Here is a 72,089-nt window from a genome sequence, read left to right on the forward strand (position 1 = left end):
TCTAAATTGCCACTTGTGGAGTTCACGTACAACAATAGCTACCAGGCGTCGATTGGGATGACACCGTATGAGGCACTTTATGGCAGGAAGTGCAGATCGCCTTTATTTTGGGATGAGGTTGGCGAGAGGAAGATGTTGGGACCAGAGTTGGTCCAGCAGACTGCCGATGTTGTTGCTGTGATCCGAGAGAGGATGAAGACTGCGCAGTCGAGACAGAAGAGCTATGCAGATGTTCGTCGTAGACCTTTGCAGTTCGAGGTTGGCGACCATGTGTTCCTTAAGATTGCACCTCTCAAGGGTGTGATGAGGTTTGGCAAGAAGGGTAAGCTGAGTCCGAGGTTTATTGGCCCTTTTGAGATCTTGGATAGAGTTGGTGACAGAGCTTACAGATTAGCCCTACCGCCCGATCTTGACAGAGTCCATAATGTGTTTCACGTATCGATGCTCAGGAGGTATATTGCAGATCCTTCCCATGTCCTTCACCACGAGCCATTGGACTTGACGCCGAATTTGACGTACCAAGAGATTCCGGTCCAGATTTGGATCGCACAGTTAGAGTATTGAGGAACAAAGAGATCGGCATCGTTAAAGTCCTTTGGAGGAACCATTTGATCGAGGAGGCTACGTGGGAACCAGAGGATGAGATGAGAGAGAAGTATCCTGAGTTGTTCGTGCAGTGACGTCAATTTCGCGGACGAAATTCCTCTAAGGAGGGGAGATTGTAATAGCCGAGCCCGGTGTACGGCACGGTTTAAGTTTTGTATGTTTATTTGGGTTATGTGATTAGATGTTTAGAGTTGTGTTTTGGGCCATAGTATTATTGGTTATTGTTTATTGAGGTGCTAGTTGGTGTTGATTGTTCGTTTCAGCATTTCGGATCGATTTTTGTTGATTGAGTACTGTTCATTGCCGTGGCTTTAGTGCACCCGCGCTCTTAGAGGAGTGCCCTCGCGGTGTACTATTCATCATTTTGGATTTGGAAGGCGGTGACATCACCGCACCTGCGGCAGTGCATGGACCGCACCCGCGGTATTAGCAGCACCGCACCCGCGGTCATCGTGCGTGGATTTTATTTCGTTGTGCCGTGAGCTTAGCGCACCCGCGGTGCTTGTGGCAGCGCACCCGCGGTGGAGGTATGGGCGAGATATTTAGTTGCTTTTTGGAGTGGTTGGCTTCATTTCTACCTTTCCTTTTCCTCCATTCTCGATTTCCTCTCATTTTCTTAGGGTTTTCTACCATTTCATTCATTTCCTACATTTGATTCTTGGATCTAGTTGGATTTCCGAGTTGAGATCGAGCTTCTACGTGGTGAGAGGAAGCTTAGGTAAGTTTTTGGTTGAGTTCTATCATGGTTTTTGGTAATGAGATGCTATAGGTTGATGTATTGGTTGGTTTAATGGATTATTTGACTTATATTTTTGGATATAGAGTTGATATTGGTGTTATTTATGGATTATTGTTGTAGGTGGTGTTCAAGAGTATAGTTTGGAGGTGTTCTATTGGTTTGTAAGTGGAATTTCATCCCTTTGCTCACATGATGTTATATGTATTGTGTTTTAAAGATTTTAAAGTGATATTCCCTTCAATTGATTCATTGTTATGTATTAATCCCATTTATTATCTATTTGAGGCATTGATGTCTCACTATTGTTAAAAGGGAATACAAGAGAAAATAAGAGATTGTGAAACGACGGCTTTAAATACTATTCAGAGTTCAAATGTTTTATTGGATTGATTGAATCATAGTCAGAGCATTGCATGTAATTAGTTGATCAACAACCATAGGCTTTTATCAGAGGTTGAAAATACATCTGTTGTCACCGAAGAACCACATATTCCTGATGAGGCTCATTATATCAACAATAGGAATTTTGGTGGATACGGAGGATATCGAGGTAACCCTCCCTCCAACACGTATCATCCTGGTTTGAGAAATCATGAAAATTTTTCATATGCTAATAATAAGAATGTGTTGAATCCTCCACCGGGGTTCAATACATCAAAGGGGGAGGGAAAGCCTTCATTTGAAGATTTGGTAGGTACATTTGTTGCTGAGTCTGGAAAAAGGATGGCGAGAACTGAATCTCGTCTTGACAATATGGAGACTCACATGGGAAACATGGGTGCCACAATGAAATCTTTGGAAACGCAAATCGGACAGTTGGCCAACGCTCTAAAAGATCAGAACAAGGGGCAATTTCCCAGTAACACAGAGGTGAACCCAAAAGAGCAGTGCAAGGCAGTAACTTTGAGGAGTGGAAAAGAACTTGATGGTAAAAATTCCAATGATAAGGATGAAAAGGAGGTAACTGTTGAAGAAGTCGAAACTGAGGGTTCCAAAGCTGAAGCTGAAGTTGAACAACCTGCGGTATTTCAGCCAATACTTCCATATCCGCAAAGGTTTAAAAAGAAGAAATTGGATGAGCAATTTGCCAAATTTTTGGAGATCTTCAAGAAGATTCACATCAACATTCCATTTGCTGATGCTTTAGAGCAAATGCCAAACTATGCAAAGTTCATAAAAGATGTGATGTCAAAGAAGAGAAAGTTGCATGAGTTTGAGACAGTGAAATTGACAGAAGAGTGTAGCGCCATACTTCAAAGGAAACTACCACAGAAACTCAAAGATCCAGGGAGTTTTACTATCCCTTGTGTTATTGGTGGTTCTAGAATAAATAAAGCTTTATGTGATTTGGGTGCCAGTATTAATTTAATGCCTTTTTCCATTTACAGGACTTTAGAGCTTGGCGAGGTGAAGCCTAGCACTATTACCCTGCAGCTGGCGGATAGATCACTTACATATCCACGGGGTATAGTGGAGGATGTTCTGGTAAAGGTAGACAAATTTATATTTCCTGCTGATTTTGTCATTCTAGATATGGAAGAAGATCAGGACACCCCACTTATCTTTGGAAGGCCATTTTTGGCCACTGGAAAAGCTTTGATCGATGTGCACAAGGGTGAGCTTACATTGAGAGTAGGTGGAGAAGAAGTCATGTTCAACATCTACAACACAATCAAGGAACCAAATGAGGTAAGTACTTGTAATAGTATTGATGTAATTGATTCATGTGTATCTCATGTTGGTGCAGGTAGATTGACGAAAGATTCTTTGGAAAGATGCTTGTTGGAATCGGCGTCTATATTGGATGAAGATGATTGGGACGTGCAAGAGGAGTTACTTGCTCTCGATACATTGCCTAAAGAAAAGATTGATGTGCATAATGTAGAACTACTTGAAGATGCAATTATAGAGGTACCAAAAGTATCCCCTGAATTGAAGGAACTTCCAAGTCACCTCTGTTATGCATTTTTAGGTGAAAATTCAACATATCCGGTAATCATCTCTTCTTTTCTTACTTGTACTGAAAAAGAAAAATTGTTGAGGGTGTTGAGAGAATTTAAATCTGCTCTGGGATGGACAATTGCTGATATAAGGAGAATTAGCCCTACTGTTTGTATGCATAAAATTTTGATGCAGGAATCATATTCACCTTATGTTGATCATCAGAGAAGGCTTAATCCTGCAATGAAAGAGGTTGTCAGGGCTGAGGTGTTAAAATTGTTAAATGCTGGTGTTATTTATGCTATATCTGATAGCTCATGGGTTTCACCAGTACAAGTAGTGCCTAAGAAGGGAGGAATAACTGTAGTGAAAAATGAGAACAATGAATTGATTTCAACTCGTCCAGTGACTGGTTGGCGAGTATGCATAGACTACAGGAAACTGAATGATGCGACTAGGAAAGATCATTTCCCACTTCCATTTATTGACCAGATGCTTGATAGAGTTGGTGGTTATCATTATTATTGCTTCCTAGAAGGTTATTCAGGTTACAATCAGATTGTCATAGCACCGGAGGATCAGGAGAAGACTACTTTCACTTGCCCTTACGGTACATTTGCTTTCAGGAGAATGCCATTTGGACTATGCAATGCACCTGCTACTTTTCAGAGGTGTATGATGGCCATATTTTCTGACATGATTGAGGAAATAATGGAGGTTTTTATGGATGACATTTCTGTATTTGGTACATCTTTTGATCATTTTTTGCAAAATTTAATGCTCGTTTTGCAGAGATGTCAAGCTAAGAATCTAGTTCTGAATTGGGAAAAATGTCACTTCATGGTTCCCGAAGGTATTGTGCTTGGCCACAAAATTTCAGCTAAAGGAATAGAAGTCGACAGGGCCAAAGTTGTGGCAATTGAAAATCTTCCACCGCCGAAAAATGTGAAAGGAATCAGAAGCTTCTTGGGACATGCCGGGTTTTATCGTCGTTATATTAAAGATTTTTCTAAATTACAAGACCTTTATGTAATTTGTTAGAGAAAGATTCGACATTTATTTTTGATGATGATTGCTTGCAGGCATTTAAAAAGATCAAGGCAGCACTAATTTCAGCACCCATCATGATAGTACCTGATTGGAAAGAGCCCTTTGAGCTCATGTGCGATGCTAGCGACTATGCTGTAGGAGCAGCATTGGGACAAAGGCGAGACAAGATGTTTAAAGCCATCTATTATGCAAGTCGTACACTCAATGCAGCCCAACAGAATTATACTACTACTGAGAAAGAGATGCTAGCAGTGGTGTTTGCATTCGACAAATTCAGAACATATCTCATTGGCACAAAGGTAACGGTTTTCACTGACCATGCAGCTCTTCGTAACTTGTTTGCCAAAAAGGATGCAAAGCCCAGATTGAAACGATGGATACTCCTACTTCAAGAATTTGACTTTGAAGTCAAAGATAAGAAAGGTTGTGAGAACCAGGTGGCTGATCACCTGTCACGACTAGAGCTGGAAGAACGAACTGAAGGTGGAGCTATCAATGAGTCATTCCCAGATGAACAACTTTTCAAGGTAAGTGTTACATATCCGTGGTTTGCAGATATAGCTAATTTTCTTGCTGCAGGAGAATTGCCTTCAGATTTAACGTATCATCAAAAGAAGAAATTTCTTCATGATGCTAAGTTTTACCTGTGGGACGATCCGTTCTTGTTTAAGAGATGCGCTGATCAGATAATCAGACGATGTGTAACTGAGGAAGAAGCGGGTATAATTCTAGAGCAATGTCATTCCTCACTTTATGGTGGACACTTTGGAGCGTCACGAACAGCGGCTAAGGTATTGCAATCTGGTTTTTATTGGCCCAGTTTGTTTAAAGACAGCTATACCTTAGTAAAGTCATGTGATAAATGCCAAAGATTTGGCAATATTTCTAGACGACATGAATTACCACTAACAAATATTTTGGAGGTGGAACTTTTTGATGTCTGGGGTATTGACTTTATGGGTCCATTCCCATCCTCTTTTGGTCAATCTTACATTTTACTTGCTGTTGATTATGTGTCAAAGTGGGTGGAAGCAATTGCAACCAAAACTAATGATGCTCGAGTTGTTGTTAAGTTTGTCCACAGGAACATCTTCACGAGATTTGGAACGCCTAGAGCCATTATCAGTGATGAAGGTACACATTTCTGTAACAAAATTTTTAATTCACTATTGGCCAAGTATGATGTGAAGCACAGGGTGACACTGGCATACCTCCCGCAAGCTAATGGGCAAGCAGAAATATCCAACCGGGAGATTAAGCAAATATTGGAAAAGACAGTGAAAACAAACCGGAAGGATTGGGCAATCAAGCTAGATGACGCTTTATGGGCATACAGGACTGCATACAAGACACCTATCGGGATGTCACTTTATAGGTTGGTCTTTGGGAAAGCTTGTCATTTACCTTTGGAACTGGAGCACAAGGCATTTTGGGCTATAAAAAAGCTAAATTTTGATATGGGAGCATCGGGCGAGCAACGACTGTTGCAGTTGAATGAGATGGAAGAATTCAGGAATGATGCATACGAGAATGCCAAGATATACAAAGAAAATACCAAGAGATGGATGACAAGCAGATTCTTCGACGAAAATTTGAAGCAGGACAACAGGTGTTATTATTCAATTCTCGACTGAGGTTGTTTCCTGGTAAGTTAAAATCCAGATGGTCTGGCCCATTCACAGTAGAAAAAGTGTACACACATGGTGCAATTGAACTAAAATGCAAAAATGGCGAGACATTCAAAGTCAATGGTCAGAGGGTCAAGCATTACTTTGGCAATGAAGTGCGACACATGGACAACATCCCACTACGAGAACCAAAGTAGACTGATGAAAGTCAGGCTGATGACGTTAAACCAAGCGCTTATTGGGAGGCAACCCAAATTTTTTTTTATTTTGCATTTTGATTTTGGGGTTGATTTTATTTTTGTATCATGTTATTTGTGTTTTTGTATTTTTTTAGATATAATGTGTGATTTCATCTTCCCAAATTTAATGATTTTCAATTGTTTTCTTTTCAGGACTTAAAAGTGTTAGAGTAGGTGCACGTCGAGCCAAGTGTTGGCCGACTGTTCACGATGAAACTCTTTGTATAAACGATCTTTATTTTTAATAATATTTGAATTTATTAATTTGGCGCATCTTTATCTTTATACCCATGCGAGTTGCATAGATAAAGTCCTTGAATATAAAAATAGTAGAAAGAATATGAGATGCTCATATGATGAGTATCATGAAACTCATATTTTTAATACTGTATATTCTAAACTGTTCCTAGTCGATTCAGCCGCCACTAAGCAGGATATAGGCTGCTCGAGTTAGAGACTAGTATCTGCGATGTGAGTACCATGTTTCATTGGTAGGGGACATTGTGATGTCCGAGCATGCAGATAGGTGCCCCTGGTAGAGTGCACTGAACAACCCTCTATAAAGGACTTTCCAAGTGGTTCTAACTTATCGAGTGGAAAAGTCCTAGTTTATGGTTGTACACCATTAGTCCTTATGACCCGGGACAACATTGAGACTCTATGTGCTAGCGTTTCACTTTGACTTGTTTACCGACTCTTATGGGGTCATCAGGTGGCAAGGTTGGGTGTTACGGCGAAACACATAGGAGTCGATGCATTGTAGCCGGGGATTCACCGCTTACCTACGGGTATGGATATCCTATGTGTTTTTCATGTATGTGTGGGTTGAAATCTCTGATCAGAGTATGGTGGTAATTATGAAAGGGGTTTCATAAATTACACCATCGATGCAACCACAACATGACACATAGTATCGATTCATTGACAACTCTCGATAAACCAATAGTTGTCGAATCGGTCGGGATATATGAGTTGAAGGGACCGTACTGTACGCTAACCATAATTGAATGGTTCTTGCAGGAACTATCATGTGATACCTAGGGAATCACGTAAGCGATGCTGCTAGGCGTTTAACGTGATTGGTTGGGTACTATCAGACTTGAGTTCTGACGTTCTTATTATCAAGGAGTTGATAAGTAAGAATGGAGCACTTGGGGTATGCTCGAATAAGGACATGTTTAGTCCGAATCACATAGAGATGTGAACCCACGGCTAGTTGTATCAATGAACCATTGAGGGCCACACAAGTACTAGCTTTGTAAATCCCGATGAGAAGTAAAAAATAGTTCAATGTGTTGAACGACTTATAAAGGAGTTTATAAGCGTAAGGAAAATTAAAAGTATGACTTCTATAAAGGAGAAAATGGTTCAATGTGTTGAACTGCTTATAAATGTGTTTATAAGCGTAAAGAAAAATAGAAGTATGACTTCTATGAGAGAAATATAAATTTTAATTTAAGGAAGTGTTCCTAGATTAAAATTTGGCCAAGTGAATAATGTATTTGAAAATTGTGATTTTCATAAACATTATTATGGACTAAATTAAATTAATTCAAGTGTTGAATTAATTAAACACTAGTGGGCCTAGTAGAGTCCAAATAATTAAATTAATTCAAGTGTTGGATTAATTAAATAACATTGGGTCTTGTAGAGCCCAATTGAAAATAATTATTTAACTAGTGGGCTTGAGTAAAATCAAGTAAAATATAATTGGGCTCAAATATGTTTGAGACAATTAGAAAAGAGTCCAAGGGCCTTGTAAAAGTTACAAGCCCATTAGGTTATGCATGCTTGGGAGGTGAAGAGTCTTGAATACTTTTGATTAAAATAATGCATGGCATGGGGATCAACTTTTTGCAACACCAAGACTAATCTTCCCTCCCTCATTCCATACCTTGGCCGAAACCTCTTTCAAAATTCTCTCCAATTTTTCTTCTCTCTTTTGTTCTTCAAGTGTTGGAGAATAAAAGTCCTCTCATTGAAAAATCTTCTTGCTTTTCTAGTGCAAAGCAAGAAGGGATTTACATAGCTTGTGGTGGGCTTGATTTTTGAACAAGGAGTGTTCAAGGAGGTAGCTTGTAGATCAACTCATCCATACAAGAGCTAAAGTGTTTACACTTTAGTTGGTGCCATTCATCAATCTCTTGAGATTGATAGGTAAATTCTAAAACACCCTGTGACACCCTGACCCGTTACAATAAAAAATACAGCGGAATTTAAAATTTTCTTTAAAATATGGAAGGAGTTTCAAAATACATTTCATAAAAATGTTTACAAAACAAATACATGATCATTCAAATGATATACAAAATACAAAAGAATCATTCTTATGATCATGTCCCAAAATGATACAAAATAATCTTCCTTCCAAGCGGTGCATGCATATGACCCCTATCCACAGTCAACGTCCAGGGTCATCACTCTGATTTGCATCACATGAATAAACTGGAATGAGAATAAATCTCAGCAAGTGGAACTCTAACATAGCAATGATACATAGTATACTCTGTAAATCATGACTTTGAAATCATAAATACCATCAACTCTGAAACATGAATACTGTAGCAATAACTGTAGCAATAGCATATCAATAGGATAACAATACGATGGTATTTCTCTTTTCTCTGGTTGGATTGATATCAATAGTATCTATGACTGTGGGTGCAAATATCCCATCGATATAAATCGATAACTGTGAGGGATATAAGCCTATAGGCGTTGATCAACTAATTGCATGCAATGCTTTGACTATGATTCAATCAATCCAATAAAACATTTGAACTCTGAATATCATTTAAAGCCGTCGTTTCACAATCTCATAATATCTCTTGTATTCCTTTTTAACAATAGTGAGACATACAATGCCTCCAATAGATAATCAATGAAATCAATACATAACAATGGATCAATGGAAGGGAATAACACTTTGAAACCTTTAAAACACAATACATATATCATCATGTGAGCAAAAAGGATGAAATTCCACTTACAAACCAATAGAACACCTCCAAACTAACTCTTGGTACACCACCTACAACAATAATCCATAAACAACACCAATATCAACTCTATATCCAAAAGTACAAGTCAAATAATCCATTAATCAACTCAAACAACAAGCCCAAGTCAACCCTTAACTCAAAACCTTAATAGAATCGCACCAAAAACTTACCTAAGCTTCCTTATACCACGTAGAACGTCGATCTCTAGTCGAAAATCCAAACAAAGCCAAGAATCAAAGGTAGGAAGCAATTGAAAATGGAGAAAACCCTTGCCCTAGAGAGGAAATCTCGAAAAGAAGATAAGAGATAAGGTATGGAATGGCCAACAACTCCCAAAAAGCAACTAAATATCTCGCCCATACTTACACCGCGGGTGCGGTCACACAAGCACCGCGGGTGCGCTAAGCTCACGGCAATCCAACAAAATTCCATGCACGAACACCGCGGGTGCGGTGCTACAATTACCGCGGGTGCGGTGCACACCGCTGGGGCGGTCCTTGCACTGCCGCGGGTGCGGTCATGCCACGGCCTTCCAAAACCAAAATGATGAATAGTACACCGCGGGGGCACTCCTCTAAGAGCGCGGGTGCACTCTTGCTACGGCAATGAACAGTAATAAGGCCACAAAAATAGATCCGAAACGCTGAAACGAACAATCAACACCAACTAATACCTCAATAAAACAATAACCAATAATACTATGGCCCAAAACACAACTCTAAACATCTAATCATAAAACCCAAATAACAAGTAAAGCTTAAACCGTACCGTACACCGGGCTCGGCTATTACAATCTCCCCTCCTTAGAGGAATTTCGTCCGCGAAATTGACGTCACTGCACGAACAACTCAGGATACTTCTCTCTCATCTCATCCTCTGGTTCCCACGTAGCCTCCTCTATCAAATGGTTCCTCCAAAGGACTTTAACGATGCCGATCTCTTTGTTCCTTAGAACCCTAACTGAGCGATCCAAAATCTGGACCGGAATCTCTTGGTACGACAAACTCGGCGTCAAGTCCAATGGCTCGTGGTGAAGAACATGGGAAGGATCTGCAATATACTTCCTGAGCATTGATACGTGAAACACATTATGGACTCTGTCAAGATCGGGCGGTAGGGCTAATCTGTAGGCTCGGTCACCAACTCTGTCCAAGATCTCAAAAGGGCCAATAAACCTCGGACTCAGCTTACCCTTCTTACCAAATCGCATCACACCCTTGAGAGGTGCTATCTTCAAAAATACATGATCGCCAACCTCGAACTGCAAAGGTCTGCGGCGAACATCTGCATAGCTCTTCTGTCTGGACTGAGCAGTCTTCATCCTCTCTCTGATCACTGCAACAACACCGGCAGTCTGCTGGACCAACTCGGGACCCAACATCTTCCTCTCACCAACCTCATCCCAAAACAAAGGCGATCTGCACTTCCTGCCATAAAGTGCCTCATACGGTGCGGTAATGCCCGAGACTTAATTATTGTAATCAGACATTGATTAATTGACGTGATCGAGGTTATACGAACTCAAATGAACCGTTATGTCGAGATCGAGCGTCGTTGCATGATTAACCAAGAAAGTGGACAGAACCCTCGGCGCTCGAGCGGTAGAAAAGCACCGCCCGAGCGCCAAGGCATCGCAAATTTTGGTTCGGGCAGCAAGTGTGGCGCCCGGGCGGTAGATTTCGACCGCCCGAGCGCCAATGGGGAAGCTCGGAGACAGAACTCCTCGCGCCCGGGCGGCAAATGTTTACCGCCCGAGCGCCGAGCTCGCGCCCGGGCGGAATTTTATTACCGCCCGAGCGCCAGCTGGATTTGAAGAAAGGTAGCCACGTTTCAGATTTGCATGCAACGTATGATATATATATATATATATATATATATAAATATATATATATAAGTTCCTTCAGAATTCAGAAAGGGAAAAATCGAGAAATGGGAGAAAGGCTTTGTTCTTGATTTGAGAAATTGATTTTCGAGCAAATCGTTTATCAGAATTGAAATCCGACTTCGGTACTGAGTTCCTATCAACACAGACTACAACTGGACGTAAGTTTTATTACGTTTAGACAAGATTTGAATTTATGATGTTGTTAGAATTGAATACGATTCAGATATGGGATTTCTGCTACCGTAGATATTGTAGAATCGAAGTCAGATTTAGAAACAGATTGTTTATGGAATTGTTATGAATTGTAGAGTTGATTTGATTGAGATTTTATATCAGATTCGTATTGTTATTGAGATTATCATTTGTATCAGTATTGATTTCGAAGTCTGGTATTATATTTGTGATGTTTAGACTGACGGGGTTATCGAGACAGTATTGTTATGCCGTCGAAACATCAGTTGGTACAGATTGATCATATTCAGTATTGGTTTCTGTTATCTTGTGATATGGTTGATATGAATCAGATTGTAGTTTATTCAGATATTGATCAGACAGATTTTGAATTGGATTATACATTGATACATTGTATTGATTATTGTCATTTCAGATCAGATATGGACAAATTCGACTTCGAGACTTCGTCTTCATCAGACGGGGACGACAAAGGTATAATTCATGTGATATTCGGGAAGCATAACTCAAATTAGATTAATTTGAGTTTCCCGATAAAACCACATACTAGATTATTGTTTATATTGTTACCTGATTATGCTTTGATTATAGAATTGTATTCAAACAGGTAAGATAATTGTGATATTCAGTTATGAATATGATTATGCTTTGTTTACAGATTGTTATTCATTGCATTTAAGATAGGAAAGTCTTGACAGTCATTGTCAGACTTCTAGACGTTCGGTGTATCTCAGCTTAGGAGTAGCCATTACTCCTATTGCCAGCCGTCGATACAGTTCGGACCGAAGTCTAGGAATAAGACGTACAGTCGCCCCGAGTGGTTGGGTAGGTGACAGCCTAGTGACGTCTTATTCACCCCGGGATCCCTAGAGTTATAGTTGAGTCGAGTCTAGACATGATTTGATTAGGACTGCATGCTCATATGGATGTGGCTCCTAGATCATGGGACCCATCGTTATTGCTTCCAGTTGTGCTAGCATGTCTTTATGATTTAGATTGGTTATATGCATGTTTAGCTGATTTGAAGTGCATGCTTATTGTGATTAGATTTCATAGCTTATGAAATCTAATGTTTTGATTTTATTCGTGACAGCATGTTTCATGAATTATTTTATGTATACACATGTTTACCATGTTTTATACTGGGATTTATTCTCACCGGAGTTATCCGGCTGTTGTCTTGTTTTGTATGTGTGCATGGCAACAGGTGGGGCTAGATCAGGGTCAAGATGATGATGAGAGAAGACGAGTGTAGCGTGGTGATTCCGGACTTACAGTAGACTTGGTTTTATTACTGGACTTTAGTAGTTGAACCTTAGATTAGCTTGTTGTACTCTAATACTGAAATGTATTTTATACAGACATGTATAGTATTTAGATTCCATTACCTTCCACAGTTTTATATTTTAAAAAGAAAAATTTTTAGACCCTGTTTTATCTTAATTGATAATTAAATCCCAAAGATGATTAGCGTCCAGGGTCCCCACAACAGGTGGTATCAGAGCGAGGTTAGTTCTTTCAGAGCTATAGATTCCTTAGAGATGGATATCGTAGAAGTTAGTTCCTTTAGAGATTTGATCTGTTAGCTATAGATCTTTTAGCGATAGATCCTTTAGAGATAGATCTTTAGATTGAGATAGTGAGAACTGATAGATCTTTTAGATTGACTTAGATTGAGATAGAAGAGAATGAGCGGGGTAGATGAATTTTCTTTCCTTGCATGTGTGTGCTAGCATGAGATTGCTTATGATGTTGATTTACATTGTGGTGCTAGCATGAGATTATGTGTTACTGCTTTTAGATACATACTTACCTGATTATATGATTTGAATTGGTATTATGTGTTCTTAAATATGAATCAGATCGGATTCATGATCAGCAGTAAGATGATCATAATCAGGAAAGATTAGAACAGAATTGTATTATTGGGTTACTAATGTTGTGGTAATCAGATGTACCTCCCCGAAGGATTTTGGAAACAGGCAGTACATCGTATGAGCAGCCATATATACCAGAACCGCAGATAGATGTGTCAGCGACTCCGATGGAAACCAAGTTGGCAGAATTTCAGTTATTTCAGCCGCCGATTCTGAGTGGTACAGAGACGCCTGAAACGTGTCAGCACTGGGTTGAGGACATAGAGATATTGTTTGATCTACTGGATTGTACAGATGACCAAAGAGTTAAATTGGTATTTCACCAATTACAAGAGGCTGCCAGAAGTTGGTGGATTACAATCAAAAGAGTATTAGCACTACGTGGTACTGTGATCACGTGGGAAGTCTTCAAGACTGAATTCTATCAAAGATTTTTCTCCGCCTCGTACCGAGAAGACAAGAAAGCAGAATTTGAGAATTTAAGTCAAGGTAAATTGAATATTGATGATTATGCTGCTAAATTTTCTACTCGGTTGCGTTTTGCTCCTCATATGGCTAGGAATGATGAAGCTGTAGTGAATCAATTCATTAGAGGATTGAATTCGGAGATAGTTGCATTCATGAATCTACAGCGACCCTATCACTTTGCTGATGTCTTGAGTAAAGCAAAGAGAGCAGAAGAGAGTCTGATTCGACAATTAACGAGGTTGTGTGTGAAGCAACCCCAGACACCACAATCCCCTTCGAGATTTGAACGTGGCAGCACGAGTGGAAAGCACGATTTGCTGAAAGCTCGGAAGAAACAGTTCAAGAAGTTAGGCAGTGGTTCCTCCAGTTCCAGTGGTTCCAGTCCGAGTTATACTGGAGTCTATTGCGCTAGGTGTGGAGGGAGACATCCCACCGAACAATGCCAGGGAGTGACTGGTAGATGTAATATCTGCGGACAGCATGGGCATTTTGCTAGAGTGTGTCCTCAGAAGGGTTCCCAAAGATTCTGGGGAGCAGGACCATCGGGTGGCAATGCGTGAAAAACAGACCCAGTATTTACAACAGGTACCATTCTTTATGATTATATTGCATACGTATTGATATATACTAATGCATTCTTTATGAGTATCTGTGACTGAGTTGCATGGAGATATGCATTATATGTTGGATCTGATTATACTGTAGTATTGATTTCTTGGTTGTTGAGGAATATGTTGATATCAGAGATCTCTGTGACATGGTATATACTACAGTGAGATGAACCCGGGATTGGGTTAGATTATGATGTACTTGTGATATATGATTTCGATTTCATTATTGATATGTAATGCTAAACAAGTACCGAAATATCGTAGAATGTGTTCCAGAAATGGTAAGATTAAGATCAGATCTAGTTGAGAAATGAGGATTCTAAATCCAGGATTCCTTAAATCATTGTACTGTTGACTCGATTAGCACAGAAAGGAACAGATGGTATTCTTATGTGTTTGGTAGATATACTGAAATCGAGTCTAACAGTGACAGATTTGCCCGTAATGTATTAGTTGACTGGTGTTTGCCTAGATAAGATTTAAGATGTGTGGATATCAGAAAAGTAGATTTTAGAATTGAATCGATACCAGATAATGGTTATAGACTAGAATTCAGTACAGAATGATATTGAAGATTAATAGAAGGGTACAGATTGCTAACTCTTAGATTCAGGGATATTCGGATGATTGTATGCTTGTTATATCTATGATTCCGGGATATATCCACAGCATCTGATTGTATATTGAATATTTGAAGACTGGGTTAAATATTACGAGAACTGTGATTATTGTATACAGCAATGGGTCAGGTATGGATCCGAATGCAGTTATTGATACAGGTGTATATTCAGACTATGCGGTATCAGGAATGTCAGAATTAGCAGAATGTCAGATATGTCAGAACTTTCTTATCTGATTTGGACAGATTATCTTATTCTGATTATCTTCTTCTTGTGTTGATTTACATCTGCTGCGTATTGTTATGATTTTAAATCAGTATTTGAGATATCTTATATTGTTTGGGAGTATATTCTAATTGCAGATGAGATAACGCAGTTGATCTGGGCAGTATGAAGATTGGTCAGCCAGCCAGAATCTATTATGTTATGAGTTTCTTAAACTCACTAGATCAGCATAGGACATTTCTATTCTGAGTTTGAGTTGGTGTTATTGTAAGTATTATTCAGTGTGTGATACTATGCAGTTCCAATTGTATCAGAGTTGTTTGTGGAAAATACAGTAGTCCCGAACGGTGATCAGAATTTTCAGACCTGTATTTTGTTGATCAGATCAATATAACATCGATATGATTTTGCGTTTTCTATGGGTTTGGTTATTGTGTGATATCAGAATGTTGCAAAAATTGGTTCCAGTTTTTGATATAGATAGTCAGAGCCGAATACCAGGTAGGTATTTCTTATTTATTTTATGTTATTAACTGATCTTTTACAGCATAGTTCGAATCTGAACTCTCAGGCAGTGTCAGAATTGCACAGTAAGGAATTCAGTTTCATTCAGATGGTTCAGAATGTATGATATTCGACCCGATAGTGTTGGTATAGACAGATGAGATCAGTTGGGACAGCAATTTATGTTGTAAGGTTGGTAAAATGGTACTGATATGTCTGGATCGCTAACAAAAGAAGCCAAAAACTAGGAATTAGAAGATTATTACCGACTGAGTATATTCCTGAATAGAAATGGGAGTACATTTCTATAGCTTTTGTAACGAAATTACCACCATTTTCTTCAGATTGGGATATGGTATGATCGTGATTGATAGATTGTTCAATCTATATCTAGTATTTTGTAAAGATGATGTACAAATAGAACTCGATGACAGAGATCCCTGTCAAAGAAATAGTCAGATTGACTAGAATGATGATTTCGAATAGAGTATATCAGACTATGATTACGATTAAGTGTGTACTTGTGGTAGATTATATCATAAGCTCTCTCTGGCAGATTGTTCACAAATTGACAGGTAGTCGGAGTGTCTTGTTCAGATATTGAAAGATATTGGTAGAACTCTAGTGCTGAATGTTAGCACTAGTTATCAAGATAGTGCAGAAGGAATAGGTGTAAGAAACCAATGTCGGATGATGACAATTGGTATTTGGAACCGATGAAGGAATATGTCCTTGATTGGATAAACAGATGGGCTAACAACTACAGGTGGTATTGTTTTGTTACACCTTACAGGTTGGTATATACGGGTGTGGTATAGCCAATAATATGGGATTGATTCGGCTAGTGAAATGAGTTTGGATGTTAAACTCTGTTCTACAGTTCTTCTGATAGATTTGGGTTGATGATTGGTGAGTTCGAGGACGAACTCAGATCTAAGAGGGGGAGAAATGTAATGCCCGAGACTTAATTATTGTAATCAGACATTGATTAATTGACGTGATCGAGGTTATACGAACTCAAATGAACCGTTATGTCGAGATCGAGCGTCGTTGCATGATTAACCAAGAAAGTGGACAGAACCCTCGGCGCTCGAGCGGTAGAAAAGCACCGCCCGAGCGCCAAGGCATCGCAAATTTTGGTTCGGGCAGCAAGTGTGGCGCCCGGGCGGTAGATTTCGACCGCCCGAGCGCCAATGGGGAAGCTCGGAGACAGAACTCCTCGCGCCCGGGCGGCAAATGTTTACCGCCCGAGCACCGAGCTCGCGCCCGGGCGGAATTTTATTACCGCCCGAGCGCCAGCTGGATTTGAAGAAAGGTAGCCACGTTTCAGATTTGCATGCAACGTATGATATATATATATAGAAGTTCCTTCAGAATTCAGAAAGGGAAAAATCGAGAAATGGGAGAAAGGCTTTGTTCTTGATTTGAGAAATTGATTTTCGAGCAAATCGTTTATCAGAATTGAAATCCGACTTCGGTACTGAGTTCCTATCAACACAGACTACAACTGGACGTAAGTTTTATTACGTTTAGACAAGATTTGAATTTATGATGTTGTTAGAATTGAATACGATACAGATATGGGATTTCTGCTACCGTAGATATTGTAGAATCGAAGTCAGATTTAGAAACAGATTGTTTATGGAATTGTTATGAATTGTAGAGTTGATTTGATTGAGATTTTATATCAGATTCGTATTGTTATTGAGATTATCATTTGTATCAGTATTGATTTCGAAGTCTGGTATTATATTTGTGATGTTTAGACTGACGGGGTTATCGAGACAGTATTGTTATGCCGTCGAAACATCAGTTGGTACAGATTGATCAGATTCAGTATTGGTTTCTGTTATCTTGTGATATGGTTGATATGAATCAGATTGTAGTTTATTCAGATATTGATCAGACAGATTTTGAATTGGATTATACATTGATACATTGTATTGATTATTGTCATTTCAGATCAGATATGGACAAATTCGACTTCGAGACTTCGTCTTCATCAGACGGGGACGACAAAGGTATAATTCATGTGATATTCGGGAAGCATAACTCAAATTAGATTAATTTGAGTTTCCCGATAAAACCACATACTAGATTATTGTTTATATTGTTACCTGATTATGCTTTGATTATAGAATTGTATTCAAACAGGTAAGATAATTGTGATATTCAGTTATGAATATGATTATGCTTTGTTTACAGATTGTTATTCATTGCATTTAAGATAGGAAAGTCTTGACAGTCATTGTCAGACTTCTAGACGTTCGGTGTATCTCAGCTTAGGAGTAGCCATTACTCCTATTGCCAGCCGTCGATACAGTTCGGACCGAAGTCTAGGAATAAGACGTACAGTCGCCCCGAGTGGTTGGGTAGGTGACAGCCAGTGACGTCTTATTCACCCCGGGATCCCTAGAGTTATAGTTGAGTCGAGTCTAGACATGATTTGATTAGGACTGCATGCTCATATGGATGTGGCTCCTAGATCATGGGACCCATCGTTATTGCTTCCAGTTGTGCTAGCATGTCTTTATGATTTAGATTGGTTATATGCATGTTTAGCAGATTTGAAGTGCATGCTTATTGTGATTAGATTTCATAGCTTATGAAATCTAATGTTTTGATTTTATTCGTGACAGCATGTTTCATGAATTATTTTATGTATACACATGTTTACCATGTTTTATACTGGGATTTATTCTCACCGGAGTTATCCGGCTGTTGTCTTGTTTTGTATGTGTGCATGGCAACAGGTGGGGCTGGATCAGGGTCAAGATGATGATGAGAGAAGACGAGTGTAGCGTGGTGATTCCGGACTTACAGTAGACTTGGTTTTATTACTGGACTTTAGTAGTTGAACCTTAGATTAGCTTGTTGTACTCTAATACTGAAATGTATTTTATACAGACATGTATAGTATTTAGATTCCATTACCTTCCGCAGTTTTATATTTTAAAAAGAAAAATTTTTAGACCCTGTTTTATCTTAATTGATAATTAAATCCCAAAGATGATTAGCGTTCGGGTCCCCACAGGTGCCATCCCAATCGACGCCTGGTAGCTATTGTTGTACGTGAACTCCACAAGTGGCAATTTAGAATCCCAGCTACCAGAATAGTCAATAGTACAAGCTCTGAGCATATCCTCAAGAATCTGAATGACTCTCTCTGACTGACCGTTGCTCTGAGGATGATAAGCTGTACTGAAAGCTAACCGCGAACCCATAGCTCTGTGCAGACTCTTCCAAAACTCGGAGGTTAACTTGGGGTCACGATCAGACACGATCGACACAGGAACCCCATGAAATCTAACAATCTCTGCAATGTAGTCCTCGGCGTACTGATTCATGGAGTACGTCGTCTTGACTGGGAGAAAGTGCGCTGACTTGGTCAATCGATCAACGATGACCCAAATGGAATTATAACCTCTCTGAACTCTGGGAAGACCAGTCACGAAATCCATAGTGATATGCTCCCACTTCCACTGAGGAATCGGCAAAGATAGCAATGTCCCAGCAGGTCTCTGATGCTCAATCTTCACCTGCTGACAAGTAAGGCACTGAGAAATGAACAAAGCAACATCTTTCTTCATACCTGGCCACCAGTAGAGTCGACGAAGATCCTGATACATCTTCGTACTGCCTGGATGAATCGAATATGGCGCGGTATGAGCCTCTGTCAAGACGTCTCTACGAATATCGTCGCCAATAGGAACACAAATACGGCCTCTGAAAGTCACCAAACCATCACCATTCGAACCAAACTCTGAGTTCCCTCTCTCCTCTGCTCTAGCTCTCAACTCTGTCCACTGAACATCAGTCGACTACTCTCTAAGGATCCTGTCCGTCAAAGTAGATCGAATGACTAACGCTGAAAGACGAGCAATGGTACCTGGAATCACCAGATCTATCTCCTCTCGATGCAAATCCATCAACAATGGCCTCTGAATCAAAGAACTCAATGAAGTACTCGACTTGCGACTCAACGCGTCTGCCACAATGTTCGCCTTCCCTGGGTGGTAACTGATAGTCACATCATAATCCTTGACAAGCTCTAACCACCTCCTCTGCCGCATGTTGAGCTCTTTCTGAGAAAACAGATACTTCAAACTCTTGTGGTCTGTGAAGATCTCACACTTTTCGCCATACAGATAATGTCTCCAAATCTTCAGGGCGAAAACCATAGCTGTTAGCTCTAAATCATGCGTCGGATAATTCTTCTCGTAATCCTTCAACTGGCGAGAAGCATAGGCAATAACCTTACCTCGCTGCATCAGAACTGCACCAAGGCCTCTCTTCGACGCATCGGTAAAAACCACAAAATCCTCAGAACCACTAGGCAATGAAAGAACAGGAGCTGTCGTCAATCTATCCTTCAGCTCTTGGAATGCACTCTGGAAATCAATAGACCACTCGAACTTCACAGTATTCCTCGTCAGATTGGACAATGGCAGGGCAATCTTGGAAAAATCTGAAATGAAACGACGATAATAACCCGCCAAACCGAGTAAACTGCGTACCTCAGAAACAGAAGTAGGAATAGGCCAATTCTGAATCGCCTCAATCTTCAATGGATCAACAGCAATGCCATCTCTCGAAACGACATGGCCTAGAAAAGAAATCTGATCCAGCCAAAACTCACACTTCTTCAGCTTGGCAAACAACCTCTTCTCTCGCAACAACTGAAGCACCACTCTGAGATGCTCTGCATGAAGCTCTCTGGTCTTGGAATAGATAAGAATATCGTCGATGAAAACAATGACGAAGCTATCCAAGAACGGCTTGAACACACAGTTCATCAGATCCATAAAGACCGAAGGGGCATTGGTCAAACCAAACGACATCACAAGAAACTCAAAATGACCATACCTGGTCCTGAAAGCCGTCTTAGGGACATCAGACTCCCTAACCTTCAACTGATAGTAGCCAGACCGAAGATCAATCTTCGAAAACACAGTGGCACCATGGAGCTGATCAAACAAATCATCTATCCGTGGCAACGGATACTTGTTCTTGACAGTCACTTTGTTGAGCTCCCTGTAGTCGATACACAGCCGCAAGGAACCATCTTTCTTCTTAACAAAAAGAACCGGAGCTCCCCAAGGCGAAGAACTCGGACGAATGAAACCCTTATCTAGAAGATCCTGCAACTGTTCCTTCAACTCCTTCATCTCAGTAGGGGCCATTCGGTACGGAGCCTTAGAGATAGGAACCGTACCTGGAGCTAAATCGATCACGAATTCAACATCTCTGTCCGGTGGCAAACCCGGAACATCATCCTCAAACACATCAGCAAACTCCCTCACAACATCGATATCATCAATATTCAACTTAACCAGTCTATCAACATCCACAATAGAAGCAAGAAACCCATCGCAACCTCTACACAGCAATCTCTCAGCCTCAAGACAAGAAATAAAAGGAAGGACCAGCGAAGTACCTGAGCTGGCGAGAACTCCTCCCTGGCCATCATCTGCAAAAGTCACCTTCTTAGCAACACAATCGATAACGGCACGGTAAGTCGAAAGCCAATCCATGCCAAGAATAACATCGAAGGCAACCATAGGGATAACAATCAAATCAGCGAAGACAACTCACTCCTCAATACGAACAGGACACGCAAAGACAATCGATGTCGGGCACAAGACATCTCCCGAAGGCAAAACAACACTAAGCTGAATGGGAATTATAGAAGGAACTATACCCAAAGATCTCAAAAACAAATCAGACATAAAAGAATGAGTAGCACCAGTATCAATCAAAGTAGTAGCTACTCTGCCTGAAATCAAAATAGTACTAGAGATCAATGAAGAATCATGATTAATACCTTCCTTGGTCATCGAAAAGATACGACCCTGCACTCTCCCTTGGCTAGCTCCCTTAGGACAATTTCTGGCAACGTGGCCTGCCGTGCCACAACGATAGCAAGACTGAGTGCCAAATCTGCACTCTCCACGGTGATGCTTGCCACACTTCTGACACAAAGGCTTCTCGGGATCAAATGGAACAACTGGAACTGGCGATGGTCTAGGACTCGGCTCCATCTTGCCCTTGCCCTTGAAACGATCCCTGCCCCTCTGATTAGAACCCTGGCCTCTCTGAGCAACAGCTTGATGCCTCTCCTGCCTCTCCCTGGCGATATCCTTCTCATCCTGCTCGGCCAACAACGCTTTGTACACGATCTCCTTGAAAGTCACGGCCTTGGACATGTTGATATCACGGCGAATCTCCGCTCTAAGGCCTCGAATGAAATGAGCGCCTTTGTCCTTGTCGTTCGAAGCAATATACGGAGCAAACAAGCAACCCTCCTCAAACTTCAGGATATACTGACCAACATCCAAGCTCCCCTGTCGAAGCTCCAAGAACTCCGTAACCTTCCTCGCTCGAAGTGCATCGGGGAAATACTTGTCGTAGAACAAGTCCGTGAACTCTGACCACTTCAGCGTCGCAACAGTCACACCAACCTTCGTCGCATTCCACCAAATGCGGGCAGCCTTAACCAACATGAAAATGGCACAACTAATCCTGTCTTTGTCCTCATACTGGAGATGATCGAAGATAGCTTCAAGCGCCTTGACCCACTCGACAGCAACTAGAGGATCGGTGCTACCTGCGAATTCCGGTGGATCCATCCTCTTGAAAGCAGAAAAGACGGCATCAGTGCGAACAGCCTGAGCAACCTGACCTCTCACTTGGCCTCTACCCTGTACAGTTCCTTGCATACGAATGAGCTGCTGAATCTGCTCGCTATGCACCTTAGCCTGCTCCTTAAGCAACTTGCCGAACTCGTCGACAACTCTCGAGGAAGAACTATCCGGGTATGTTTTCTATGCATCTATCTATTCATTGTTATATATTGATTGGTGTCTTGTGAGCAATTGTAGAGTATGCCACCTAAGAGGAAAGCAGTAGAGGGTGAGGATAGTTCTTCCTCTAGAGTTGTCGATGAGTTCGGCAAGTTGCTTAAGGAGCAGGCTAAGGTGCATAGCGAGCAGATTCAGCAGCTCATTCGTATGCAAGGTACTGGATAGGGTAGAGGCCAAGGTAGAGTTCCAGTTGCTCAGGTTGTTGGCACTGATGCCGTCTTTTCTGCTTTCAAGAGGATGGATCCACCGGAATTCGCAGGTAGCACCGATCCTTTAGTTGCTGTCGAGTGGGTCAAGGATTTAGAGGCGATCTTCGATCATCTCCAGTACGAGGACAAAGACAGGATCAGTTGTGCCGTTTTCATGTTGGTTAAGGCTGCCCGCATTTGGTGGAATGCAACCAACGTTGGTGTGACTGTTGCGACATTGAAGTGGTCAGAGTTCACAGACTTGTTCTACGACAAGTACTTTCCCGATGCACTTCGAGCGAGGAAGGTTACGGAGTTCTTGGAGCTTCGACAGGGTAGCTTGGATGTCGGTCAGTATATTCTCAAGTTTGAGGAGGGTTGCTTGTTTGCTCCTTACATTGCTTCCAATGACAAAGATAAAGGCGCTCATTTCATTCGAGGCCTTAGAGCTGAGATTCGTCGTGATATCAACATGTCCAAGGCCGTGACTTTCAAGGAGATTGTGTCTAAGGCTTTGTTGGCCGAGCAAGATGAGAAGGATATCACCAGAGAGAGGCACGAGAGGCACCAAGCTGTTACTCAGAGAGGCCATAGTTCAAATCAGAGGGGCAGGGATCGTTTCAAGGGCAAGGGTAAGATGGAGTCGAGTCCTAGATCACCGCCAGTTCTAGTTGATTCCGAGAAGCCACTTTGCCCTAAGTGTGGCAAGCATCATCGAGGAGAGTGCAGATATGGCACTCATTCCTGTTATCGTTGTGGCACGGCAGGCCACGTTGCCAGAGATTGTCCACGAGGAGCTAGCCAAGGGAAGGTGCAGGGTCGTATCTTTACGATGACCATGGAAGGTATTAATCATGATTCTTCATTGATCTCTAGTACTATTTTGATTTCAGGCAGAGTAGCTACGACTTTGATAGATACTGGTGCTACTCATTCTTTTATGTCTGAATTGTTTTTGAGATCTTTGGGTATAGTTCCTTCTGTTCTTCCCCTCCAGCTTAGTGTTGTTTTGCCTTCGGGGGACTTGTTGTGCCCGACATCGATTGTGTTTGCTTGCCCTGTTCGTATTGTTGATAGGGAGGTTTTTGCTGATTTGATTGTCATCCCGATGGTTGCCTTTGATGTTATTCTTGGCATGGATTGGCTTTCGACTTACCGTGCAGTTATCGATTGTGTTGCTAAGAAGGTGACTTTTGCAGATGATGGCCAGGGAGGAGTTCTCGCCAGCACAGGTACTTCGCTGGTCCTTCCTTTTATTTCTTGTCTTGAGGCTGAGAAGTTGATGTGTAGAGGTTGTGATGTGTTTCTGGCTTCTATTGTGGATGTGGATAGACTGGTTAAGTTGAATTTAGATGATATCGATGTTGTGAGGGAGTTTGCTGATGTGTTTGAGGATGATGTTCCGGGTTTGCCGCCGGACAGAGATGTTGAGTTCGTTATTGATCTAGCTCCAGGTACGGTTCCTATTTCTAAGGCTCCGTACAGGATGGCCCCTACCGAGATGAAGGAGTTGAAGGCGCAATTGCAGGATCTAGTGGACAAGGGTTTCATTCGACCGAGTTCTTCGCCTTGGGGAGCTCCGGTCCTTTTTGTCAAGAAGAAGGATGGTTCTTTGCGACTGTGTATCGACTACAGGGAGCTCAACAAAGTGACTGTCAAGAACAAGTATCCGTTGCCACGGATTGATGACGTATTTGACCAGCTCCATGGTGCCACTGTCTTTTCGAAGATTGATCTTCGGTCTGGCTACTATCAGTTGAAGGTTAGGGAGTCCGATATCCCTAAGACAGCGTTCCTGACCAGGTACGGTCACTATGAGTTTATGGTTATGTCTTTTGGTCTGACCAATGCCCCTTCAGTCTTTATGGATCTGATGAACCGTGTGTTCAAGCCTTATCTGGATAGCTTCGTCATTGTCTTTATCGACGATATCTTGATCTATTCCAAGACCAGAGAGCTTCATGCAGAGCATCTCAGAGTGGTTCTTCAGTTGTTGCGAGAGAAGAGGCTGTTTGCCAAGCTGAAGAAGTGTGAGTTTTGGCTGGATCAGATTTCTTTCCTAGGCCATGTTGTTTCGAGGGATGGCATTGCTGTTGATCCATTGAAGATAGAGGCGATTCAGAATTGGCCTATTCCTACTTCTGTTTCAGAAATACGCAGTTTCCTTGGTTTGGCGGGTTACTATCGTCGTTTCATTTCAGATTTTTCCAAGATTGCCCTGCCATTGTCCAATCTGACGAGGAAGACTGTGAAGTTCGAGTGGTCTTTTGATTGCCAGAGTGCATTTCAGGAGTTGAAGGATAGATTGACGACAGCTCCTGTTCTTTCATTGCCCAGTGGTTCTGAAGATTTTGTTGTCTATACCGATGCGTCGAAGAGAGGCCTTGGTGCAGTGCTGATGCAGCGAGGTAAGGTTATTGCCAATGCTTCTCGCTAGTTGAAAAACTATGAGAAGAATTATCCGACGCATGATTTGGAGCTAGCAGCTGTGGTTTTCGCCCTGAAGATTTGGAGACATTACTTGTATGGCGAAAAGTGTGAGATCTTCACAGACCACAAGAGTTTGAAGTATCTGTTTTCGCAGAAAGAGCTCAATATGCGACAGAGGAGGTGGTTAGAGCTTGTCAAAGATTATGATGTGACTATCAGTTACCACCCAGGGAAGGCGAACGTTGTGGCAGATGCGTTGAGTCGCAAATCGAGTTCTTCTTTGAGTTCTTTGATTCAGAGGCCATTGTTGATGGATTTGCAGCGAGAAAATATTTCTTTGGTAGTTCCGGGAACCATTGCTCGCCTTTCAGCGTTGGTCATTCGGACTACTTTGACGGACAGGATCCGTAGAGAGCAGTCGACTGATGTTCAGTGGACAAAGTTGAGAGCTAGAGCTGAGGAGAGAGGTAACTCAGAGTTTGGTTCGAATGGTGATGGTTTGGTGATTTTCAGAGGCCGTATTTGTGTTCCTATTGGCGATGATATTCGACGAGACATTCTGACAGAGGCTCATACCGCGCCATATTCTATTCATCCAGGCAGTACGAAGATGTATCAGGATCTTCGTCGACTCTACTGGTGTACAACCATAAACTAGGACGTTTCCACTCGATAAGTGAGGACCACTTGGAAAGTCCTTTATAGAGGGTTGTTCAGTGCACTCTACAAGGAGCACCTATCTGCATGTTCGGACATCACAATGTCCCCTACCAATGAAACATGGTACTCACATCGCAGATACTAGTCTCTAACTCGAGCGGCCTATATCCTTCTTAATGGCGGCTGAATCGACTAGGAACCGTTTAGAATATACAGTATTCCAAATATGAGTTTCATGATACTCATCTTATGAGCATCTCATATTCTTTCTACTATTAGTATATTCAAGGACTTTATCTATGCAACTAGCATGGGTATAAAGATAAAGATGCGCCAAATTAATAAATTCAAATATTATTAAAATAAAGATCGTTTATACATAAAGTTTCATTGTGAACACTCGGCCAACACTTGGCTCGACGTGCACCTACTCTAACAATCTCCCACTTGCACTAGAGCCAACTACCCATATGCTTCAGACCCATAGATTCGCGATGCTTCTCGAATGATGGTCCTGGTAAAGGCTTAGTTAGTGGATCAGCAACATTATCTGCGGAGCCGACTTTGTCAATCGTGACATCTCCTCTTTCCACGATCTCTCTGAGGATGTGGTACTTTCTCAATACGTGTTTGGACTTCTGATGAGACCTTGGCTCCTTCGCCTGAGCTATGGCTCCCGTGTTGTCACACATCACCGGGATAGGAGCAACTCCATTTGGAATTACGCCCAACTCTTGGACGAAATTCCTAATCCAAACGGCCTCCTTTGCTGCAGCCGATGCAGCAATGTATTCTGCCTCAGTGGTGGAATCCGCAGTACTGTCTTGCTTGGAACTCTTCCAAGAGACAGCACCACCATTGAGCATGAATATGAATCCGGAGGTTGACTTCGAGTCATCAACATCGCTTTGGAAGCTAGAGTCGGTATAGCCTTCCAATTTCAGTTCTCCACCCCCATAGACCAAGAACAACTTATTGGTCCTTCTCAAATACTTGAGGATGTCTTTCACAGCTTTCCAGTGTGGAAGACCAGGGTTGGATTGATATCTACTCACTACACTTAGTGCAAAAGCCACGTCAGGACGTGTAGATATCATCCCATACATGATGCTACCAATAGCCGAAGCATACGGAATACGTGTCATCGCCGCTATCTCTGCATCAGTCTTGGGAGACATAGACTTGGATAAGGACACGCCATGACACATTGGTAGATGTCCTTTCTTGGACTCGTCCATCGAGAACCGCTTCACGATGGTATCAATGTATGTGGACTGGGTGAGACCAAGCAATCTTTTTGATCTATCTCTATAGATCTGTATTCCTAATACAAAAGATGCTTCACCCAAGTCCTGCATTGAGAACTTACTTGCTAACCATATCTTAGTTGATTGCAACATTTCTACATCATTCCCAATGAGTAGAATGTCATCAACATAAAGAACAAGGAATGTCACAGCACTCCCACTGACCTTCTTATACACACAGGGTTCCTCAGGATTCTTAGTAAAACCAAACTCTTTGATTGTACTATCGAATCTGAGGTTCCAGCTCCTAGATGCCTGCTTAAGACCATAAATAGATCTTTGAAGTTTGCATACCATATGCTCACTTCCGATAGATGTAAACCCTTCAGGTTGAGACATGTAAATCTCTTCCTTAATATCCCCATTAAGGAAGGCAGTCTTGACATCCATCTGCCATATCTCATAGTCATACCATGCAGCTATGGCTAGCAAAATCCTAATGGACTTGAACATCGCAACTGGAGAAAAGGTTTCCTCATAGTCAACACCTTGCCTTTGAGTATACCCTTTTGCAACCAGTCGCGCCTTGAAGGTCAATACCTTCCCATCCGCCCCAAGTTTCCTCTTGTAAATCCATTTACACCCTATGGGAACAATTCCCTCAGGTGGATCCACGAGATTCCACACTTGGTTCGAATGCATGGAATTCATCTCAGATTCCATTGCTTCAAGCCATTTGGATGAATCGGCATCCGATAACGCTTCTTTGAAGGTACTTGGATCACATCCAAGATTAGGCTCATCATGGCCCTCTTCAAGAAGCAGACCATACCTCACAGGTGGTCTCGAGACTCTCTCGGTTCTTCTAGGAGTTTGTATCTCCTCACTTGGCTTTTCGGGTGTGGGTTCTACAACTGTGGGTGTTTCTCGAACCTCTTCGAGTTCTATCATCTCGCCTTTTCTATCCAATAGAAATTCCCTTTCCAAAAAGGTTGCGTTCCTAGAAACAAACACCTTTGTTTCTTGAGGATGATAGAAATAATATCCAGCTGAATTCCTTGGATATCCCACAAAGTAGCATAAAATGGATCGACTATCCAATTTATCTCCCACTACCTGCTTCACATAAGCAGGGCACCCCCATATTCTAAAATAAGAATATTTGGGTGGCTTACCCATCCATATCTCATATGGTGTCTTATCAACTGCTTTTGTATAGACATGGTTCAACAACAGTGCCGCTGTCTCAAGCGCATATCCCCAAAAGGATGGCGGCAACTCCGTGAACCCCATCATAGACCGAACCATGTCCATCAAAGTCCGGTTACGACGCTCCGAAACACCATTCAACTGTGGTGTAGCGGGCGGAGTCCACTGCGAGAGAATCCCATTCTCCCTTAGATACTCTTGGAACTCGGCACTCAAGTACTCGCCACCTCGATCCGATCGAAGTGTCTTGATGCTTCGTCCCAATTGTTTCTCTACTTCACTTCTGAATTCTTTGAACCGTTCAAAGGCTTCAGACTTGTATTTCATCAAATACACATACCCATACCTCGAATGGTCATCGGTAAAGGTGATGAAGTAGGCATGTCCATGCTTAGTGGTGATGCTAAGCGGACCGCACACATCGGTATGGATCAAATCCAATAACCCTTTGGCTCGCTCCGCATGGCCCTTAAAGGGAATTTTGGTCATCTTTCCATTTAGACAGGATTCACAAGTCGTGAGAGCATTAATATCGGACATATCAAACATGCCAACTCCCACTAACTTGTTCATCCTTCTTAGGGATATATGACCTAATCGAGCATGCCATAATTGTGCCGAATTAAGAGTATCTTGTTTGCGCTTATTTGTTGTTTTTATCGTTTGGACATTGTTAAGTGGAATATCTTTTAATTTTAAGGTGTAGAGATTGTTTTCAAGTTCACCGGTACCAACTAAACATTCATTCTTGTAAATATTGCAAACACCTTTGCCAAATAAACAAGAAAATCCATCGATATCAAGCATAGGAATGGAAATAATGTTTTTGATCAAGTCTGGTACAAATAAAACATCTCTTAAAACCAAATTAAAATCATTGTTCAAACATAAATAAACATCTCCCACAGCCTTGGCAGCAACCCTTGCTCCATTGCCCAACCTCAAGAAGGTCTCACCTTCCCTGAGCTTCCTACTTCTTCCCATCACCTGCAAATCATTACAGAGATGTGAGCCACAGCCGGTATCCAATACCCAAGAAGTAGAGTTAATGGAGATATTCACTTCAATGTAGAACATACCTTTGCCAGAACCCTTCTGCGCAAGATATTTCCTGCAGTTACGCCTCCAATGTCCAGGCTTCTTGCAGTGGTGACAGATGTCAACAGTCTTCTCAGCCTTGGCTGGCACGGCTGCCACTACGGGACTCGGAGTCTGCCTCTTCAAGGGCTCGCTCTTCTTGGGGCGCTGGAAAGAACGCTTCTTTCTCTTCCCATGTGGACCGGTCTTCGTGCCAGATGAAGAGCCCACATAAAGAACCGACTTCTCCTTCTTGATGGTGGACTCAAAGGTCACAAGCATGTTCACCAACTCTTCAAGGCTGGGCTCGAGCTTGTTCATATTGAAGTTCACGACAAAAGGATCGAAAGAGCTAGGAAGTGACAACAGTAGCACATCCGTGGTCAACTCTGATGGCAAGATCAAATCCATGCCCACGAGCTTGTCCACGAGCCCAATCAACTTTAGGCCATGCTCATGGACCGAAGTCCCATCTCGCATGCGTAAAGTGATGAGCTTCTTTACTGTGACATGCCTCAAAGGTCGAGTCTGCTCACCGAAGAGCTCCTTGAGGTGCAAATGAATGTCCGCAGCATTCTTTGCATCCTCGAATCGCCTTTGCAGCTCATCGTTCATCGAAGCCTGCATGTAACACTTGGCCTTCAAGTCATGGTCGCACCAATCCTTGTAGGTCTGCAGTTCATCGGGACTGCAGTCAGTCGGAGCCTCATCAGGGGGCGACTCAGTCAGTGTGTATGCGATTCTCTCCGAGTTTAGGACGATCTTTAAATTTCTTAGCCAAGTGATATAGTTAGGTCCGGTTAGAACGTGTTTTTCGAGAATAACCGAAAACGGGTTGCGAATTGATGACATTGTCACAGATTTGTACTGAAAAGTAAAAACAGATAAATGTTAATGACTATTTCAAAATATTTAATAAGATATAAAGTTTGGACTTTTACTTTATAAATAATTGCTCCCACTGTTTTGACATTTTCACTACCCTCTAGTGAAAACGGGAAACTCCTTTCCTCAGTAGGTACGTAAGGTCCAATTAGCGAATTATGATCCCGATTATACAGCCAATCACAATTCCTAAAAGGTAGTTTCCCAATTGCAACACAATGCAACCCTTAACGTAAACTTTTGTCTCACGTTTGATTAGGACCCATTATAGACGTCGTTCATCTTTACGTGTCAAGCCTTACCCATCGATGTTGAACCTTAATGGACGGTCGCCATGAGTTCCCTCAATTATCTGAGCCGAAGTCATGGGAGTTCCACGTAGTTCACATCATTATGTCAATGGATGTCACAGCTTTCCGGCACCCAGGGTTCCCCCAATAATATGAGCCGAGCCCCGAGTACGGGTAGCGTTCATCATGCACCCATTGTCGATGGAAGACAAGGAAATTATAAACAAATTTATAATTCCCCTTTTCGGACTTGATATTAATTTTGAATCATTTTCAAAATGAGGGTTTTTAATTTTGAAAGGTCTCATCATTAATTTTATTTTAAAAGCTCGCCATGTTTGATCGTATGTTTGCCGGATTCATGCAACTTTGTTATTATAATAATAATAACGCACATACTCATTATTTATAACATATCATGCATTTATTATAAATAGAAAACAGTACAAGGATGATCAATTGCCCCAACACTAATGGCCCGTGTGAGCCAAACACGGGCCTAGGTCCAATCCTAGGGTAAATGCACGGGATGCAATGCAACTATACTATTACATTAGCATCCAATATTACATGTCTTCGATCTTCATAATCACCAAGGCCACCATCTTCCAATCTTGATCTTCCCCTATTCTAATATTTACAATTAAATATCCATGGCACATAGGGATACATCTCATGGGGTGGGAACGGGCCATAAACCAAGCCCACTTGAAAAAATTTGATAATTATTACAATCATACAACACAAATATCCTAGCATACACCTAGCAAATTGGGCTTGGGCTTTTGATCATCCTTCATGCATAATATCACATATCATACACTATCAATTAATTATCACTATAATTAATTGATCCAATATTATATTTCTTGATCCAATCACTAACCGCCACAATTATAAATTAAATTAACAAAGTATACAAACACTTTTGTCTACTTTCAAATTAATTTATTTATAATCGAATTTCTTGTAAATCACAATTTACTATAAATAATTAAAGTCCTACTTCAATTATTTATTTTATGAGAAAATATGTGCAACAATTGTAAATTTAAACTTAAGGGCCCAAAACTCATTTTTCACCAAAAATATTTTGGCCCATTTAAATTTCACAAATTATGTTGTCCATCCAATGGCCCAACATCTCAAGGCCCATGACACTAAGATTCACCAAAACACTTTTGGAAACCCTAGTCGTCATCGCCGTCGCCGGAGCTCCGTCGCCGGATTCCGGCAACAACAAAATTTTTTTTTTTTTATTAAAAACCTGCACATTTGGGGCGGCCCCTCGGCTGCCCGAAATATTCGGGCAGCCCCTAGGGCAGCCCTCGGGCAGTTTTATTTTTTTATTTTTTTTTTTTGTAAAATTTTCGGTCCTTGAGTTTTATTGCACCAAAAAATCTCAAACGGTTAGAAATCGATCTCAACATAATATTATGCAAATATTACACAAAAACCGTAACCTTAGCTCGGATACCACTTGAAAGCGGACCGGTTACGGAGGCCGGAAGCGCAACGGAAGCAAAAATTATAAATTTTTGAGCAAATATTTCGGCCCCCATAAAAGATTTGAGTAATATTTACAAAAACTACAAAAACATGCATAGGATGTTTAAGAGATTTTACCTATCAACCTCTTAAGGTTGATGTAATGGCACCAACTAAAGTATAAATACTTTAGCTCTTCTTGGTTGAAAGATCTACAAGCTTCCACCTCCAATCCTCCAAGAATTAGGCCCACCACAAGCTATGTAAACCCCCTTAAGTTTTGCACTAGAAAAACTTAAGGATTTATCAAAGAGAAGAATTTTTCTCCAAGAAAATGAAGAACAAAATGGAAGAAAAATGGGAGAGAAATCCCTCAAGAATTCGGCCAAGAGAGAGTGTAAGTGAGAGTGGGAGACTAGCCTAGGTATTGTAAAAAGTTTTCTCTCAAAAGTTGCATGCCTTTTGAATTTTTTTTAATAAAAAGTAATCAAGGCTCTTCACCTCCCAAGCATGCAAACCCTAGCATGTCTCACATATATTATATGGTTTTTAACACATTAAAAACCATAGACTAAATTTTAATTATCTCAAACACATTTGAGATTAATTAAATAATACTTGAATTTACTCAAGTCCCACTAGTTAAATAATTATTTTAATTGAGCTCTACAAGGCTCAATATTATTTAATTAATTCAACACTTGAATTAATTTAATTATTTAGACTCTACTAGGTCCACTAGTGTTTAATTAATTCAACACTTGAATTAATTTAATTTTGTCCTCAATAATGTTTATGAAAATCACAATTTTCAACTACATTATTTACTTGGCCAAATTTTAATCTTAGGAACACTTCCATAAATTAAAATTTATATTTCTCTCATAGAAGTCATACTTCTATTTTTCTTTACGCTTATAAACACATTTATAAGCCGTTCAACACATTGAACTATTTTACTTCTCATCGGGATTTACAGAGCTAGTACTTGTGTGGCCCTCAATGGTTCATTGATACAACTAGCCGTGGGTTCACATCTCCATGTGATTCGGACTAAACATGTCCTTATTCGAGCATACCCCAATTGCTCCATTCTTACTTATCAACTCCTTGATAATAAGAACGTCAGAACTCAAGTCTGATAGTACCCAACCAATCACGTTAAACGCCTAGCAGCATCGCTTACGTGATTCCCTAGGTATCACATGATAGTGCCTGCAAGAACCATTCAATTATGGTTAGCGTACAGTACGGGCCCTTTAACTCATATATCCCGACCGATTCGACAACTATTGGTCTATCGAGAGTTGTCAATGAATCGATACTATGTGTCATGTCGTGGTTGCATCGATGGTGTAATCTATGAAACCCCTTTCATAATTACCACCATACTCTGATCAGAGATTTCAATCCACACATACATGAAAAACACATAGGATATCCATACCCGTAGGTAAGCGGTGAATCCCCGACTACAATGCATCGACTCCTATACGTTTCGCCGTAACACCCAACCTTGCCACCTGATGACCCCATAAGAGTCTGTTAACAAGTCAAAGTGAAACGCTAGCACATAGAGTCTCAATGTTGTCCCGGGTCATAAGGACTAATGGTGTACAACCATAAACTAGGACGTTTCCACTCGATAAGTGAGAACCACTTGGAAAGTCCTTTATAGAGGGTTGTTCAGTGTACTCTACAAGGAGCACCTATCTGCATGTTCGGACATCACAATGTCCCCTACCAATGAAACATGGTACTCACATCGCAGATACTAGTCTCTAACTCGAGCGGCCTATATCCTTCTTAATGGCGGCTGAATCGACTAGGAACCGTTTAGAATATACAGTATTCCAAATATGAGTTTCATGATACTCATCTTATGAGCATCTCATATTCTTTCTACTATTTGTATATTCAAGGACTTTATCTATGCAACTAGCATGGGTATAAAGATAAAGATGCGCCAAATTAATAAATTCAAATATTATTAAAATAAAGATCGTTTATACATAGAGTTTCATTGTGAACACTCGGCCAACACTTGGCTCGACGTGCACCTACTCTAACATGACCAAGTCAGCGCACTTTCTCTCAGTCAAGACGACGTACTCCATGAATCAGTTTGCCGAGGATTATATTGCAGAGATTGTTAGACTTCATGGTGTGCCTGTGTCGATTGTGTCTGATCGTGATCCTAGATTTACCTCCGAGTTTTGGAAGAGTCTGCACAGAGCTATGGGTTCCCGGTTAGCGTTCAGTACAGCTTATCACCCTCAGAGTGACGGTCAGTCAGAGAGAGTCATTCAGATTCTTGAGGATTTGCTCAGAGCTTGTACTATTGATTATTCTGGTAGCTGGGATTCTAAATTGCCACTTGTGGAGTTCACGTACAACAATAGCTACCAGGCGTCGATTGGGATGGCACCATATGAGGCACTTTATGGCAGGAAGTGCAGATCGCCTTTATTTTGGGATGAGGTTGGCGAGAGGAAGATGTTGGGACCAGAGTTGGTCCAGCAGACAGCCGATGTTGTTGCTGTGATCCGAGAGAGGATGAAGACTGCGCAGTCGAGACAGAAGAGCTATGCAGATGTTCGTCGTAGACCTTTGCAGTTCGAGGTTGGCGACCATGTGTTCCTTAAGATTGCACCTCTCAAGGGTGTGATGAGGTTTGGCAAGAAGGGTAAACTGAGTCCGAGGTTTATTGGCCCTTTTGAGATCTTGGATAGAGTTGGTGACAGAGCTTACATATTAGCCCTACCGCCCGATCTTGACAGAGTCCATAATGTGTTTCACGTATCGATGCTCAGGAGGTATATTGCAGATCTTTCCCATGTCCTTCACCACGAGCCATTGGACTTGACGCCGAATTTGACGTACCAAGAGATTCCGGTCCAGATTTGGATCGCACAGTTAGAGTATTGAGGAACAAAGAGATCGGCATCGTTAAAGTCCTTTGGAGGAACCATTTGATCGAGGAGGCTACGTGGGAACCAGAGGATGAGATGAGAGAGAAGTATCCTGAGTTGTTCGTGCAGTGACGTCAATTTCGCGGACGAAATTCCTCTAAGGAGGGGAGATTGTAATAGCCGAGCCTGGTGTACGGTACGGTTTAAGTTTTGTATGTTTATTTGGGTTATGTGATTAGATGTTTAGAGTTGTGTTTTGGGCCATAGTATTATTGGTTATTGTTTATTGAGGTGTTTTTTGGTGTTGATTGTTCGTTTCAGCATTTCGGATCGATTTTTGTTGATTGAGTACTGTTCATTGCCGTGGCTTTAGTGCACCCGCGCTCTTAGAGGAGTGCCCCTGCGGTGTACTATTCATCATTTTGGATTTGTAAGGCGGTGACATCACCGCACCTGCGGCAGTGCATGGACCGCACCCGCGGTGAGACCGCACCCGCGGTATTAACAGCACCGCACCCGCGGTCATCGTGCATGGATTTTATTTCGTTGTGCCGTGAGCTTAGCGCACCCGCGGTGCTTGTGGCAGCGCACCCGCGGTGGAGGTATGGGCGAGATATTTAGTTGCTTTTTGGAGTGGTTGGCTTCATTTCTACCTTTCCTTTTCCTCCATTCTCGATTTCCTCTCATTTTCTTAGGGTTTTCTACCATTTCATTCATTTCCTACCTTTGATTCTTGGATCTAGTTGGATTTCCGAGTTGAGATCGAGCTTCTACGTGGTGAGAGGAAGCTTAGGTAAGTTTTTGGTTGAGTTCTATCATGGTTTTTGGTAATGAGATGCTATAGGTTGATGTATTGGTTGGTTTAATGGATTATTTGACTTATATTTTTGGATATAGAGTTGATATTGGTGTTATTTATGGATTATTGTTGTAGGTGGTGTTCAAGAGTATAGTTTGGAGGTGTTCTATTGGTTTGTAAGTGGAATTTCATACCTTTGCTCACATGATGTTATATGTATTGTGTTTTAAAGATTTTAAAGTGATATTCCCTTCAATTGATTCATTGTTATGTATTGATCCCATTTATTATCTATTTGAGGCATTGATGCCTCACTATTGTTAAAAGGGAATACAAGAGAAAATAAGAGATTGTGAAACGACGGCTTTAAATACTATTCAGAGTTCAAATGTTTTATTGGATTGATTGAATCATAGTCAGAGCATTGCATGTAATTAGTTGATCAACAACCATAGGCTTTTATCCCTCACTGTTATCGATTTATATCGATGGGATATTTGCAACCACAGTCAGAGATACTATTGATATCAATCCAACCAGAGAAAAGAGAAATACCATCGTATTGCTATCTATTGCTATTGCTATTGCTACAGTTATTGCTATATTATTCATGTTTCAGAGTTGATGGTATTTATGATTTCAAAGTCATGTTTGACAGAGTATATTATATCATTGCTATGTTAGAGTTCCACTTGCTGAGATTTATTCTCATTTCAGTTATTTTCATGTGATGCAGATAAGAGTGACCGACCAGGACAGTGATCGTGGATGGGGGTCATATGCATACACCGTTGGAAGGAATATTATTTTGTATCATTTTGGGACATGATCATAAGAATGATTATTTTGTATTTTGTATATCATTTGAATGATCATGTATTTATTTTGTAAACATTTTTATGAAATGTATTTTGAAACTCCTTCCATATTTTAAAGAAAATTTTATTTCCGCTGATTTTTAATGTTACGGGATAGAGGTGTTAGAGTAGGTGCACGTCGAGCCAAGTGTTGGCCGACTGTTCACAATGAAACTCTTTGTATAAACGATCTTTATTTTAATAATATTTCAATTTATTAATTTGGCGCATCTTTATCTTTATACCCATGCTAGCTGCATAGATAAAGCCCTTGAATATACAAATAGTAGAAAGAATATGAGATGCTCATATGATGAGTATCATGAAACTCATATTTGTAAAACTGTATATTCTAAACCGTTCCTAGTCGATTCAGCCGCCACTAAGAAGGATAAAGGCCGCTCGAGTTAGAGACTAGTATCTGCGATGTGAGTACCATGTTTCATTGGTAGGGGACATTGTGATGTCCGAGCATGCAGATAGGTGCTCCTGGTAGAGTGCACTGAACAACCCTCCATAAAAGGACTTTCCAAGTGGTTCTCACTTATCGAGTGGAAAAGTCCTGGTTTATGGTTGTACACCATTAGTCCTTATGACCCGGGACAACATTGAGACTCTATGTGCTAGCGTTTCACTTTGACTTGTTTACCGACTCTTATGGGGTCATTAGGTGGCAAGATTGGGTGTTACGGCGAAACATATAGGAGTCAATGCATTGTAGTCGGGGATTCACCGCTTACCTACGGGTATGGATATCCTATGTGTTTTTCATGTATGTGTGGGTTGAAATCTCTGATCAGAATATGGTGGTAATTATGAAAGGGGTTTCATAGATTACACCATCGATGCAACCACGACATGACACATAGTATCGATTCATTGACAACTCTCGATAGACCAATAGTTGTCGAATCGGTCGGGATATATGAGTTGAAGGGACCGTACTGTACGCTAACCATAATTGAATGGTTCTTGCAGGCACTATCATGTGATACCTAGGGAATCACGTAAGCGATGCTGCTAGGCGTTTAACGTGATTGGTTGGGTACTATCAGACTTGAGTTCTGACGTTCTTGCTATCAAGGAGTTGATAAGTAAGAATGGAGCAATTGGGGTATGCTCGTATAAGGACATGTTTAGTCCGAATCACATAGAGATGTGAACCCACGGCTAGTTGTATCAATGAACCATTGAGGGCCACACAAGTACTTGCTTAGTAAATCCCGAAGAGAAGTAAAATAGTTCAATGTGTTGAACGGCTTATAAATGTGTTTATAAGCGTAAAGAAAATTAGAAGTATGACTTCTATGAGAGAAATATAAATTTTAATTTATGGAAGTGTTCCTAAGATTAAAATTTGGCCAAGTAAATAATGTAGTTGAAAATTGTGATTTTCATAAACATTATTGGGGACTAAATTAAATTAATTCAAGTGTTGAATTAATTAAACACTAGTGGACCTAGTAGAGTCCAAATAATTAAATATAATTCAAGTGTTGAATTAATATTATTGAGTCTAGTAGAGCTCAATTAAAATAATTATTTAACTAGTGGGACTTGAATAAATTCAAGTAGTATTTAATTAATCTCAAATGTGTTTGAGATAATTAAAATTTAGTCTATGGTTTTTAATGTGTTAAAAACTATATTATATGCATGTCATTCTAGGGTTTGCATGCTTTGGGGAGGTGAAGGGTTGGAGACTAGGCATGCAACTTTTTGTTGCTTTTGAGAGTTGCTTTTCTCACAACCTAGACTCAACTTCACTCCTCATTCTACACCTCCCTTTGGCCGAAATCTTGAAGCTTTTCTCTCCCAAAAAATTTCTTCTTGTTTTGTTCTTCAATTTGTTGAGAACAAAATTTCTCTTTGAAAAATCCTTTTGATTTTCTAGTGCAAATCAAGAGGGGATTTACATAGCTAAGTGGTGGGCCTAATTCTTGAAGGAGAAAAGGGTGTGCTTGTAGATTTGTCTACCAAAGAAGAGCTAAAGTATTCATACTTTAGTTGGAGCCATTTCATCAACTCTAAGGGGTTGATAGGTAAATCACTAAAACATCCTATGCATGTTTTTGTTATTTTTGTAAATATTGCACAAATAATCAAGGTGGCCGAAATTTCATGTCGTTTTTCGAAAATTTATGCTTCCGTTGCGTTTCCGGCCACCGTAACCGGTCCGCTTTCAAGAGGTGTCACAGCGGGACTGTACAGATTTGACATGAGACTTTGTATTGATATTGATTATGAGTTCTTGTATTATACTTGTGATGTTGAAATTGACGGGGTTACTGAGATTGTATTGTTATACCGTCGAAAAATCAGTGGATTGATATTGATCAGACTCAGTAGTGATTGTGATTATATCGTGATATCGTCGATATGGAATAGATTGTGTCTTGAGTCGATATTGATCAGATTATGTTTTGATTGTGTATTGATCATAACAGGCTTTGAATTAAGCGGTATTTTGACACGGTCTATTCGATATTGTTATTTCAGATTGATATGGACAGATTTGAATTCTGGACTTCGTCTTCGTCAGACCGAGAAGATAAAGGTATAAGTCAATGTGGTATTGGGAGATCGACTTAAGTCAGTCTAGACTTGAGTTTCCCTAAATCACATACTTTACTTTATTGCATTGATATTGCATTGATTTGATGGATATACTTGTTCTCTTGATTTATAGATAGCAGGTATCAGACGAGAAATCTTGTGATAGAAGTGCCTGATAGTGGTGGGATCGCCACGGGCACATTGCAAGATGTCACAGGATAGTGTAGACATCTTGGGACGGAAGTGCCTGACAGTGGCGGGATCGCCACGGGCACATTGCACGATGTCTCAAGATGGGTTATTAGCGATAGAGCTACAGTCCGTGACGGATAGTTCAGGACACCGGATGTTTGGTTATATCGAGTAATAGGATTGGAATTCTTCTATTACGGAGTTCGATATAGGAACACCATATTTGGTTATATCGAGTAATAGGAACAGAGTTCCTTCTATTACGGAATTCGATATAGGAATACCACATTTGGAAACCGGGATCCCTAGACTAGGATTGAGTCTAGTCTGAATGATAGAGTTACGATCATTGTCGACAGTCTATGATTGTTTATGTTCAGATTTTGATACATATATCTGTTAGCTGATTACATGCTTTATATTTGTTTATATGATTGCATGTTTCGTTGATTTATACTGGGATTTATTCTCACCGGAGTTATCCGGCTGTTGTCTTGTCTGTATGTGTACATGACAACAGGTGGGACAGGATCAGGATCCAGAAGATGAGGAGAGATCGTGATAGAGTGGAGACTTCGGACTTGGATGTATATAGGGTTTTGACACTTGATATTTAGATGTTGAACCTTAGTTTTACTGATTTGTAGACGATACAGGACTTGTACTTTATTTTATACTGAGTTGTATATTAGTTGATTTCACTACGTTCCGCATTTTAAAAAAAATAAATAAAAAAATTTTTAGACCCTGTTTTATAATTGATTAATTAGTCCCAACGATGATTAAGAACTTGATTAGCGTCCGGGTCCCCACAAAGCATGATCGGTTTTATGACAAGCTATAAAATGTGCCATCTTAGAGAATCTATCCACAACAAAAAAAATAGAATCCCTCCCCTTCTTAATCCTAGGCAACCCCAAAATAAAGTCCATAGAAATGTCAATCCAAGTTCTTTTTAAGAATAGCACGCAAAAGTGTCCCAAAGTTCTATTGGCAACTTCAGTTTGTCCATCCGTTTGAGGATAACAAGTAGTAGAAAACAACAATTTTGTGCCGAGTTTAGCCCATAAAGTATTCCAAAAGTAACTCAAGAATTTAACATCGCGATAAGAAGCAATAGTCTTAGTCATGACATGCAACCTAACGACTTCTCTAAAGAACAAATCCGCAATGTTTGAAGCATCATCGGTTTCATGACAAGCTATAAAATGTGCCATCTTAGAGAATCTATCCACAACAACAAAAATAGAATCCCTCCCCTTCTTAATCCTTGGCAACCCCAAAATAAAGTCCATAGAAATGTCAATCCAAGTTCTTTTTAAGAATAGCACGCAAAAGTGTTCCCAAAGTTCTATTGACAACTTCAGTTTGTTCATCCGTTTGAGGATGACAAGTAGTAGAAAACAACAATTTTGTGCCAAGTTTGGCCCATAAAGTCTTCCAAAAGTAACTCAACAATATAACATCGCGACCAGAAACAATAGTCCTAGGAATGCCATGCAACCTAACGACTTCTCTAAAGAACAAATCCGCAATGTTTGAAGCATCATCGGTTTTATGACAAGCTATAAAATGTGTCATCTTAGAGAATCTATCCACAACAACAAAAATAGAATCTCTCCCCTTCTTAATCCTGAGCAACCCCAAAATAAAGTCCATAGAAATGTCAATCCAAGTTCTTTTTAAGAATAGCACGCAAAAGTGTTCCCAAAGTTCTATTGACAACTTCAGTTTGTCCATCCGTTTGAGGATGACAAGTAGTAGAAAACAACAATTTTGTGTCAAGTTTAGCCTATAAAGTCTTCCAAAAGTAACTCAAGAATATAACATCGTGACCAGAAACAATAGTCCTAGACATGCCATGCAACCTAACGACTTCTCTAAAGAACAAATCCGCAATGTTTGAAGCATCATCGGTTTTATGACAAGCTATAAAATGTGCCATCTTAGACAATCTATCCACAACAACAAAAATAGAATCCCTCCCCTTCTTAGTCCTTGGCAACCCCAAAATAAAGTCCATAGAAATGTCAATCCAAGTTCTTTTTAAGAATAGCTCGCAGAAGTGTTCCCAAAGTTCTATTGACAACTTCAGTTTGTCCATCCGTTTGAGGATGACAAGTAGTAGAAAATAACAATTTTGTGACGAGTTTAGCCCATAAAGTATTCCAAAAGTAACTCAAGAATTTAACATCGCGATAAGAAGCAATAGTCTTAGTCATGACATGCAACCTAACGACTTCTCTAAAGAACAAATCCGCAATGTTTGAAGCATCATCGGTTTTATGACAAGCTATAAAATGTGCCATCTTAGAAAATCTATCCACAACAACAAAAATAGAATCCCTCCCCTTCTTAATCATTGACAACCCCAAAATAAAGTCCATAGAAATGTCAATCCAAGTTCTTTTTAAGAATAGCACGCAAAAGTGTTCCCAAAGTTCTATTGACAACTTCAGTTTGTCCATCCGTTTGAGGATGACAAGTAGTAGAAAACAACAATTTTGTGCCAAGTTTGGCCCATAAAGTCTTCCAAAAGTAACTCAACAATATAACATCGCGACCAGAAACAATAGTCCTAGGAATTCCATGCAACCTAACGACTTCTCTAAAGAACATATCCGCAATGTTTGAAGCATCATCGGTTTTATGACAAGCTATAAAATGTGTCATCTTAGAGAATCTATCCACAACAACAAAAATAGAATCTCTCCCCTTCTTAATCCTGGGCAACCCCAAAATAATGTCCATAGAAATGTCAATCCAAGTTCTTTTTAAGAATAGCACGCAAAAGTGTTCCCAAAGTTCTATTGACAACTTCAGTTTGTCCATCCGTTTGAGGATGACAAGTAGTAGAAAACAACAATTTTGTGCAAGTTTAGCCCATACAGTTTTCCAAAAGTAACTCAACAATATAACATCGCGACAAGAAACAATAGTTCTAGGAATGCCATGCAACCTAATGACTTCTCTAAAGAACATATCCGCAATGTTTGAAGCATGATCGGTTTTATGACAAGCTATAAAATGTACCATCTTAGAGAATCTATCCACAACAACAAAAATAGAATCCCTCCCCTTCTTAATCCTAGGCAACCCCAAAATAAAGTCCATAGAAATGTCAATCTGTGGGGACCCGGGCTCTAATTCTTTTTCTTGAGATTAAATGGATCGTTATTCTAAAATGTGGGTCAATTTTTCGCTTTTTACATTAAATCAAATGTAACTAAACAAGCATAAGTTCTTTATTACATTTACAACATACAAACACAAAATATATGTCTTGCTCGGTATGTCCTCAACTAACCAGTATCAAAATACAGTACATAATAAAAGATCACTACTGTTTCATCTGCTACGCCCGTTATCTCCACGCTAACCCGATCTTCTCTGTCTCGACCCAGATCCTGCCCACCTGTCGTTATGCACACATACAGACATAACAACAGCCGGAAAACCGGTGAGAACAAATCCCAGTATAAACATGTATACATGCATTTAAACAATCTAAAACATGAACATGCCGATATGAATGTCATTCATATAAAATCATGCAATGCGAATCTAATCATGTCTAGACTCGACTCAACTAGAACTCTAGGGATCCCGTTGTGAATAAGACGTCACTGGCTGTCACCTACCCTCCCAATCGAGGTGCTGTACGTCTTATTCCTAGACTTCGGCCTGATCTGTATCCGCATCTACAATAGGGGCGGTGATCTTCCCCTAAGCTATGATATCGCCGAACGTCTAGAAGTCTGGATGATCTCGCAGACTTTCCTATCTTAATGCATGAATACACAATCTGTAAACAAGCATAATCATCTTAATGCAATTCAACATGATCTGTAAACAAAGCATAGCAAGATTTGCATACAAGTTCTATAAACAAATCTATAAACAATCATAATCATATCAAGATCTAGATAATAATACAAGTATGTGATTTTGGTTGGGAAACTCAAATGTGATCTCATTTGAGTCGGGATTCCCCAAACAAAACATGTACTATACCTTTCGTTGTCCAATCGCTGTCACGATCGCCAAGACGAATCTGAAATGGAATGTTGATATACAATCTATCAATCACTCATCTAATCCACACACATAACCAAGTCACTACGTAATCTCAATACAATTTGACGGCATAACGACGTATATTCTTAATACCGGTCAATCCAGATCTCAACAGATATCAACATATACCATTCCCAACTCATAATCAAATCATATGCACAAAACCATACTCAAAATCGGTATATCTTACTCCTAAATATGCTGAAATTCTTAAGAAATGCATACGATATCAGTTCTTCGTTCCAGTTTCGATTATAAACTCATAATCCTCCCTAGAACAACTAAATACAATCATAATAGCACTTCCTTTACATGTCATTCTCGAAACATGTTAGAACTAAATAAAACTTACATCACTTGGTAGCCGTCGATGCAAAGAGCAAGAATTTCTACTTAGCTCAAAGTTTGGATGGCTAAATCTTGAGATATCTTACCTTAAAGCCTTGAGAAATTTGAAGAATTCCTAGATTCTCTCGGTTCTGCCTGCTGAAATGAAAGAAAGGGTGAGTCATGGTCGACTTATATTTATACCCCGGCCATGTGTCGAGCTGAGAGCAAGAGTGGATTTCTTGGCTGCATCACCGCGGGTGCGGTGCCAATAAGAGCGCGGGTGCGCTATGCCCTCGGCAGCCCAACATTTTTCTCATTTTGACGACCGCGGGTGCGGCTCTTGCATTACCGCTGGTGCGGTATCACCACCGCGGGTGCGGTCCCTGCAGCACCGCGGGTGCGGTGTCGCCACGAAAAAAATGGTTCAACTTACTGTCCATGCACCGCGGGTGCGGTGCTTCCTATACCGCGGGTGCAGTGTTGCTTCGGCAGCACATTCCGAAATTCCACAATTTATAACCGTGGGTGCACTCTTGTTCTAAGCGCGGGTGCGGTCTAGCACACATGAATTATTTTGTACTTTCATCTTATGATGTGCTTTCTAATATCCTTAAATATCCTATTAATGACGATTCGTGTATCTCGAGCCTTACATTTCTCCCCCTCTAAGAAATGATTTCTTCCTCGAAATCGCATATCATTAAATCAATGCAAGTATATACAAGATGTAATAAACTCAAACTGAATAATTACTTACATCATATAAATAACTCAGGATGTTTCTGTCGCATAACTACCTCTGTCTCCCAAGTCGCTTCTTCAATACCAAGACGACTCCACTGAACTTTCACAAGTGGAATAATCTTCGTTCTGAGCTTCTTTTCTTTCCGATCAAGAATCTGTATCGGTTGTTCTACATAGCTCAAAGTCTGATCAAGTTCAGCTTCGTCAGGTGGAATGACATGAGAAGCATCTGGCATATATCTTCGTAACTTTGATACATGAAACACATCATGTATTCCGGACAGAGAAGGAGGAAGAGCAAGTCTATAAGCTCGATCACCAATCTTTTCAAGAATCGCGTAAGGACCAATGTATCGAGGAGATAGTTTCCCGCGTTTGCCAAATCTTACAACGCCTCTAAAAGGAGAAATCTTCAAGAATACTCTATCTCCTGCCTCAAATACTAATGGTCTACGTCGAATATTGGCGTATTTTGCTTGCCTATCCTGTGCTGTTTTCATTCTTTTCTGAAAGATTTTCACCTTCTCAGTCATGTCACGAATCATATCTGGTCCAAGTTCTGGTACCTCTGAGATATCATCCCAATAAAGCGGAGATCTGCACTTCATACCATATAAGGCTTCAAACGGTGCCATTTCAATGCTCGTCTGATATCTATTATTGTAAGAAAATTCGCAAAGAGGTAGGGAATCTTGCCAACTAGTACCAAAATCTAGTACTACGGCTCTCAACATATCCTCTAGAGTCTGGATAGTCCGTTCTGATTGTCCGTCTGTCTGAGGATGATAAGCAGTACTCAGGTGTAATGTCGTACCCAAAGCCTGCTGTAAACTGTGCCAAAAGTGAGAAGTGAATCGTGGATCACGATCTGATACGATAGACTTCGGCACACCATACAATCTGACTACCTCTCTTATATAAATCTCCGCCATTTGATCTTGTTTATACGTCATTCTGTACGGAATGAAACAAGCTGATTTGGTCAGTCTGTCAATAATGACCCAAATCGCATCACAGCTTCTGGATGATCGAGGTAACTTCGTCACGAAATCCATGGAAACAAGGTCCCATTTCCATTCTGGAATGGCTAAACTCTGAAGTAAACCTCCAGGCTTCTTTCTCTCAGCCTTCACCTGTTGGCAATTCAAGCACTTAGACACAAATGCGGCAATGTCTGACTTCATCTGTTTCCACCAGAACTGTGTCTTCAAGTCATTATACATCTTCCTGCCACCAGGATGAATGCTGAACCGACTACAATGTGCCTCTGACAGAATCTGCTGTCTCAAATCTGCAACATCTGGCACGACAAGACGGTTATTCACGTACAGCACATGATCACGTACCTGATATTCTGATATATGTCCTGATTTGACCATCTGAATAGATTTCTGCACATTCTGATCTCTTCTCTGTGCTTCTTTGATTCTCATAATCAAATCGGGCTCAACTTGGATTGTAGCATGTCGTAGTGACTTACTATCTGCATCAAATTCTAATCCAGACATACAGCAATTCTCAACTAACTTAGTAACACCTATTGTCGACAAGGACAAAGAACATACCTTTCGACTTAAGGCATCTGCTGCTGCGTTTGACTTTCCTGGATAGTATTTGATCTCACAATCAAAGTATTTCAGTAGATCAAGCCATCTGCGCTGTCGCATATTCAACTCTGACTGAGAGAATAGGTACTTCAGGCTCTTATGATCTGAATAGATCTCAAACTTCTCTCCATAGAGATAGTGACGCCAAATTTTTAATGCAAAAACGATAGCCGCCAATTCTAGATCATGAATGGGGTATCGAACTTCATGTGGCTTCAGTTGTCTCGAGGCGTATGCGATCACATGACCTCGTTGCATAAGTACACATCCCAAACCTCTGTGAGAAGCATCACACTAGACAACGAAATCACCCGTACCTGAAGGTATCGTCAACACTGGAGCACTAGTCAGCCTTTTCTTCAGTTCTAGAAATCTAGACTCGCACTCCTCTGACCATACAAATGGCATATTCTTCTGTGTCAATTGTGTGATTGGCTTTGCAATACTGGAGAAATCTTGGATGAATCGTCTATAGTATCCTGCTAGACCCATGAAACTGCGTATTTCTGGCACCGAAGTCGGTCTTGGCCAATTTATCACAGCTTCCGCTTTACTCGGATCAACAGAAATACCATCTCCAGAAATTATATGCCCCAAGAATACAACTCGATTCAACCAAAATTCACATTTTGACAATTTAGCATACAATCTCTCATTTCTTAGTGTCTGCAACATAATTCTGAGATGCTCTGCATTCTCATTCCTGTTCTTAGAATACACCAGAATATCATCTATGAAAACGATCACAAAATCATCTAAATACCTCTGAAACACTTGATTCATCAAGCCCATAAATACCGCTGGAGCATTTGTTAAATCAAAAGTCATGACAATAAATTCGTAATGTCCATACCTGGTTCGAAATGCTGTCTTCGGTATGTCTACATCTCGAATTTGAGCTGATGATATCCCGATCGCAAATCAATCTTAGAATAAACGGATGATCCCTGCAATTGATCAAATAAATCATCGATCCTAGGCAATGGATATTTATTCTTGATTGTTGCCTTATTCAGTTGCCGGTAGTCTATACACAATCGCATCGAACCGTCTTTCTTTCGCAAAAACAGCACCGGAGCGCCCCAAGGAGATACACTAGGTCTGATATATCCCTTGGCCAAAAGATCTTCTAATTGTGCTTTCAATTCTTTCAGTTCGATGGGTGCCATCCTATATGGAGCTCTCGAAATAGGGACGGTACCTGGTACAAGATCAATACTAAAATCTACCTCTCGCACCGGAGGTAATCCTGGGATCTCATCTGGAAAAATATCTGCAAATTCCCGCACTACTGGCAGATCCGCCAATGCCGGGCTCGACTTCTGCATATCTACAGCATAAATAAAGAAACCATCTTCTCCTTTTTTTAACAATCTGTTCATAGTAAGAGCCGATATCAAGGGAATCCGAGATCTGGAACCCTTCCCGTAGAATTTCCACTCGTCTGTCATCTCGGGTCTGAATCTGAAAATCTTGTGAAACAATCTACAGTGGCTCTGTACTTCGTTAGCTAGACCCAACACTGTACAATCTAGGTCAATCTCATGCCCCTCAAACTGTAGAATGCAATGTCTAACCGGAGTTACAGATATCAATCCACTTCCCAACGGAGAATTAATCGACACAACATCTAACAAAGTCTCAACAGGCAATGAATGTAACAATGCAAATCGCTCCGAAATGAATGTATGCGATGCACCTGTATCTATCAAGATATAAGCAGGATAACCATAAAGAGAGCAGTTACCTGCTATAACATCATCTGGTGCATCTTGTGCTTGCTCTTCTGTCAATGCAAACACTTGAGCCTGTTGCCTCGGAGGTTGACTCACAGTCTGACTACCCCTGGCTCTGGGTTGAGTCTGTGCCGGGAGAGGCTGAAAAGAATGAACCGATGATGCCTGCCGTTCAAACTGAGGTACTGAACCGGATGCTCGTCCACTCTGGGTTGGCTGTACACTCCTCTGTGGACAGACTTTGGCAAAATGCCCCGGTTTCCTACAAATGTTGCAACGGCCTGTAACTCCCTGGCACTGTTCAGTCGCATGTTTTCCTCCACAGGAACTGCAATAAACACCTGAATACCTGGTACTCTGATCAAAACCAGTCTGTCTTGATCAACTTGAGCTTGAAGAGCTGCTCCCAGGTCTTTTAAACTGTTTCCCTTTCGCATTCAGCTGTTCCTTTCTGCCACTGCTACTACCGCCGCTTTCAAATCTAGGAGGAGGAGATTGCACTGAAGGTTGTGGTGGTCTTGGCGCAGGAGCAACATATGGAGCACTCCGCTGTCTTATCAATCCTAATTCTGCTCCTTTGGCCCGATTTAACGCATCTGCGAAATTATTCGGTCTCCCCGTGTTTACCAACGTAAAGATATCTGGATTTAGGCCATTTATAAATTGATCCGCCATGGCCTCATCATTACCTGAAACGTGAGGTGCAAAGCGAAGCAAAGAAGAAAATTTAGCAACATACTCTTCAATATTCAGTTGCCCTTGCCTCAAGTTTGCAAACTCAGCGCCTTTATCTTTACGGTAGGATATAGGAAAGAAACGTAGATAAAATTCCGTCTTGAACACTTTCCAAGTAATCTCTGTACCACGTTGCTCTAGTGCTCTTCTCATGTTCAACCACCAGTTCTTGGCTATGTCTTGAAGTTGATGGCCAATGAGCTTCACCCTCTTCTCATCACTGTATTCCAAGGACTCGAATAACATCTCAATATCCTCCAGCCAGCTTTCACAGTCAACTGCAAGTTCTGTACATTTTAAGGTCGGTGGTCTAAACGACTGAAATCATTTCAACAAAGTTTCCATAGGAGTCGCAGTAACATCCATGTGTTCTCCGGATGTACTCCCCTGTTCTGGCGCTGGTGGTCGTAGAGGTACGGCTGCTCTTCTAGGAGGCATATCAAATAACCCAACAGATTAGTAAACAAGATATACAACTGTCTCAGCCCTTCTCTAGTCAGTTACCTCTGATCTAGAATCGGTTCTGATTCAGTCAATTACATGCTGTAATCAATCAAATAACACACAACATGTAATACGAAAAGCAATAAATCATGCTAGCAGATCATAAAGCAAGGAAGAAGACTCAATCTACCCCGCTCATTCTATCTTATCTCAGTCTAAAGGAACTCTCGCTCTGATACCACCTGTTGTGGGGACCCGGCCTCTAATTCTTTTTCTTGGGATTAAATGGATCGTTATTCTAAAATGTGGGTCAATTTTTCGCTTTTTACATTAAATCAAATGTAACTAAACAAGCATAAGTTCTTTATTACATTTACAACATACAAACACAAAATATATGTCTTGCTCGGTATGTCCTCAACTAACTAGTATCAAAATACAGTACATAATAAAAGATCACTACTGTTTCATCTGCTACGCCCGTGATCTCCACGCTAACCCGATCATCTCTGTCTCGACCCAGATCCTGCCCCACCTGTCGTTATGCACACATACAGACATAACAAAAGCCGGAAAACCGGTGAGAACAAATCCCAGTATAAACATGTATACATTCATTTAAACAATCTAAAACATGAACATGCTGATATGAATGTCATTCATATAAAATCATGCAATGCGAATCTAATCATGTCTAGACTCGACTCAACTAGAACTCTAGGTATCCCATTGTGAATAAGACGTCACTGGCTGTCACCTACCCTCCCAATCGAGGTGCTGTACGTCTTATTCCTAGACTTCGGCCTGATCTGTATCCGCATCTACAATAGGGGCGGTGATCTTCCCCTAAGCTATGATATCGCCGAACGTCTAGAAGTCTGGATGATCTCGCAGATTTTCCTATCTTAATGCATGAATACACAATCTGTAAACAAGCATAATCATCTTAATGCAATGCAACATGATCTGTAAACAAAGCATAGCAAGATTTGCATACAAGTTCTATAAACAAATCTATAAACAATCATAATCATATCAAGATCTAGATAATAATACAAGTATGTGATTTTGGTTGGGAAACTCAAATGTGATCTCATTTGAGTCGGGATTCCCCAAACAAAACATGTACTATACCTTTCGTTGTCCAATCGCTGTCACGATCGCCAAGACGAATCTGAAATGGAATGTTGATATACAATCTATCAATCACTCATCTAATCCACACACATAACCAAGTCACTACGTAATCTCAATACAATTTGACGGCATAACGACGTATATTCTTAATACCGATCAATCCAGTTCTCAACAGATATCAACATATACCATTCCCAACTCATAATCAAATCATATGCACAAAACCATACTCAAAATCGGTATATCTTACTCCTAAATATACTGAAATTCATAAGAAATGCATACGATATCAGTTCTTCGTTCCAGTTTCGATTATAAACTCATAATCCTCCCTAGAACAACTAAATACAATCATAATAGCACTTCCTTTACATGTCATTCTCGAAACATGTTAGAACTAAATAAAACTTACATCACTTGGTAGCCGTCGATGCAAGGAGCAAGAATTTCTACTTAGCTCAAAGTTTGGATGGCTAAATCTTGAGATATCTAACCTTAAAGCCTTGAGAAATTTGAAGAATTCCTAAAATCTCTCGGTTCTGCCTGCTGAAATGAAAGAAAGGGTGAGTCATGGTCGACTTATATTTATACCCCGGCCATGTGTCGAGCTGAGAGCAAGAGTGGATTTCTCGGCTGCATCACCGCGGGTGCGGTGCCAATAAGAGCGCGGGTGCGCTATGCCCTCGGCAGCCCAACATTTTTCTCATTTCGACGACCGCGGGTGCGGTCCCTGCAGCACCGCGGGTGCGGTGTCGCCACGGAAAAAATGGTTTAACTTACTGTCCATGCACCATGGGTGCGGTGCTTCCTATACCGCGGGTGCGGTGTTGCTTCGGCAGCACATTCCGAAATTCCACAATTTATAACCGCGGGTGCTCTCTTGTTCTAAGCGCGGGTGCGGTCTAGCACACATGAATTATTTTGTACTTTCATCTTATGATGTGCTTTCTAATATCCTTAAATATCCTATTAATGACGATTCGTGTATCTCGAGCCTTACACAATCCAAGTTCTTTTTAAAAATAGCACGCAAAAGTGTCCCAAAGTTCTATTGGCAACTCCAGTTTGTCCATCCGTTTGAGGATGACAAGTAGTAGAAAACAACAATTTTGTGCCGAGTTTAGCCCATAAAGTATTCCAAAAGTAACTCAAGAATTTAACATCGCGATAAGAAGCAATAGTCTTAGTCATGACATGCAACCTAACGACTTCTCTAAAGAACAAATCCGCAATATTTGAAGCATCATCGGTTTTATGACAAGCTATAAAATGTGCCATCTTAGAGAATCTATCCACAACAACAAAAATAGAATCCCTCCCCTTCTTAATCCTTGGCAACCCCAAAATAAAGTCCATAGAAATGTCAATCCAAGTTCTTTTTAAGAATAGCACGCAAAAGTGTTCCCAAAGTTCTATTGACAACTTCAGTTTGTCCATCCGTTTGAGGATGACAAGTAGTAGAAAACAACAATTTTGTGCCAAATTTGGCCCATAAAGTCTTCCAAAAGTAACTCAACAATATAACATCGCGACCAGAAACAATAGTCCTAGGAATGCCATGCAACCTAACGACTTCTCTAAAGAACATATCCGCAATGTTTGAAGCATCATCGGTTTTATGACAAGCTATAAAATGTGTCATCTTAGAGAATCTATCCACAACAACAAAAATAGAATCCTTCCCCTTCTTAATCCTCGGCAACCCCAAAATAAAGTCCATAGAAATGTCAATCCAAGTTCTTTTTAAGAATAGCACGCAAAAGTGTTCCCAAAGTTCTATTGACAACTTCAGTTTGTTTATCCGTTTGAGGATGACACGTAGTAGAAAACAACAATTTTGTGTCAAGTTTAGCCCATAAAGTCTTCCAAAAGTAACTCAAGAATATAACATCGCGACCAGAAACAATAGTCCTAGGCATGCCATGCAACCTAACGACTTCTCTAAAGAGCAAATCCGCAATGTTTGAAGCATCATCGGTTTTATGACAAGCTATAAAATGTGCCATCTTAGACAATCTATCCACAACAACAAAAATAGAATCCCTCCCCTTCTTAGTCCTAGGCAACCCCAAAATAAAGTCCATAGAAATGTCAATCCAAGTTCTTTTTAAGAATAGCACGCAGAAGTGTTCCCAAAGTTCTATTGACAACTTCAGTTTGTCCATCCGTTTGAGGATGACAAGTAGTAGAAAACAACAATTTTGTGCCGAGTTTATGTAATGTCCGAGAATTTAATTAACGTAATCTGAGATGATTTGTTGATTATGACTTGATGTAATTATAGCCGGGCCAGTTCGAGATCAAATTGGAAAAAATTATGAGGGACACAAGATTTGGGCCGAATGTCATTCGCCCGGGCGGGAGTTTATGACCGCCCGAGCGAGAGGGTTTAATGGTAGAAAGCCGAGAGTCCTTCGCCCGGGCGGCACTTTTTGTCCGCCCGAGCGCGCATGTAGAATTGTGAGGGCCGAGAGTGCTTCGCCCTAGCGAGCAAGTTTTGACCGCCCTAGCGAGCGACGTGCAGCATGAAGAATAAGCCACTTGCCTTTCATGCGAGATGTGTATATATATATATGTATATACAAACGTAATTAACAAGAATCAGAAAGAAATAAGAAGGAGAAGGGAAAAAGAAGAAACCGAGGGAAAAGTTGGAGATTGTGAACAATCCGCCCGTCCGATTTTAAATCCGCCTACAGTACTGTGTTCCTATCAAAGCAGGCTTCATCTTGACGTAAGTTTTGTTACGTTTAGACCAGATTTGAATTTATGATATTGTCAGAATTGAATATGATTCAGATATGGTGTTTATACTACCGTAGATATTGTATAATCGAAGACAGATTTAAGAATAAGTTGGTTATACAATTGTTATGAATTTTAGAATATATTGACTGAGACTTCACACTAAATGGTAGTATTCTTGATTTAAGAATGAATAGAGGATTATTCTTATGGGTCTGGATAGGTTATTTAGTAGTTATGTGAAGTCAGATAGAGGAAATAATACCGTATGTCTGTATTATATATTTCAGCATTTCTGAAGATGCAGTTGTTAGACATTCATATGCTGGAATTAGAAGAATGATATTATGGTATTGACTCCAAGTTCTGATAGGTTATTTGTGATGTTGAGATTGTCGGGTTATCGACATGATATGATATGCCGTCTAAACATCAGTTGGCGCAGATTGGTCAGATTCAGTATTGATTTATGTTATATTATGATCTTGTTGATATGAATCAGATTGTGGTTTGTTCAGATATGGATCAGATTATATACTGAATTGGGTATTGTTCAGAACAGATTGTGATTTGAACTACATATTGATACAGTGTATTTGTTATTGTCGTTTCAGATCAGGGATGAACAGATTCGACTTCGAGACGTCGTCTTCATCAGATCAGGAAGACAAAGGTATAATTCATGTGATATTCGGGACGCATAACTCAAATTAGATTAATTTGAGTTTCCCAATAAAATCACATACTAGATTATTGTTTATATTGTTATCTGATTATGCTTTGATTATAGAATCTGTATTCAAGCAGGTAAGATAATTGTGATATTCAGTTATGAATATGATTATGCTTTGTTTACAGATTGTTATTCATTGCAGTTAAGATAGGAAAGTCTTTGACAGGCATTGTCAAATATCTAGACGTTTCGGTGTATCTCAGCATAGGAGTAGGTATTACTCTTATTGCCGCCGTTGATACAGCTCAGACCGAAGTCTAGGAATGAGACGTTCATTACCCCGATTGGAGGGTAGGTAGTGACGTCTTATTCACACCGGGATCCCTAGAGTTCTAGTCGAGTCAAGTCTAGACGTGATTTGATTAGGACTGCATGCTTATATGGATGTGGTTCCTAGATCATAGGACCCATCATTATTGCTTCCAATTGTGCTAGCATGTTTTTATGATTTAGATTGGTTATATGCATGGTTGGTTGATTTGAAGTGCATGCTTGTTGTGTGATTAGATTTCATAGCTTATGAAATCTAATGTTTCGATTTTATTCGTAACAGCATGTTTCATGAATTATTTTATGTATATACATGTTTACCATGTTTTATACTGGGATTTATTCTCACCGGAGTTATCCGGCTGTTGTCTTGTTTTGTATGTGTGCATGACAACAGGTGGGGCTGGATCAGGGTCGAGATGACGATGAGAGAAGACGAGTTAGCGTGGTGATTCCGGACTTACAGTAGATTGGGTTTTATTACTTGAATTTAGTAGTTGAACCTTAGATTAGATTATTGTATGTTAATACTGAAATGTATTTTATACATATATGTAATATTATTAGATGCCATTACCTTTCCGAGGTTTAATTTTAAAACGAAGAATTTTAGACCCTGTTTATCAGAATAGATTAATTACATCCCAGTGATGATTAGAATATGATAAGCGTCGCGGGTCCCCCACATTTTAAACTAAGGAAGAAGAGATAAGGGAGGAAGGAAGTACCCCTCCCTTTACTTACCCCAAGTAACTCAATATTTACATCCGCGACCAGAAACAAAGTCCTAGGCAGCCATGCAACGCTAAACGACTTCTCTAAAAACAAATACACAATGTTTGAAGCATCCAACCCCCAACGGTTTTAAAACGACAAGCTATAAATGTGCCATCCTTAAGATAATCTATCCCACAACAACAAATAAATCCCTCCCCTCTTCGTCCTTAGGCAACCCCAAAAATAAAGGTCCATAGAAATGTCAATCCAAGTTCTTTTTAAGAATAGCACGCAAAGTGTTCCCAAAGTTCTATTGACAACTTCAGTTTGTCCATCCGTTTGAGGATGACAAGTAGTAGAAAACAACAATTTGTGCCAAGTTTAGCCCATAAAGTATTCAAAAGTAACTCAAGAATTTAACATCGCGATAAGAAGCCATAGTCTTAGTCATGACATGCAACCTAACGACTTCTCTAAAGAACAATCCGCAATGTTTGAAAGCATCATCGGTTTTATGACAAGCTTATAAAATGTGCCATCTTAGAGATCTATTCCAACAACAAAAATAGAATCCCTCCCCTTCTTAATCCTTGGCAACCCCAAAATAAAGTCCATAGAATGTCAATCCAAGTTCTTTTTAAGAATAGAACGCAAAAGTGTTCTCAAAGTTCTATTGACAACTTCAGTTGTCCATCCGTTTGAGATGACAAGTAGTAGAAAACAACAATTTTGTGCCAAGTTTGGCCCATAAAGTCTTCCAAAAGTAACTCAACAATATAACATCGCGACCAGAAACAATAGTCCTACGAGTGCCATGAACCTAACGACTTCTCTAAAGAACATAGCCACAATGTTTGAAGCATCATCGGTTTTATGACAAGCTATAAAATGTGTCATCTTAGAGAATCTATCCACAACAACAAAAATAGAATCCCTCCCCTTCTTAATCCTGGGCAACCCCAAAATAAAGTCCATAGAAATGTCAATCCAAGTTCTTTTTAAGAATAGCACGCAAAAGTGTTCCCAAAGTTCTATTGACAACTTCAGTTTCTCCATCCGTTTGAGAATGACAAGTAGTAGAAAACAACAATTTTGTGTCAAGTTTAACCCATAAAGTCTTCCAAAAGTAACTCAAGAATATAACATCGCGACCAGAAACAATAGTCCTAGGCATGCCATGCAACCTAACGACTTCTCTAAAGAACAAATCCGCAATGTTTGAAGCATTATCGGTTTTATGACAAGCTATAAAATGTGCCATCTTAGACAATCTATCCACAACAACAAAAATAGAATCCCTCCCTTCTTAGTCCTAGGCAACCTCAAAATAAAGTCCATAGAAATGTCAATCCAAGTTCTTTTTAAGAATAGCACGCAGAAGTGTTCCCAAAGTTCTATTGACAACTTCAGTTTGTCCATCCGTTTGAGGATGACAAGTAGTAGAAAACAACAATTTTGTGCCGAGTTTAGCCCATAAAGTATTCCAAAAGTAACTCAAGAATTTAACATCGCGACCAGAAACAATAGTCCTAGGCATGCCATGCAACCTAACGACTTCTCTAAAGAACAAATCCGCAATGTTTGAAGCATCATCGGTTTTATGACAAGCTATAAAATGTGCCATCTAAGAGAATCTATCCACAACAACAAAAATAGAATCCCTCCCCTTCTTAGTCCTTGGCAACCCCAAAATAAAGTCCATAGAAATGTCAATCCAAGTTCTTTTTAAGAATAGCACGCGAAAGTGTTCCCATAGTTCTATTGACAACTTCAGTTTGTTCATCCGTTTGAGGATGACAAGTAGTAGAAAACAACAATTTTGTGCCGAGTTTAGCCTATAAAGTATTCCAAAAGTAACTTAAGAATTTAACATCGCGATAAGAAGCAATAGTCTTAGTCATGACATGCAACCTAACGACTTCTCTAAAGAACAAATCCGCAATGTTTGAAGCATCATCGGTTTTATGAAAAGCTATAAAATGTGCCATCTTAGAGAATCTATCCACAACAACAAAAATAGAATCCCTCCCCTTCTTAATCCTTGGCAACCCCAAAATAAAGTCCATAGAAATGTCAATCCAAGTTCTTTTTAAGAATAGCACGCAAAAGTGTTCCCAAAGTTCTATTGACAACTTCAGTTTGTCCATCTGTTTGAGGATGACAAGTAGTAGAAAACAACAATTTTGTGTCAAGTTTAGCCCATAAAGTCTTCCAAAAGTAACTCAAGAATATAACATCGCGACCAGAAACAATAGTCCTAGGCATGCCATGCAACCTAACGACTTCTCTAAAGAACAAATCCGCAATGTTTGAAGCATTATCGGTTTTATGACAAGCTATAAAACTGTGCCATCTTAGACAATCTATCCACAACAACAAAAATAGAATCCCTCCCCTTCTTAGTCCTAGGCAACCCCAAAATAAAGTCCATAGAAATGTCAATCTAAGTTCTTTTTAAGAATAGCACGCAGAAGTGTTCCCAAAGTTCTATTGACAACTTCAGTTTGTCCATCCGTTTGAGGATGACAAGTAGTAGAAAACAACAATTTTGTGCCGAGTTTAGCCCATAAAGTATTCCAAAAGTAACTCAAGAATTTAACATCGCGACCAGAAACAATAGTCTTAGGCATGCCATGCAACCTAACGACTTCTCTAAAGAACAAATCCGCAATGTTTGAAGCATCATCGGTTTTATGACAAGCTATAAAATGTGCCATCTAAGAGAATCTATCCACAACAACAAAAATAGAATCCCTCCCCTTCTTAGTCCTTGGCAACCCCAAAATAAAGTCCATAGAAATGTCAATCCAAGTTCTTTTTAAGAATAGCACGCGAAAGTGTTCCCATAGTTCTATTGACAACTTCAGTTTGTCCATCCGTTTGAGGATGACAAGTATTAAAAAACAACAATTTTGTGCCGAGTTTAGCCCATAAAGTATTCCAAAAGTAACTCAGGAATTTAACATCGCGATAAGAAGCAATAGTCTTAGTCATGACATGCAACCTAACGACTTCTCTAAAGAACAAATCCGCAATGTTTGAAGCATCATCGGTTTTATGAAAAGCTATAAAATGTGCCATCTTAGAGAATCTACCCACAACAACAAAAATAGAATCCCTCCCCTTCTTAATCCTTGGCAACCCCAAAATAAAGTCCATAGAAATGTCAATCCAAGTTCTTTTTAAGAATAGCACGCAAAAGTGTTCCCAAAGTTCTATTGACAACTTCAGTTTGTCCATCCGTTTGAGGATGACAAGTATTAAAAAACAACAATTTTGTGCCGAGTTTAGCCCATAAAGTATTCCAAAAGTAACTCAGGAATTTAACATCGCGATAAGAAGCAATAGTCTTAGTCATGACATGCAACCTAACGACTTCTCTAAAGAACAAATCCGCAATGTTTGAAGCATCATCGGTTTTATGAAAAGCTATAAAATGTGCCATCTTAGAGAATCTACCCACAACAACAAAAATAGAATCCCTCCCCTTCTTAATCCTTGGCAACCCCAAAATAAAGTCCATAGAAATGTCAATCCAAGTTCTTTTTAAGAATAGCACGCAAAAATGGTCCCAAAGTTCTATTGACAACTTCAGTTTGTCCATCCGTTTGAGGATGACAAGTAGTAGAAAACAACAATTTTGTGCCAAGTTTAGCCCATAAAGTCTTCCAAAAGTAACTCAACAATATAACATCGCGACCAGAAACAATAGTTCTAGGAATGCCATGCAACCTAACGACTTCTCTAAAGAACATATCCGCAATGTTTGAAGCATGATCGGATTTATGACAAGCTATAAAATGTGCCATCTTAGAGAATCTATCCACAACAACAAAAATAGAATCCCTCCCCTTCTTAATCCTAGGCAACCCCAAAATAAAGTTTATAGAAATGTCAATCCAAGTTCTTTTAAGAATAGCACACGAAAGTGTCCCAAAGTTCTATTGACAACTTCAGTTTGTCCATGTAATGCCCAGAGCAATGATTGACATGTACGAATTCATAGATATGTTGTGAAGATTGTACATAACCATAAGAAATAAGAAATGATATCATATATGATTTTCAGTATGATTATGACTTGTTAGGACAGAAGTACTGTACTGGATTATGATTGAGAATATGATAGTGTTGATATCTATTGAGAATTAGATTGACCGGCATCGAGAATATTGGAGTATTTATATTTGGTGAGACCGGAAGGACCGAACCGAGATCGGAACGTACGATCAGAGTTCGCACCGTCCGTTCGGAGTTCGGAGCGTCCGAGCCAGGTGGCTGGACACATGGATGGCATGCAATAGTTCGGATCGACCGATCGTAGTTCGGATCATCCGAGACAGTTGGCTAGAGACGTGGAAGACATGCAGGATTCGGAACGTACGAAGTAAGTTCGGAGCGTCCGAAGGGTGTCAGATCGGAGCGTCCGAAGTGGATCGGATCTTCCGATCATTGTCTATAAATAGAGGCGAGGTTTCGTAGATTTGAAAGCATTAGAAACATTTCTTAGAAGTGTTAAGAATCATTCCTATTGCAGATTCATCTTCACGACTGTAACAGCAATTCTACGACGGAAGGTATACTACATGCTTTGTTTTGGGGAATCACGACTCAAATGAGATCACATTTGAGTTTCCCAACTAAAATCACATACGAGTTTTATTGTTTATATCTTAATATAGGTATTATTATAGATTTGTTTATATGCAAATCTCGTTATGCTTTGTTTATAGATCATGTTACATTGCATTAGATGTTTATTAGAACTTGTATTCAATTCCTATTATGCTTTGTTTACAGATCATGTTACATTGCATTAGATGATTATGCTTGTTTACAGATTTTGTATTCATGCATTAAGATAGGACAGTCTGGAGATCAGGCAGACTTCTAGACGTTCGGTTCTATCCCAGCTTAGGGGAAGATCACCCCCCTATTGTAGACGTGGATACAGATCAGGCCGAAGTCTAGGAATAAGACGTACCGTCACCCCGATTGGGAGGGTAGGTGATAGATCGTCTTATTCACACCGGGATCCCTAGAGTTTTAGTCGAGTCGCATCTAGACATGATTAGGCTCGCATTTCATGATTTTATATGAATGACATTCATATCAGCATGTTTCATGTTTTATAGTATTTATATGCATGTTCACATGTTTATACTGGGATGTGTTCTCACCGGTTTTCCGGCTGTTGTTATGTCTGTATGTGTGCATAACAACAGGTGGGGCAGGATTTGGGTCGAGACAGAGATGATCGTGTTAGCGTGGAGATCTCGGGCCTAGCAGACGGACCAGTAGTTGTCTTTTGATATGTACTGTATTTTATTACTGGTTAGTTGAGGACATACGGAACATGACATAGATTTTATGTTTGTATGTTGTAAATTAAATAAAGAACTTGTGCTTGTCTAGTTACATTTTGATTTAAATATAAAAGCGAAAAATTGACCCACGTTTTTAATAACAATCCATTTAATCCCAAGAAAAAGTATTAGAGCCCGGGTCCCCACAACAGGTGGTATCAGAGCCGATAGTTCCGTTAGACTGGCCGATAGTTCCGTTAGACTGAAATAGGATAGAATGAGCGGGGTAGATCGAGTCTTCTTCCTTGCTTGATGATGTGCTAGCATGATTATTGCTTTCTTATTACATGTTGTTTGGTATTTGATTAATTTCAGCATGTGATTGACTGAATCAGAACCGATTCTAGATCAGAGGTAACTGACTAGATGATGGCTGAGACAGTTGTATATCTTGTTTACTAATCAGTTGGATTATTAGATATGCCTCCTAGAAGAGCAGCCGTACCTCTACGACCAGCAGCGCCAGAGCAGGGGAGTACATCCGGAGATTCTATGGATGTTACGGCGACCCCTATGGAGACGTTGCTGAAGCGATTCCAATCCTTTCGACCTCCCACTTTAAAAGGTACCGAGAATGCCATCGAGTGCGAAAGTTGGCTTGAAGATATTGAGATGATATTCGACTCGTTGGAGTACAGTGATGAGAAGAGGATCAAGCTAATTGGCCATCAATTGCAAGATATAGCAAAGAATTGGTGGTTGAACATTAGGAGAGCTTTAGAGCAGCGGGGTACCGAAATTTCTTGGAAGGTATTCAAAACCGAGTTTTATCAGCGATTCTTCCCTGTATCCTACCGTAAAGATAAAGGCGCTGAATTCGCAAACCTGAGGCAAGGACCATTGAACATTGAGGAGTACGTTGCTAAATTCTCTTCTTTGCTTCGTTTTGCACCCCATGTTTCAGGAAATGACGAGGCCATGGCGGATCAGTTTATAAATGGCCTGAATCCAGATATCTTTACGTTGGTCAATACTGGGAGACCCGATAACTTCTCGGATGCATTGAATCGTGCCAAAGGAGCTGAAGCAGGATTGCTTAGACAACGGAGTGCTCCGTATGTTGCACCGAGTCCGAGACCGCCACTACCTCCATCCCAAGTTCCTCCTCCTCGATTCGAAAGTGGTGCTAGTGGTAGTGGACGCAAAGAACAGCTGAAGGCGAAGGGGAAACAGTTTAAAAGACCAGGGAGCAGTTCGTCGAGCTCCAGCGGATCAAAACAGAGTGGTTTTGATCAAAGTTCAAGGTTTATCGGTGGTTATTGCAGTTCCTGTGGAGGAAAGCATGCGACTGAACAGTGTCAAGGGGTGACAGGGAGATGCAACTATTGCAGGCAACCAGGGCATTTTGCCAAAGTCTGTCCACAGAGAGGTGTACAGCAAGGCCAGAGTGGAAGAGCATCCGGTTCAGTACCTCAGTTTGAGCGGCAGGCATCGTCGGTTCACTCTTTTCAGCCTCCACCAGCACCGACTCCACCCAGAGGCCGAGGTAGTCAGACTGTGACTCAACCTCCGAGGCAACAGGCCCAAGTGTTTGCGTTGACAGAGGAGCAAGCACAAGATGCACCAGATGATGTTATAGCAGGTAACTGTCTCCTTTATGGTTATCCTGCTTATATCTTGATAGATACAGGTGCATCGCATACATTCATCTCAGAACGATTTGCATTGTTGCATTCATTGCCTGTTGAGTCGTTGTTAGACGTTGTGTCTATTAATTCTCCGTTGGGAAGTGGATTAATATCTGTAACTACGGTTAGACATTGCATTCTACAGTTTGAGGGGCATGAGATTGACCTAGATTGTATAGTGTTGGGTCTAGCTGATTTTGATTGTATAGTCGGTATTGACATGCTAACGAAGTACAGAGCCACCGTGGATTGTTTCCATAAGATTGTCAGATTCAGACCCGAGATGACAGACGAGTGGAAATTCTACGGGAAGGGTTCCAGATCTCGGATTCCCTTGATTTCGGCTCTTACTATGAACAGACTGTTACAGAAAGGAGCGGATGGTTTCTTTGTTTATGCTGTAGATATGCAGAAGTCGAGCCCGGCATTGGCAGATCTGCCAGTAGTACGGGAATTTCCAGATATTTTTCCAGATGAGATCCCAGGATTACCTCCGGTTCGTGAGATAGATTTCAGCATTGAACTTGCGCCAGGTACCGTACCTATTTCGAGAGCTCCATATAGGATGGCACCCATCGAACTCAAAGAATTGAAAGCACAATTAGAAGATCTTCTAGCCAAGGGATATATCAGACCTAGTGTATCTCCTTGGGGCGCTCCGGTGCTGTTCGTGCGAAAGAAAGATGGGTCGATGCGGTTGTGTATCGATTACCGGCAGTTGAACAAGGCAACGATCAAGAATAAATATCCTTTGCCTAGGATCGATGACCTATTTGATCAGTTGCAGGGATCCTCGGTCTATTCTAAGATTGATTTACGTTCTGGTTATCATCAGCTCAGAGTTCGAGATATAGACATACCAAAGACAGCGTTTCGAACCAGGTATGGACATTACGAATTTATTGTCATGCCTTTTGGTTTAACAAATGCTCCTGCGGTATTTATGGGCTTGATGAACCAAGTGTTTCAGAGATATCTAGATGAATTTGTGATTGTCTTCATTGATGACATTTTGGTGTATTCGAAGAACAGAAATGAGCATGCAGAGCATCTCAGAATTGTGTTGCAGACGTTGAGAAACGAGCGACTGTATGCTAAATTGTCAAAATGTGAGTTTTGGTTGAATAGAGTTGTCTTCTTAGGACATATCATTTCTGGAGATGGTATTTCTGTTGATCCGAGTAAAGTGGAAGCTGTGATCAGTTGGTCGAGACCAACTTCTGTACCAGAAATACGCAGTTTCATGGGCTTAGCCGGATATTACAGAAGATTTATAAAAGATTTCTCCAGTATTGCAAAACCAATAACTCAATTAACACAAAAGAATGCACCATTTGTTTGGTCAGAGGAGTGTGAGTCTAGCTTTGTTGAATTGAAGAAAAGGCTGACCAGTGCTCCAGTATTGACGATACCTTCAGGTACAGGTGATTTTGTTGTATATTGTGATGCTTCTCATAGAGGTTTGGGATGTGTTCTTATGCAGCGAGGTCATGTGATCGCATACGCCTCGAGACAATTGAAGCCACATGAAGTTCGATACCCCATTCATGATCTTGAATTGGCGGCTATCGTGTTTGCATTAAAGATTTGGCGTCATTATCTCTATGGCGAGAAATTTGAGATCTTTTCCGATCACAAGAGCTTAAAGTACCTATTTTCTCAATCAGAATTGAATATGAGGCAACGTAGATGGCTAGATCTTCTGAAAGACTTTGACTGTGAAATCAAATATTATCCAGGTAAGTCAAATGCAGCAGCAGATGCCTTGAGTCGTAAGGTATGTTCATTGTCCTTATCGACGATAGGTGTTAACAAGTTAGTTGAAAATTGCTGTATGTCTGGACTAGAATTTGATACAGATAGTAAGCCACTACGACTCTTTACGATCCAAGTTGAGCCCAATTTGATTATGAGGATTAAGGAAGCACAAAAAACTGATCAGAATGTGCAAAGATCAATCCAAATGGTCAGATCAGGGCATGTATCAGAATATCAGGTACGAGATCATGTGTTGTACGTGAATAACCGTCTAGTTGTGCCAGATGTAGCAGATTTGAGACAGCAGATTCTGACGGAGGCACATTGTAGTCGGTTCAGCATCCATCCTGGTGGCAGAAAGATGTACAATGACTTGAAGACACAGTTCTGGTGGAAACAAATGAAGTCAGACATTGCCGAATTTGTGTCTAAATGCTTGAACTGCCAACAGGTGAAGGCCGAGAGGAAGAAGCCGGGGGGTTTACTTCAGAGTTTATCCATTCCAGAATGGAAATGGGACCACATTTCCATGGATTTCGTGACGAAGTTACCTCGATCATCCAGAGGTTGCGATGCGATTTGGGTCATTATTGACAGATTGACCAAATCTGCTTGTTTCATCCCTTATAGAATGACGTATAGACAGGATCAGATGGCGGAGATTTATATTCGTGAGGTAGTCAGATTGCATGGAGTGCCGAAGTCTATCGTATCAGATCGTGATCCACGATTCACTTCACACTTCTGGCACAGTTTACAGCAGGCGTTAGGTACGACCTTACACCTTAGCACTGCTTACCATCCTCAGACAGACGGACAGTCAGAACGGACTATCCAGACATTAGAGGATATGTTGAGAGCCGTTGTACTAGATTTTGGCATTAGTTGGCAAGATTCCCTACCTCTTTGCGAATTCTCGTACAATAATAGCTATCAGACGAGCATTGAGATGGCACCGTTTGAAGCTTTGTATGGCAAGAAGTGCAGATCTCCGCTATATTGGGATGATGTTTCAGAGGTACCAGAACTTGGGCCAGATATGATTCGTGACATGACTGAGAAGGTAAAGATTATTCAGAAAAGAATGAAGACAGCACAGATAGGCAAGCAAAGTACGCCAATATCAGACGTAGACCGTTAGTATTTGAGGTAGGGAGATAGAGGTATTCTTGAAAGATTTCTCCATTTAGAGGCGTTGTGCGATTTGGCAAACGTGGGAAACTCTCTCCTCGATACATTGGTCCTTACGAGATTCTTGAAAAGATTGGCGATCGAGCTTATCGACTTGCTCTTCCTCCTTCCTTATCCGGAATACATGACGTATTTCATGTATCAATGTTACGCAGATATATGCCAGATGTTTCTCATGTTATTCAACCGAACGAAGCTGAACTTGATCACACCTTGAGCTATATAGAACGACCGATACAGATTCTTGATCGAAAGGACAAACAGCTCAGAACGAAGACCATTCCACTTGTGAAAGTTCAGTGGAGTCGACATGGCATTGAGGAAGCGACGTGGGAAACGGAAGAAAACATGAGACAGAAACACCCCGAGTTATTTATATGATATGAGTATGTATTCAGTTTAGATTATCAAACTGTTTTAGATACTTTGTATGGTTACTTCAGTTCGAGGACGAACTTCTGTCTTAGAGGGGGAGAAATGTAATGCCCAGAGCAATGATTGACATGTACGAATTCATAGATATGTTGTGAAGATTGTACATAACCATAAGAAATAAGAAATGATATCATATATGATTTTCAGTATGATTATGACTTGTTAGGACAGAAGTACTGTACTGGATTATGATTGAGAATATGATAGTGTTGATATCTATTGAGAATTAGATTGACCGATATCGAGAATATTGGAGTATTTATATTTCGGTGAGACCGGAAGGACCGAACCGAGATCGGAACGTACGATCAGAGTTCGCACCGTCCGTTCGGAGTTCGGAGCGTCCGAGCCAGGTGGCTGGACACATGGATGGCATGCAATAGTTCGGATCGACCGATCGTAGTTCGGATCATCCGAGACAGTTGGCTAGAGACGTGGAAGACATGCAGGATTCGGAACGTACGAAGTAAGTTCGGAGCGTCCGAAGGGTGTCAGATCGGAGCGTCCGAAGTGGATCGGATCTTCCGATCATTGTCTATAAATAGAGGCGAGGTTTCGTAGATTTGAAAGCATTAGAAACATTTCTTAGAAGTGTTAAGAATCATTCCTATTGCAGATTCATCTTCACGACTGTAACAGCAATTCTACGACGGAAGGTATACTACATGCTTTGTTTTGGGGAATCACGACTCAAATGAGATCACATTTGAGTTTCCCAACTAAAATCACATACGAGTTTTATTGTTTATATCTTGATATAGGTATTATTATAGATTTGTTTATATGCAAATCTCGTTATGCTTTGTTTACAGATCATGTTACATTGCATTAGATGTTTATTAGAACTTGTATTCAATTCCTATTATGCTTTGTTTACAGATCATGTTACATTGCATTAGATGATTATGCTTGTTTACAGATTTTGTATTCATGCATTAAGATAGGACAGTCTGGAGATCAGGCAGACTTCTAGACGTTCGGTTCTATCCCAGCTTAGGGGAAGATCACCCCCCTATTGTAGACGTGGATACAGATCAGGCCGAAGTCTAGGAATAAGACGTACCGTCACCCCGATTGGGAGGGTAGGTGATAGATCGTCTTATTCACACCGGGATCCCTAGAGTTTTAGTCGAGTCGCATCTAGACATGATTAGGCTCGCATTTCATGATTTTATATGAATGACATTCATATCAGCATGTTTCATGTTTTATAGTATTTATATGCATGTTCACATGTTTATACTGGGATGTGTTCTCACCGGTTTTCCGGCTGTTGTTATGTCTGTATGTGTGCATAACAACAGGTGGGGCAGGATTTGGGTCGAGACAGAGATGATCGTGTTAGCGTGGAGATCTCGGGCCTAGCAGACGGACCAGTAGTTGTCTTTTGATATGTACTGTATTTTATTACTGGTTAGTTGAGGACATACGGAACATGACATAGATTTTATGTTTGTATGTTGTAAATTAAATAAAGAACTTGTGCTTGTCTAGTTACATTTTGATTTAAATATAAAAGCGAAAAATTGACCCACGTTTTTAATAACAATCCATTTAATCCCAAGAAAAAGTATTAGAGCCCGGGTCCCCACAGTCCATCCGTTTGAGAATGACAAGTAGTAGAAAACAACAATTTTGTGCCGAGTTTAGCCCATAAAGTATTCCAAAAGTAACTCAAGAATTTAACATCGCGACCAGAAACAATAGTCCTAGGCATGCCATGCAACCTAACGACTTCTCTGAAGAACAAATCCGCAATGTTTGAAGCATCATCGGTTTTATGACAAGCTATAAAATGTGCCATCTAAGAGAATCTATCCACAACAACAAAAATAGAATCCCTCCTCTTCTTAATCCTTGGCAACCCCAAAATAAAGTCCATAGAAATGTCAATCCAAGTTCATTTTAAGAATAGCACGCAAAAGTGTTCCCAAAGTTCTATTGACAACTTCAGTTTGTCCATCCGTTTGAGGATGACAAGTAGTAGAAAACAACAATTTTGTGCCAAGTTTGGCCCATAAAGTCTTCCAAAAGTAACGCAACAATATAACATCGCGACCAGAAACAATAGTCCTAGGAATGCCATGCAACCTAACGACTTCTCTAAAGAACATATCCGCAATGTTTGAAGCATCATCGGTTTTATGACAAGCTATAAAATGTATCATCTTAGAGAATCTATCCACAACAACAAAAATAGAATCCCTTCCCTTCTTAATCCTGGGCAACCCCAAAATAAAGTCCATAGAAATGTCAATCCAAGTTCTTTTTAAGAATAGCACGCAAAAGTGTTCCCAAAGTTCTATGGACAACTTCAGTTTCTCCATCCGTTTGAGGATGACAAGTAGTAGAAAACAACAATTTTGTGTCAAGTTTAACCCATAAAGTATTCCAAAAGTAACTCAAGAATATAACATCGCGACCAGAAACAATAGTCCTAGGCATGCCATGCAACCTAATGACTTCTCTAAAGAACAAATCCGCAATGTTTGAAGCATCATCGGTTTTATGACAAGCTATAAAATGTGCCATCTTAGACAATCTATCCACAACAACAAAAATAGAATCCCTCCCCCTCTTAGTCCTAGGCAACCCCAAAATAAAGTCCATAGAAATGTCAATCCAAGTTCTTTTTAAGAATAACACGCAGAAGTGTTCCCAAAGTTCTATTGACAACTTCAGTTTGTCCATCCGTTTGAGAATGACTAGTAGAAAACAACAATTTTGTGCCGAGTTTAGCCCATAAAGTATTCCAAAAGTAACTCAAGAATTTAACATCGCGACCAGAAACAAGCAACCTAACGACTTCTCTAAAGAACAAATCCGCAATGTTTGAAGCATCATCGGTTTTATGACAAGCTATAAAATTGACATCTAAGAGAATCTATCCACAACAACAAAAATAGAATCCCTCCCCTTCTTAGTCCTTGGCAACCCCAAAATAAAGTCCATAGAAATGTCAATCCAAGTTCTTTTTAAGAATAGCACGCGAAAGTGTTCCCAATGTTCTATTGACAACTTCAGTTTGTCCATCCGTTTGAGGATGACAAGTAGGTAGAAAACAACAATTTTGTGCCAAGTTTAGCCCATAAAGTCTTCCAAAAGTAACTCAACAATATAACATCGCGACCAGAAACAATAGTCCTAAGAATGCCATGCAACCTAACGACTTCTCTAAAGAACAAATCCGCAATGTTTGAAGTATCATCGATTTTTTGACAAGCCATAAAATGTGCCATCTTAGAGAATCTATCCACAAAAACAAAAATAGAAATCCCTCCCGTTCTTAGTCCTAGGCAACTCCAAAATAAAGTCCATAGAAATGTCAATCCAAGTTCATTTTAAGAATAGCACGCAAAAGTGTTCCCAAAGTTTTATTGACAACTTCAGTTTGTCCATCCGTTTGAGGATGACAAGTAGTAGAAAACAACAATTTTGTGTCAAGTTTAGCCCATAAAGTCTTCCAAAAGTAACTCAAGAATATAACATCGCGACCAGAAACAATAGTCCTAGGCATGCCATGCAACCTAACGACTTCTCTAAAGAACAAATCCGCAATGTTTGAAGCATCATCGGTTTTATGACAAGCTATAAAATGTGCCATCTTAGACAATCTATCCACAACAACAAAAATAGAATCCCTCCCCTTCTTAGTCCTAGGCAACCCCAAAATAAAGTCCATAGAAATTTCAATCCAAGTTCTTTTTAAGAATAGCACGCAAAAGTGTTCCCAAAGTTCTATTGACAACTTCAGTTTGTCCATCCGTTTGAGGATGACAAGTAGTAGAAAACAACAATTTTGTGTCAAGTTTAGCCCATAAAGTATTCCAAAAGTAACTCAAGAATATAACATCGCGACCAGAAACAATAGTCCTAGGCATGCCATGCAACCTAAAGACTTCTCTAAAGAACAAATCCGCAATGTTTGAAGCATCATCGGTTTTATGACAAGCTATAAAATGTGCCATCTTAGAGAATCTATCCACAACAACAAAAATAGAATCCCTCCCCTTCTTAGTCCTAGGCAACCCCAAAATAAAGTCCATAGAAATGTCAATCCAAGTTCTTTTTAAGAATAGCACGCAGAAGTGTTCCCAAAGTTCTATTGACAACTTCAGTTTGTCCATCCGTTTGAGGATGACAAGTAGTAGAAAACAACAATTTTGTGCCGAGTTTAGCCCATAAAGTATTCCAAAAGTAACTCAAGAATTTAACATCGCGACCAGAAACAATAGTCCTAGGCATGCCATGCAACCTAACGACTTCTCTAAAGAACAAATCCGCAATGTTTGAAGCATCATCGGTTTTATGACAAGCTATAAAATGTGACATCTTAGAGAATCTATCCACAACAACAAAAATAGAATCCCTCCCCTTCTTAGTCCTAGGCAACCCCAAAATAAAGTCCATAGAAATGTCAATCCAAGTTCTTTTTAAGAATAGCACGCAGAAGTGTTCCCAAAGTTCTATTGACAACTTCAGTTTGTCCATCCGTTTGAGGATGACTAGTAGAAAACAACAATTTTGTGCCGAGTTTAGCCCATAAAGTATTCCAAAAGTAACTCAAGAATTTAACATCGCGACCAGAAACAAGCAACCTAACGACTTCTCTAAAGAACAAATCCGCAATGTTTGAAGCATCATCGGTTTTATGACAAGCTATAAAATTGACATCTAAGAGAATCTATCCACAACAACAAAAATAGAATCCCTCCCCTTCTTAGTCCTTGGCAACCCCAAAATAAAGTCCATAGAAATGTCAATCCAAGTTCTTTTTAAGAATAGCACGCGAAAGTGTTCCCAAATGTTTTTGACAACTTCAGTTTGTCCATCCGTTTGAGGATGACAAGTAGTAGAAAACAACAATTTTGTGCCAAGTTTAGCCCATAAAGTCTTCCAAAAGTAACTCAACAACATAACATCGCGACCAGAAACAATAGTCCTAAGAATGCCATGCAACCTAACGACTTCTCTAAAGAACAAATCCGCAATGTTTGAAGTATCATCGATTTTTATGACAAGCTATAAAATGTGCCATCTTAGAGAATCTATCCACAACAACAAAAATAGAATCCCTCCCTTCTTAGTCCTAGGCAACTCCAAAATAAAGTCCATAGAAATGTCAATCCAAGTTCATTTTAAGAATAGCACGCAAAAGTGTTCCCAAAGTTCTATTGACAACTTCAGTTTGTCCATCCGTTTGAGGATGACAAGTAGTAGAAAACAACAATTTTGTGTCAAGTTTAGCCCATAAAGTATTCCAAAAGTAACTCAAGAATATAACATCGCGACCAGAAACAATAGTCCTAGGCATGCCATGCAACCTAACGACTTCTCTAAAGAACAAATCCGCAATGTTTGAAGCATCATCGGTTTTATGACAAGCTATAAAATGTGCCATCTTAGACAATCTATCCACAACAACAAAAATAGAATCCCTCCCCTTCTTAGTCCTAGGCAACCCCAAAATAAAGTCCATAGAAATGTCAATCCAAGTTCTTTTAAGAATAGCACGCAAAAGTGTTCCCAAAGTTCTATTGACAACTCAGTAGTAGAAAACAACAATTTTGTGTCAAGTTTAACCCATAAAGTATTCCAAAAGTAACTCAAGAATATAACATCGCGACCAGAAACATTAGTCCTAGGCATGCCATGCAACCTAAAGACTTCTCTAAAGAACAAATCCGCAATGTTTGAAGCATCATCGGTTTTATGACAAGCTATAAAATGTGCCATCTTAGACAATCTATCCACAACAACAAAAATAGAATCCCTCCCCTTCTTAGTCCTAGGCAACCCCAAAATAAAGTCCATAGAAAGGTCAATCCAAGTTCTTTTAAGAATAACACGCAGAAGTGTTCCAAAGTTCTATTGACAACTTCAGTTTGTCCATCCGTTTGAGAATGACAAGTAGTAGAAACAACAATTTTGTGCCGAGTTTAGCCCATAAAGTATTCCAAAAGTAACTCAAGAATTTAACATCGCGACCACAAACAATAGTCCTAGGCATGCCATGCAACCAAACGACTTCTCTAAAGAACAAATCCGCAATGTTTGAAGCATCATCGGTTTTATGACAAGCTATAAAATGTGACATCTTAGAGAATCTATCCACAACAACAAAAATAGAATCCCTCCCCTCTTAGTCCTAGGCAACCCCAAAATAAAGTCCATAGAAATGTCAATCCAAGTTCTTTTAAGAATAACACGCAGAAGTGTTCCCAAAGTTCTATTGACAACTTCAGTTTGTCCATCCGTTTGAGAATGACAAGTAGTAGAAAACAACAATTTTGTGCCGAGTTTAGCCCATAAAGTATTCCAAAAGTAACTCAAGAATTTAACATCGCGACCAGAAACAAGCCAACCTAACGACTTCTCTAAAGAACAAATCCGCAATGTTTGAAGCATCATCGGTTTTATGACAAGCTATAAAATTGACATCTAAGAGAATCTATCCACAACAACAAAAATAGAATCCCTCCCCTTCTTAGTCCTTGGCAACCCCAAAATAAAGTCCATAGAAATGTCAATCCAAGTTCTTTTTAAGAATAGCACGCGAAAGTGTTCCCAAGTTTTATTGACAACTTCAGTTTGTCCATCCGTTTGAGGATGACAAGTAGTAGAAAACAACAATTTTGTGCCAAGTTTAGCCCATAAAGTCTTCCAAAAGTAACTCAACAATATAACATCGCGACCAGAAACAATAGTCCTAGGCATGCCATGCAACCTAACGACTTCTCTAAAGAACAAATCCGCAATGTTTGAAGCATCATCGAGTTTTATGACAAGCTATAAAATGTGCCATCTTAGAGAATCTATCCACAACAACAAAAATAGAATCCCTCCCCTTCTTAGTCCTAGGCAACTCCAAAATAAAGTCCATAGAAATGTCAATCCAAGTTCATTTTAAGAATAGCACGCAAAAGTGTTCCCAAAGTTTCTATTGACAACTTCAGTTTGTCCATCCGTTTGAGGATGACAAGTAGTAGAAAACAACAATTTTGTGTCAAGTTTAGCCCATAAAGTCTTCCAAAAGTAACTCAAGAATATAACATCGCGACCAGAAACAATAGTCCTAGGCATGCCATGCAACCTAACGACTTCTCTAAAGAACAAATCCGCAATGTTTGAAGCATCATCGGTTTTATGACAAGCTATAAAATGTGCCATCTTAGACAATCTATCCACAACAACAA

Source organism: Primulina eburnea, chromosome 5 (assembly GCF_022965805.1).
Source record: "Primulina eburnea isolate SZY01 chromosome 5, ASM2296580v1, whole genome shotgun sequence".
In the NCBI taxonomy this organism is placed as follows: domain Eukaryota; kingdom Viridiplantae; phylum Streptophyta; class Magnoliopsida; order Lamiales; family Gesneriaceae; genus Primulina; species Primulina eburnea.